Source organism: Panicum hallii, chromosome 8 (genome assembly GCF_002211085.1).
Source record: "Panicum hallii strain FIL2 chromosome 8, PHallii_v3.1, whole genome shotgun sequence".
NCBI classification, from domain to species: domain Eukaryota; kingdom Viridiplantae; phylum Streptophyta; class Magnoliopsida; order Poales; family Poaceae; genus Panicum; species Panicum hallii.
In genome coordinates this window covers 4114998-4185449 of record NC_038049.1, presented here as the reverse complement: position 1 = coordinate 4185449, position 70452 = coordinate 4114998, and the positions used below count along the sequence as shown (strand labels likewise).

At 44.0% G+C, this 70452-nt stretch overlaps 6 protein-coding genes across 10 annotated transcripts; 2 read left to right on the top strand and 4 right to left on the bottom strand.

Annotated features, from left to right (window-relative positions):
* Window positions 1-1684: 1684 nt before the first annotated feature.
* Window positions 1685-2197, bottom strand: LOC112903525. Its single transcript, XM_025972790.1, has one exon. It carries the CDS (start codon window positions 2195-2197, stop codon window positions 1685-1687), a length of 513 nt encoding a protein of 170 aa, XP_025828575.1.
* A 5951-nt stretch (window positions 2198-8148) lies between these two features.
* LOC112903448 (peptidyl-prolyl cis-trans isomerase cyp11-like) lies at window positions 8149-11458 on the bottom strand. The gene is made up of 9 exons (XM_025972722.1): window positions 11352-11458; window positions 11108-11132; window positions 10763-10801; window positions 10463-10568; window positions 10174-10337; window positions 9791-9863; window positions 9647-9717; window positions 9135-9287; window positions 8149-8541 (listed from the first exon to the last, which is right to left on the bottom strand). Exons 1-9 carry the CDS (start codon window positions 11433-11435, stop codon window positions 8366-8368), a joined length of 891 nt encoding a protein of 296 aa, XP_025828507.1. The 5' UTR covers window positions 11436-11458; the 3' UTR covers window positions 8149-8365.
* Window positions 11459-26290: 14832 nt separating this feature from the next.
* Window positions 26291-29908, top strand: LOC112903393. Its single transcript, XM_025972649.1, has 2 exons — window positions 26291-27831; window positions 29556-29908. Exons 1-2 carry the CDS (start codon window positions 26366-26368, stop codon window positions 29611-29613), a joined length of 1524 nt encoding a protein of 507 aa, XP_025828434.1. The 5' UTR covers window positions 26291-26365; the 3' UTR covers window positions 29614-29908.
* A 652-nt stretch (window positions 29909-30560) lies between these two features.
* On the bottom strand, window positions 30561-36746 carry LOC112872460. 3 transcript variants are annotated; one of them, XM_025935547.1, is made up of 9 exons: window positions 36653-36746; window positions 36466-36542; window positions 36275-36370; window positions 36115-36185; window positions 34133-34222; window positions 33806-34032; window positions 32916-33728; window positions 32592-32836; window positions 30561-30928 (listed from the first exon to the last, which is right to left on the bottom strand). In XM_025935547.1, the coding sequence occupies exons 3-8, from the start codon at window positions 36324-36326 to the stop codon at window positions 32593-32595; spliced, it is 1497 nt and encodes a 498-aa protein (XP_025791332.1). In that variant the 5' UTR covers window positions 36327-36370; window positions 36466-36542; window positions 36653-36746; the 3' UTR covers window positions 30561-30928; window position 32592. The 3 variants fall into 3 exon arrangements, with proteins under 3 accessions (XP_025791332.1, XP_025791333.1, XP_025791334.1); XM_025935548.1 differs by lacking the exons at window positions 36115-36185; window positions 36275-36370; window positions 36466-36542; window positions 36653-36746 and adding an exon at window positions 34586-34724; XM_025935549.1 differs by lacking the exons at window positions 36115-36185; window positions 36275-36370; window positions 36466-36542; window positions 36653-36746 and adding an exon at window positions 34556-34578.
* A 2987-nt stretch (window positions 36747-39733) lies between these two features.
* On the top strand, window positions 39734-43468 carry LOC112903256. Its single transcript, XM_025972489.1, has 2 exons — window positions 39734-41390; window positions 43116-43468. Exons 1-2 carry the CDS (start codon window positions 39820-39822, stop codon window positions 43171-43173), a joined length of 1629 nt encoding a protein of 542 aa, XP_025828274.1. The 5' UTR covers window positions 39734-39819; the 3' UTR covers window positions 43174-43468.
* Window positions 43469-44132: 664 nt separating this feature from the next.
* LOC112901900 lies at window positions 44133-48300 on the bottom strand. 3 transcript variants are annotated; one of them, XM_025970764.1, is made up of 6 exons: window positions 48163-48300; window positions 47710-47799; window positions 47383-47609; window positions 46493-47305; window positions 46169-46413; window positions 44133-44500 (listed from the first exon to the last, which is right to left on the bottom strand). In XM_025970764.1, the coding sequence occupies exons 2-5, from the start codon at window positions 47788-47790 to the stop codon at window positions 46170-46172; spliced, it is 1365 nt and encodes a 454-aa protein (XP_025826549.1). In that variant the 5' UTR covers window positions 47791-47799; window positions 48163-48300; the 3' UTR covers window positions 44133-44500; window position 46169. The 3 variants fall into 3 exon arrangements, with proteins under 3 accessions (XP_025826549.1, XP_025826551.1, XP_025826550.1); XM_025970766.1 differs by having other exon boundaries at window positions 44133-44448; XM_025970765.1 differs by lacking the exon at window positions 48163-48300 and adding an exon at window positions 48133-48155.
* Between the last annotated feature and the right edge of the window lie 22152 nt (window positions 48301-70452).

Genomic DNA, 70452 nt, shown 5'->3' with positions numbered 1-70452 from the left:
GGCAAGTTCAATTCTGCCCTTTGATGCATGTTTTTGTCCTAGTTTTTATAAACACAACCCGATGGCCTGTTTTATAAAATTGCATGGTTTTGCATGCCGTAACCATGGTAGGATAGTCACCCTTGATATGACAACCATACTTTGACCACCTGGTTTTGCAAAGAAAGTGTGTGCGCGTGTGGGAAGGGATAAAGTGTGGTTTTGAAAAGTGAGTTAGACGGGATGGATGGCATTTCTGTGTGAATTGCTGTTGGTGTGCTCGTACCTGTGTGGTTGAGCGTGGAAGGGAGATATCCATCTTGTCACCCCTAAGGACCGAGTTGATGTGACATCTCACCTAGCTTCTTGTAGTGCGAACCACTTGACCGTTGTATGGGCAACGGCTTAGCATAAACCCCACTAGTTAGCCTGATAGCCATCAGGAGAGCTGAGAGCAACGGGTGATCAAGGAGAAGGGATAAGCTCTGTGTGACTTATGCCCCGGTTAAACCTCGGAGACAGGTCGAATGACCCCTTGATGGAGCCCGTGGTGGCAAGCCAGGTCTAGCTAAGGTGGGTAATGGCTTTGTTGGGATCTGCACCGGCACTAAGGTGTTCGTGCTGTGGTACCCCACCTGTGGGTAAAGTTGCACACCTCTGCAGAGTTAAAATCTATTCGAATAGCCGTGCCCACGGTATTGGGTAGGTTACGGTGTGGTCACATAACTAGTGTTTCTCTCTGGGAATGGATGGGCTGGTGTGAGTTGTTTGGAAAGTGTCCGGCAGTTGTGCCGTGTGCTACGGTGGACGGGGAGTCCGGTAGCAGTTTAAAATTTGGATCCTATGCGGATCGACACCGTGTGCTTTTTGGTATTAGAAAACTCGTTTTGAAAGTTGTTTTTGAACAAACCTTGCACACAACTGAGTTTTTCGTAAATGAACTATAACTTTATCTTTGGATTATCCTGTGCATTAAATTCTGTTATACCCCCCCCCCCCCCCGTGGGTGTGATTGGACTTGCTGAGTACGTTTGTACTCACCCCTTCTTACTTTTACAGTGGAAGACCCAGACTACGTCCCCGAAGACAACGAGTAGGGTTTCGTCCTGCACCCAGTCTTGCCTGTGGTTGAGGTCACCGCTGGATTCCGCATGGCGCAAGACTCTGATGATTCTCTTTTCGTAACTAGTGTAGTGGTATGGGTTTTAGTTGTAATCCTCGCGATAGTGGCGCTTCACTGCCCATTACCGCGAAGAGTTGTACGATGATGTACCACCTGTTGTAATAAAAGTGTTATCAGCCTCCTGGGACTGATAAATTAACGCTTTTAAGTCTTCCCTGATGGGGGACGCTTCACGAAGTTGGTGGTGCGTTGTTTTGCTTTCGATGAGCTTGTGCCTTGCTATCAACTCCTCTATGGGGGGAATATTCCTTCCTGTGCCAAGGTTAGGATCGGTAGCGTCATCATAGTCTTCCCACCTTGGAAGTGGGAACTCCCTCTCATCTTCGATGGTCATGTTGTGAAGAATTATGCAACATTCCATGACGGATTTGAGCACACTTGGTTTCCAAAGCCGAGCTGGCTGGGCAACAATCCTGTACCTAGCTTGAAGTACACCAAATGCCCTTTCAACATCTTTTCTGCACTCTGCTTGCTTGAGTGTAAAGAATTTTTGCTCTTCAGTTATAGGACAATGCACCCCCTTCACAAGAGTAGCCCACTCAGGGTATATACCATCAGCAAGGTAGTAACCCATGTCATATCATATGAATTTCCATTGACGGTGAAGTTAACAAGAGGGGCATTACCTTGAGCCAGGTCATCAAACAAGTGAGAGCGGTGCAACACGTTGATGTCATTGCACGATCCGAGGATGCCAAAATTGGCATGCCATATCCAGAGGTCCGATGAAGCCACGGCCTCTAGAATGACAGTGGGGTGCTGACAATGACCACTATAGAAGCCGTGCCATCCAGTAGGGCATTTGTCCCATTGCCAGTGCATGCAATCCAAACTTCCAAGCATGCCAGGGAAGCCCCTCCTTTCACCTATTTCCAGCAGCCTTGCAACATCTTGAGCATTAGGACGGCGGAGATACTCATCACTAAATAAGCGGATTATTGCCCAAGCAAATTTCTGTGTCGCTTCTGCAATTGTAGTCTTTCCCATCCTAAGTTTCTCATCAAGCTCGTCTGCTGAATTGCCGTTGGCCAGCATCCTCAATGCAGCTGTAACCTTTTGCCTAGGGGTGCAGCCTAAGAGACCCCTTGCGTCCGGGTTTTGCTTGAAGTAGTAGTAGTTTGAAGCAATTGTTGTTGTGATCCGGTGGAACAATCATTTTGTCATCCTGAACCTACAAGCATGAGGTCAATCATTACATAAATATTGTGTACAGCAAGTGTAAGTCTGCACAAAACAGGTAAATAGAAATAAAAAAATTATCACACCACCAAACGTCTTGATGAGGCAGTAGCATATTCAGACATTAGCAAGCCAATGAAAAACATGCAAACGGACGATTGGCATTTAAGTTTTGATACTATTGGTAGATGTCTTATAATCACAAAAGCCATGATATACAAAAAGCCGTACCATACATACACACTCTAGTTAATTAAGAGGTAGCAGGCTGCAGGCAGCACTAATAACCGCACCATTGCCATGTCAAAAGGATTGAGAGCAACCAACGTGCTCCAACAATGCAGAGCTGCAACACGCTATTGGTAAAAAAATAAGGCCGGTCAATATTTACAAGCAGCTCAAACCTTCTTCTAAACGCTTTGTCGTCGTAAACATGGATGTCGTTGAAGTAGTCTTGCCCAAGCCGGGCGTCGCCTTCGTGTAGCCCTCGCAGCACAACTTGGCGACCCATCACGGAGCCTCTCCTTGTCCTCGGTTTGCGTTGCACACAAAGCTCCATCGGGTCACCAAAGACGGCCAAGTCTTCGTCGTCATCGTCGCACGAATAGGCGGGGTACGCGTCCCGTGCGACGAACTTGCGAAAAAGTCAGAGCGCCATGGATTGGAGCCGGTTCTGGGGGTTAAGGTCGAAGGTGAAAGCAACGTACACCTCCCACCATCGGCAGAGAAGGGGCGGAAATGGGAGGAAAATTTTTAGGCCGCCGCCCCTGCCCTGCTATGCTCCCCCCGCGCCGCCGCCCTAAACCCCTGCCCTGCTCCCTCGCGCGCCGCCCCTTCTCCTGCTCCCCCCGCGCACCGCCCCTTCTCCTGCTCCCCCCGCGCCGCCGCCCCTTCTCCTGCTCCCCCCCGCGCCGCCGCCCGCTGCTCCTGCTCCCCCGTGCGCCGCCCCCTGCTCCTCCGGCGCCGGCCCCTGCTCCTCCCCACGCGCCGCCCCTGCTTCCCCCCGCGCGCCGCCGCCCCCTGCTCCTGCTCCCCCGCGCACCGCCCCTTCTCCTGCTCCCCCCGCGTCGTCGCCCGCTGCTCCTGCAACCCCCGCGCGCCGCCGCACGCTGCTCCTGCTCCTTTCAACTGGACGACCGCGTCGCGTGGGAAATGAAAGAGGATGGGGATTTTTCCCACAGGCCGCGCCAATATCCCATGGCCGCCCGCCCGCGCTGAATCGGCATTTTTCTCCACCCGTTGCTCCTCCTGCTGGGCCGTCGGCTCTAAGGCTCCAAGGCCCATTTCAAAATATCTGACATACTCCATGCGTCCATCCGTCAGCTGGCGTCGGTCTAACGAGTAACTCGGCCCGGGAACGCCAACTGCTAGGCCGGTCCACATCCAATGTACACGATTTGGAGGCTGATTCTGCGTGAACGTATTTAATCCCAGATCAGAAGCTGGAATGCAGTTTCTCCAGCTCATAGGGGACCACCGTAGCAACCGTGCCACCGCGTGGCATGTGAGGTGAGCAATTATCCATACCTTGATATATGATATGCTTAGGGTGTGATCATGAAGATTGGAACGCTACACGTGTGCCTAGCTTTTTTGTTGGTTGTTTCACTTTTTCCGTTCCCATTTTCATTTTTCATTTGTACGCAACATGGTGTATACATAGAAATCGCCAATCAAAAAGTTACCAAGCTTCCTGTGGATCAATGCTTCGGATGTTGATATTTATGATTACATAATATCTGTGACACTTGTTTAATAACAGAATAAGACCTTCTCCAAATGTAGGAGGTAGTACCTAGCTCTAAACACTCTAGAAGACAACTCTTCTAATGATCTACTACCTCCGACCCAGAATATAGCTATTTTTAGATTTTCTTCAAGTCAAATCTTTTAAACTTTAATCATAGATATTAAAAAATCATAAAGATTGATAATATAAAAATAATATTAGTTTATTTATAATGAAACCAACTATCCTAATATGTAATTTTTCTATTTAAAGTAATTATTTTTGAGATATTATTGGTCATAAATGAAAATGTTTGACTTTGATCAAGTTAAAAAGTTGTTATATTTTGAGACGGAGATAGTAACTCTTAGCACATAGCTCATAATATGAATGACCATATATATCATCCCCTTGCAATCTCCAAGTTTGTATATGAGATTATCTCTTGTTCAAGAGATAACTCTTCACTTTTGGCACTATTCATCAATTAAAAAATTCTAACAAATCACCGGTAGAAATCTGCAAGACCATGAAAACTTTGAACTTGGCTCACATTTTCAGGTGTAGGCCAAGTCTTTAACGCTTTAATCTTCTCTTCATTAACCTGTATGCCATCTAAAGTGAAAAAAAACCAAGAAAAACAACACGATCCGTGCAAAAGGTGCACTTAGCAATATTTCCATACAATTTCTCTGCTCTCAAAATAGTAAGGACTTCACGGATATGATCAAGATATTCATCAAATGATTTACTATAGATCAGGATATCATCAAAATAAACAACCACAAATTTTTCAATAAAAGCTCCTAAAGCACGATTCATTAAACGCATAAAAGTTGAAGGAGCATTCGTTAAACTAAAGGGCATCACAAGCCATTCATATAAACCAAATTTAGTCCTAAATGTTGTCTTCCATTCATCACCAATTTTCATGCGAATTTGGTGATAGTCTCTACGTAAATCAATCTTGGTGAAAATAGTTGAGCCACTCAACATCTAACATGTCCTCAAGCCTTGGAATGGGATGGCAATATCTAACAGTTATAGTATTGATAGCACGACAATCAACACACATGCGCCAAGACCTATCTTTCTTTGGGACCAAAAGAACTGGAACAACACATGGTGATAGGGATTCACGAACATACCTGATAGTGGGTGAGAACCGCGAGCAGGGATTCGTGGGAACCCCTGTTTAGAGATTCGGCCAGGGTGTAACACGCGATGAGATTTCAACCGTGTGACGAAAGATTGGAACAAGGAGATTTAGACAGGTTCAGGCCGCTCGGGAGCGTAACACCCTACGTCTTATGTGGTGCTGGTTGTATTCTATTCTCGGTGTGTGATCTTGCTCAAGTGAGCTTAATGTGGTTGTTGGGGAGACCAGCCTCCTCTTGCATGGTGCCCTTACGCTCTATTTATATCCTCTCCTGTGGGCCCAAGGAGAAGTTACCATCTTGAGTGTGAATGTTACGCCTACAGCGGGGCGCCGCCCAGCAAGTGGAGCCTGTTCGTCAGACGTGATCCTATGCCGTGGGCTAGGGTCGGTCGGCTCCGGGGGTCCCTTCCTGTGCAACCCGGGGCATCCCGGGATGCTAGTGGCGCCCGCGTGGGGCCCTTGGTTTACTCTGGGGTGCTCCGGGGTTCTCCTCCGGGATCGACCAGAGCCCGCGGCTTTTCCTTGTGATTTAATTGACGCGAAGGTCGGTGCTGCTAGTGGGGGCCACCTGCGCCGGCCACCGCCAGCTCGACGGAACGTGACCGAGGGGGAGGCTCCCCTTACCATGGTCAGTATGCTGTCTGATCACACGCCTCCCCCTAATCATGCTGTTTTATGGGGAAGATGCGCCGTGGTGGCCCGCCTGCCCGCTGCAGGGCGGGCGCGGTAAATATGCCCTCAGGCAATTCCTTCTTAACTAAGGAACCACTGCTTTCCTTGGAGAGGCAGTTGCCCTCCATGACTTGGCGTCCTCTAGAAGCCTGAGCGGCGGGTCGGCCTGCCGCCGTTATTGGGCCGTGGTGGGCCTCCTCAACCCATCTGCCCTTAATCTTGTCCTGCGTAACGGGTACCCTTGTTCCCGTGGCGCTGACAATATCCTTTGTCCAAAAGCTCTTTTAACTGTCGCTGAATTTCTTTTGTTTCTTCGGGATTGGTGCGGTAGGCTAGACGATTTGGAAGAGAAGCACCTGGTACCAAATCAATTTTGTGCTCAATGTCGTGGATGGGAGGAAGTCCAGCTGGCACCTCATTGGGAAAAACATCCTCAAAATCATGTAATAAATCAAGAACAACACTAGGTGGCGATGAAGGTAAGTCGTTAGTTGAAAATAGGACCTCCTTGTGCAGTAGCACAAAGAATGGGGTTGTGGTGTTCCTCACTTATCTAACAATTATACCATTGATAGCACCACAATCAATACATATGCGTCAAGACCCATCTTTCTTTGGGACCAAAAGAACTGGAACAACACATGGTGATAGGGATTCACAAATGTACCCTTTGTCCAAAAGCTCTTTTACTTGTCGCTGAATTTTTTTTGTTTCTTCGAGATTGGTGCGGTAGGCTGGACGATCCGAAAGAGAAGCACCAGGTACCAAATCAATTTGGTGCTTAATGCCGCAGATGAGAGGAACTCCAGCTGGCATCTCATTGGGAAAAACATCCTCAAAATCCTGTAATAAATCAAGAACGGTACTAGGCAGCGATGAAAGTAAGTCGTTAGTTGAAAATAGGATCTCCTTGTGCAGGAGCACAAAGAATGGGGTTGTTGCTCAATTCCGCGGATGGGAGAAAGTCCAGCCGGCATCTCATTGGAAATAACATCCTCAAAATCCTGTAATAAATAAGAACAACACTAGACAACGATAAAGGTGATAAAGGTAAGTTGTTAGTTGAAAATAGGACCTCCTTATGCAGGAGCACGTGCTGAGGCCCTGGGGCACCGTGACCGCGGGGCGCTCCGTCGAGGTCGAGCGCGAGCGCGTCCGGGCGGAGGCGACGGACAGCATCGCGGCGGCGGAGCGTGGCGCGCACGCGGAGGCGGTGGAGATCCTCCGCAGCTGCAGCGCTCCGTGGCGCGGTCCGCCGCGGCGCGGGCGGGGACTCCACGTGCCTGGCGCTGTCGCGCGAGCTGCGGGAGATGCGCGCACGCGTGGCAGACCGGCAGCGGTACGAGCTGTCCGGGCGCGCGTACGTGCTTGCCGGGCTGAGCTCGCACGCGCAGCAGCGCACCATGTCGCGGCAGATGACGTCCGGCGGCGGCGGGGCGGAGACGCTGGGCGGCGGTTGGACGCGGCGGGAGCCACGACGTCGTACATGATGCCGGCAATGCTGGACATGCTGAACCAGTCGCGGAGGTCGCGGGAGCTTAGGCTTCCTCCGTGGTCCGTGCTCGTTCAATCCCACCGCGGCTCCACGGCCTTCGCGCCCACGCGCCAGGACGCGGCGGCGGCGGCGGAAGGAACAGGGGAAAAAACGAAAGATCCGATGCGGACCTTATTTGAATATGGAGAGTCAAGAACCCCCCCCCCCCCCCACCCCCCATTTAGAAAGTTTTCTGTTTTTTAGAGCCCCTCTAAGACTCTAAATTTAGCTATAGAGTTATACCTAATCTCTTGGAGTTGCTCTTGAAAGGAGAAATTTCACCTGAGAGTACAGACTTCTGAAGATTTTGATAGATTAGACTGATACCGTCTGTTGATTACACTACCTAAATGACTATACTGGATGATGCTGTCGCTTGTTGGCATGTCAACCATAAAAGGAACACTGGTAGTAGATGAAAGAGGAACGGTACATGCTCACCGAATCAAGGAAAACAAAAGCACTTCCCAACAAGAAACGGGAATGCATCTCCGTAAGAAATTCTCAAGCTACCAGGACTGGGAACAGAATTCTCATTCCTTATACGCTTCCCAGTAACCAGAATGTCACAGATTGTAAATGTCAACTTACTTAATGCCTATTGAACGACAAATATTTGAACAATGTACGCAAACATCACAGATGCTGAGATGCAAACACCAGGCTCGAATATCACAGCAAAGCTTTGAACTGGAAAAGTGATATCATTTAGAGTTTGAGTTCATGGCCCACAGAAGAATCAGTGACTGCAGTGGCATCTCAGTCAAGCCTACTCCGCTAATCCAGTGTTCCAACGTTCCAACATGCGCATCCTGTCAGTTTAGGATCTCAGTAGCAAGGTAGTTCCAACAACGTTGTGACCAAGTCACTAAGGCTTGTTTGTGACCGAGTCGCTAAGGCTTGTGTTGTATTGTACATGTTCCAAGCATCCTACTCCGCTAATCTTGACCTGAAGAAGCAACTTCTGGGCATGGATAGTGAGTGATCGCGATGGGACCTTGGTTTCTCAACAGGTGGGGGTGAACAACTGCGTGTAGGGCTGCTGCTGTATCCAAATCCCCTTCCCTCGATCTCCATAGATGGGGCAGCCTGAGATTGTGCTCCTCCTGTACACACAAGCATAAGTTGCAAAATGAAATAAATCATAGCATGCAACCAACCGCTAGAGTAGGTTAAGCAAGCAAACAAACATCTCAAAGAATTCATTCAACAATGTGCATAAAAAATACTCCAATTTTTTATGACGATCTCTGACTCTGACTACCAATCTACTACTAGTATATTTTCAAGACATAGCACAATTATACATTGAAACTCATTTTCAGTACATACTCATACCATTTTCAAATATAAATATTATTATATAATTGATTTGGATACTTTAACTGCATGCAAACCAAACAATCAATTATTTTTTATTGGAGTTGCTAATAATATGAATAAGTTAAAAAACCACAAAATTCATGACTATTCAGAACTGATTCGTTGATGTGCAGACCATAAATAAACCCAGAAGTTGTCCGTTAGAAAATGAACAATTCATTTATCTATAACCTGTGTATCTACAGATGAAACATAACACAATCAAATACTGTATAACAAATGAAGAAAACCACAGGTGCAGTTATGTGAGCGATGTGCCCTACTTGCAGACAATTGATGCACTCATTAATATCATGTCCTCTGATAGGGCTCTTACTTCTTTTCTGAGCGTGGATAGGGCTTCTACTGCGACCATGGCGAGGACTCCCGTTTGTTGGCCCGTTTGGTCTTATAACTGAATGTGGGCTTGTGCCGGGGCGCTTGCTCATTGAGTTGTTAGCAGGCGCTATATCCACATTCTTTTCGAGTTCTGTAATGTCACTCGCACGGATCACACCAGTATGGTGCGGAACAGCACAAATTATAGATCACAGGACCTTAAAGTACAAATTTTATGCCATGCATGCAAAAATTTGGACTACTTTCTTATTTCCTTTGAGGTTCCTGGCCAATCATTATATCAGCTTCTTGAATATAATGGAGAAGTACTCGACCAGATATGATATCATGTTGCCCCTACACAGTTGATCAATGTTGAGGTAATGCCAATCCACTTTGAGAAATTTAAACAGAGTTTTCAAAACCTTAGTTCAATTTCACTTGAGTGATACAGAAGCAACAGCAACACATGTGTAATGTGCATATATGAGCAAAAAGAAAAAAAAATACCAGAAACTTGATATGACTGCCCATTATGGTCCTTGGGTCTGTCTTCAGTTATACCATCATTAGGTACCAACCTGCTAATAGAACAACATATGTTACACTTACATTCAAAGGTCCAATATGACCAACTTGACAATGTGAACAGACCTGCGCCGCTTCCTATGCTTTCTGTCTATGCTGCTCTCACTTGAGCTATATGAGTTAGTGGCCCACTTTTGTTCTGTCCAACACATCAACATGGTGTTAAATGAGTAAGATAACTGGGCCCTTTCAATCACCTTACTATCAAAAAGAAGTTCTAAATTTAACTTATTTTCTACATCATGCAAGTTGACCCAATCCAGTGTTAGATTTTTCTATTATTTGTAGCAAACAATTTTAAGATTGGTAGTGTAACTCAAAAAGTTTCTGTAATGGCATTAAAAAATTGAGTTTGTTTACAGCTATGCATTGACAATTATTAAAAATACTCTATCTGATCCCAAGCATGAGTCCATTTAGACTTGGGCATAGTAATTTACAAGCATTACCATGTTCTACTCTGTCAGCAAGTACTTTTTTGGAAACCAGTTCTCCACAATCAACTATTATTATTGGAATATCAGGAGTTGAGGAAGGTCCATGAACAGGAACATCCTCGATACTCCTCAAAACATCATATCCACTGACAAGGTTTCCGAAAACGGTGCAATTCCTGCAAACATAGTAAGATAATATTATCAGTAGAACTTACAAAGTTGGAAACACATAGTAGTCCGAATGATCTCATACTAAAAATATTAGACAAAAGGCATAAGCATTTCAGTCTGGCAAGTTCACCTGTCGTAGCGCGCATTAGGCTCGAACAGAATCTGGAACTGTGAGCGGATATGTGTACCAGTCGTTGTCAATAGACCTCTCTTATTATGCCGGACACAATTTTTCTCTAAAAAGGAAAAAATTGACATTACTGACATATCATACTTAGTGCAAAGCAAACACAACTATAACCGCACAAGGTTGTAATGCCGATTAGAATATCGATACATTTCCATAAATATGCCTATACACATAGAAATAGCATTTGAATAGAAGATATCTAGCGTACAACGGCTTCACACCAAGTTAAAAGATTAATACCTGTGAACTCGCCGCCATAAATACTTTCACCACCTGAACCTGTTCCACAATTAAATGGATAAAGGACATTGCCATAAGATGGATAAATGGCAAAGGTGACTAAAATTAGCATCAGCACAGGAAGTGTGGCGTGCATGGAAGCCCACATTTAAGACTTAGACAAACACACAAAGTATACAAACACATAAGTATATAAAATTTGCAGAAAAAACAAAATAAGTATGTTTCAGTAGAAAAACACAAGAAAACAAGAAAGATAAAAGAATAGTGGGGAGTTGCCACATTATCTGGATTCAAAAATGCAATGAAAATTTTTAATAGAGAGAACATGCTGTGCAAACTCACCGTCTCTGCTTGAGCCGTTACCACCCTGAAAAAGCAACACATCAATCAATGGCTAAATCTAAGAAATAAATTCACTGATTTTTTCCACTTGTTATGTAATAAGTATTTAAGAAAGGCAGTCAATATCTATGACTTGCATCCTTATACAAAATGGAAGACGAAACAGCAAGGGAAAGATAGAGCTAACAAAGTTCTAAATAAATTATCAACTGTAAAACGATAGGCACAACAGAAAGAAACTAACTTGTGCCACGTAGCCCTTTGTAACCCGATGGAAGATTGATCCTTGGTAACATAATGGCTTCTTGGTTTTCTGCGATTTCCCCATCTCTCCTAGAGCATGCAAAATCAGTTAGTAAATGAAACAGTGCCAGAAATTAGGAAGGAGTGAACTCTAACCTCAAAACTGTCTTGTCTGTCAACTCAAATAGCAAATTTGTGGGCTGTGACACCAACGCCCACTACATTATCAGGAGGTTTCCACAAAGAACAATAGTATACTAACCACTACATCGTCACATTAACATTAACAAAGAATAATAATATGAACCCCTACATCATCACATTAACATTATCAAAGAATAGTAGATTTTAACCACTATATCATCGCATTTGTTACATTACAGTTCATAACATAACTCAAATCCAAGAAGTGAAGTTAAAATGTAGTGCAAATATGTTGTGTCGACCGCTGTATAGAACCCAAGTCTTGAACCTTCATCTCAAATCTAAATATTATTTTATAACCCATATACAAGATGCTATCAGACGTTGCCTGCTGACTCACAGATTCCTAAGAAGAAAAGGAAACATTAAGTACTACCAAGGCATTCTAAGCCTAATGTTCTACTTAAAGTGTGTAAGAAACTTGTAGTAACAGATAACTTTGCTCATGATGTCAAGTTGAAGTTTGGCAATTTAAAGAACGAAAAACACAATGCATAATTGTAGAAAAAATTGCTTTTGGGTACCAAAAGCTGAACATATACAACTCATTAACTTACTCTGAAAAGGATACATACAAAATTTAGTTCAGATATGTTAAGAATCAATGAGCATCTAAATGTGCACTATTAATCATTATATGCAATATGAGATCAAGTTCTAAGATATCAGAAATAATATTCTGACAGAGAAAGGCGTATTGGATGCAGCCGAATCCAGTTATGAGAATTCACAATTAAGTAATATTCCAAAGACCTTTCTAAAGGAAAGAACAATAGAGTTTGTTAGGACTGCCAATGGATATCACTGTTCCAAGTAGGAATAAATACCAATTCATAACACTGTTTGTCCTTCCAAATAGGCAGCAGAAAATTGTATTTAGACAACTGAAATTTGTGAAGCAAAACAAACAGAACAATTAATGTGTGATCATATTTAAGACTAAATTCACAAAGATCCCAAAGTATAAAAACTACCCTTTAAAAACTTGTTTCAAGGAACTGTTGCCTCAGGTTTCAAAACAATGTGCTGGTGGAGGCATGAGGGTACGGATCCACTCTCAAGGTTCCAAATCAAGAGGCCCACGAATTAAGGGCACGTGAGTGCTTTTTCATTGGATTATATTCACTTGCAGGTGTGTGAATGTGGTTTGCATGCGTGGTGGTGCGTGTACATGTGCATCATCCTTGTAATGAAAAAAAAAGTTACAAAAAAAATGCTTTTTCATTGGAATACAATCATTTAGATGGCATACATACATATCTGACTCACCAGTACGACCCTAATCTAGAGTAACAAGCTAATTGCTGAGTTAACTTAGCAAATTGATGAGACCATGAAAAACATATTTACTATGCCCAAGATGACATAGTATGCTCTCACGATTCCTAGCATGCATCATATCTATAAATTCATAGTTAGCATAGCCATGTTACTAGTGGTGTAGTCTACTTACTACTGTCCATGCTAAAAGGTACAGTACTTGGAAACTGTAAGCAACAGATGTTTACCTCTAAGTATGTTCTTAGTGGTGCAATTGTTTCTAAGTTCAGATGAAGAAGTGTAATTATGTGAAACTTACTATATTGTATATCCTATCCTATTACCAAAAAGGTTTAAATCAGTTTACTTAAAAAATTTAATAGTGTGAACCAGATGATGGCAAAAGCTACAATATTCTTGGTGGATGTATTCCTGAGGAACCACAGCCATTACAAAATCCCAATTTGCCGCAGAAACCAAGAAATTTCGTGACAGTATCTTATTCCTAATACCAAAGATGAGATAATCTGTAAATTTGGATCCTAACGCTTGGTCATTCAGATGGTCACGGTAAGAATGCAATCCAATACTAGCCGCCACAAATAATCCTTCATAAGGAACCAATGAAAGGGTTTATATTTACCTAAAAAAATATTAAATGACAATATACCTGTGCATAATGCTCTGAAATTTTCAGCTGCCAAAGGAGAAACATCTTTAAACAACTGAAAGCAAAAGGTAATTTCAAATGTTATCCAGGTTAAGCAAATTAAGATGATGTTTGTCCATATAATAAGGAAATGCACAAACTACAAGTCCTGTCCTAAGTGACCTCCAAGCAGTCACACTTGCACAGACTAAAAAAATAAGAAAGAAAAAACAGTACCTCAAAAATCATCCTGTTGGACAGATCATCCCCCATGGATACATCTAGAAAGACAATGGGATTCCTTGCCATTTCCCTCCTTAACATAGCTTCTCTTTTCCATTTCATTATTTCGCTATCCGTAAGAACCTTGGCCATGATACTTTTTGCCAATCTGAAAAAAAAAATGAATGAATGAACAAGCTTAGCATTTTGGATAAAAAAACTGGTAAGCAGACATTGCAGTGTTTTACATATCAAGATTATTTATTTTACATAAAACACAAAGCAGTAGTTGGCTGTAGGCCTTTTTTTTTTTACAAAATAGGCATTGTGGTATCAATTTTCACAGGTTTCCCTTTAGAAATGAACATAATTTTAAATATGCAAGCATTTACGCTGTTTGAAAGATTCAAGAACATGCTTCCTCTACTTGCACAACAGACTGATGCAATTCTTACGGAGACTCACCAACCCTAGTTAACAAGTATCTTACCCATTTTGCCTTAACAAATCAGCTACCACTTACTCATTTCCAATCCGTATTATGGAGTATAACGTTTCATTGTAGCTTCGCCCAAAGCCAACACGAACTTCCGTGATTAAGCAGAGCAGATCCAAATTCCGCACAAGGGATCTAAGTGCCATTCATACGGAATAGAGTTCAAACACGAGACAAAAACTCCTCGAGCGCATATCAGAATCCATGAATTGAAGCACAAGCTTTGAACACCCCCGTCCCCCGGCGCCGAAAGAAAGAACAGAACCCTGTCGCGAAAATAACGCCAAACCCTAGAGCTTCCCGCGCACAAACCCGTTCAGATTGCGGAAATGTACGAACAGGTGATCCTGGGGAGCCTAGGGGTGGTTCGACGGCGACGAAATCGTACCCGATCCGGTCGGAGCTGCGCGGTATATCCCGGAGAAGCTGGGGGTTTTGATCGCCGGGATAGACGGCAGCCGCCGAGCCGTGTGGCGGCCAATTGCCAAAGCCCCAAATGTCCCTTGCGATTCGCGTCACCGAAGTTTTGCCCCTGCTGTCGCCCGGCGCACGTGAAGAATGGGCCTGTTACTGTTTTTAGCCCACACGGCCTGGTACGCTTGGCCTGCTCGTTTACTGGGCTCCGGACCCCCTGACTTGGCAAAATCTACTACTACTAGCTTCATGCCCCTGCGTTGCTTAGGGGGCAAAACAAAAGATTTTAAGTGTAATTAAGATTAGAAGCATCAACTTTTTCTACGAAGCAACATAAATAGAAAAAATCGCATAATTTGTCTGAACACATTATTGAAGCAAAGTTAATTTGATAGCTTAATTGAACTTCATCCAAACACCACCACCATGCTCCATGTTGTTTTAGAATGTTTTATGTTATCTTGTACCTCCATCAGCCCACCTGAAACAATATAAATGACCAAAGAAAGTTACAGTTGAACGTATGATACATTAATGTCATACACTTCTAATAAGATCAAAATAATATGCTATCTTTGAAGGAAATAATAAGAGGCAAGCTAAATTGTGTTTTAGAAAGCAACATGATTTCGATGGGTGTGTGCTTTCCTCATGTATTCCGATCCATCGACACTTCAACTTAGCTAAGCATATTTCACATGAGGTGGGGGAAAAAAGGAGAATGGATCCAACCTGATTTTCTCCAATATCCTGTATTCCTGTCCAACATGCTAACAAACAATCACACGGAAAAATATAGAGGACATTAAGTACAGAGCACAAGTCTCATGATTCTGACAATAATATCACAGGGAAAAAAATAGAGGATACTCTAGGTTCTGTTTTGTGTGTCATATGAAATAATAGGATAGGTTAGAATTAGCATTGAGTTGGATTGCGAATTTGCGATAATCTTATTTGCTCAATCAGCTTTTTAAAATAACGGGGTCACAAATTACACCCGCCTCAAAAAAATTCAAAAATAGCATCAAAATTACAGATGAGTCGGTAATATAACTATATTTGTAAATTAATTGTTTCCTAGACAAATTATAAAATCTTTTTCCAACTACTTTTCTACAGAACCTTAGAAAAAGTTAGGGCACTGCAAAGTACAACAGCCACAAATTGACTGTAAATAGGATCAGGTGATTTAAGTTATAGGACAGTACCGCTTTCAATTATTAGAGAATTAAAATAGTTCATATTTCTTTTTCATTTTAAAGGCTGTTTAGAAACATCCGTATACATTTTTTAGATAGATTCCAGGTAAAGAAAACAAGTTTATAGCATACCTGAATAGGGATATTAAGACAATATAGTTGTCGAGAAAGCCAACTCTAGAGTGAACAGCAGGAGGGGGCTTGTCACACATGGGGAAGGTCCGTGATGGCCTTCTCCTCCATTGGTCTCGCAAATCCCGTAATACGCAACATTTAATTTGCATTAAAAAATCAAAGTCAATTAACATTGAATACTAAAATTTGCTAGAGCGAGCATTGGCATCTTGTTGGATAAACAGCAAGGCACCGGTAACAAAGAAAAAACAGAGAGAGAGAGAGAGAGAGAGAGAGAGGAACTTGCTAATACCAGAATTTACAGACCATATTTTGGAGATCTAAAGGAATTAATAAAGAACAAAAAGAAAAGGAGAAAAGAATCTGCTTACATGAACCTATTTCAGCCACACAAACATGCAGAAGCAAACGCTTCTATCATCTTATGGTATTGTTGTTCCAAAGAAGATTGAGCTTAACTGCTCAGGCAAGAGAGGAGTACCACTTATACTGTCATTTCAGACCTAGTAGGTTTAGTATCACGGAGAAGGTTTGGCCTAACTTTGCTGATCACCTGGAAGAAACAAAATCACCTGTCACATCTGGAAACACTTTTGGAATGCGATGAAAACCAAGCAAGTTGATCAACCGACCTATTTTTCACAGATTTTGATTGTGGTTTTGTAACTCTGCTTTGACATGATAACTCAGAATATTGCCTTCACTGGTAAGGACTCAGCTTGAAACAATCATTACAACCTGAATTCAGAAAACATGCGGAGAGATTTAGAATAAATTATTAGGACCAATATGTGACAAGAAGGATTGAAATACTAAATGAAATCAGATAAATGAAACATTTCAGAGTAGTACCAAAAGGGCCAAATTGATGGATACTCTTCCACCCTCAGATCTCATAATCAGGTGAACTGCAAGAGTCTCCCAACAAAAATGGTGTTGTCTCCCAGCCTCACCATTGACCTAGCGATGGCGAAGTTCACACTGTTACCGAACCCAACAGCTTCATGTAAAGGCTCAACTGATGCGTTCTTAGGCTGTCATCTGAATCAGAATATATTTGTCTAAAAATTCAAGACACATGTAAAGGCTCAACTATAGATTCATGAGATACTGAAGACATTGTTTTGCTACTGAACATCCAAATGAATAGTAGGCAGCAGTGTGGCATCCACAGTTGACGAGGCACAAAATAGTATTGTCCTAATTGTTTATTCATTCATCTGCTTATCTTTCTACCTGAGATAAAAAAAGCAACATTATACATATTTAGTGAAAACAACCTGAAGGCAACCGGAAGATGCATGTTAAAAGCTTTTGTATCTTACTGACTGAAGCTGAAGCGAGCATTCACTACGGGAAACGGCTACTTTGCCGAGTGTCAAAAACACTCGGCAAACGTCCAAAACTTTGCCGAGTGTTGCACTCGGCAAAGGACACACGGAAGAGAAAATATCGGCAAAGGGGACTTTGCCGAGTGCATTTCGTTGGGCACTCGGCAAAGCCTTTGCCAAGCGCAAAATCCCGCACTCGGCAAAATTTAAGCGCCGTGACGGAGCAGGTACATAACGGACGGTTTGCCGAGTGCCAGGTCCGCGGCACTCGGCAAAGAAGCAATGGCACTCGGCAAAGATTGCTTCTTTGCCGAGTGCCGCGGACCTGGCACTCGGCAAAGATTGTTACTTTGCCGAGTGCAAACACTCGGCAAAGTGACCAGAATTACCCATTTTAATCTGTTTTTTTCTATTTCATCCACACATATATATCAGAAAAACACTCGGCAAACACGATGTATACCATTCATTTTTTTTAAGAATGTGAAATGAATGCAATGTATTTAGCACTTACCCACAGCTCTTGTTTCACCCGCTCCGCCTTGTTGTTGAATACCCTGCCATCCCGATCTTCAGCATCAGGGGCGGCGGTGTAGTGGTCGAACGTATAGGCTGGCTCCGTCACTCCACCGTACTCAACCAGGCCAGGGAAGTGTTCCCTGCACAGAAGACCCAGGATGCCATTGACGGAGCATTTGTGAGCAGCACCTGCACTCTGCACAATCGTCCAGGACCTGCACAAATGATTAAGACCTCTTAATAGTTTCAACTTTGAATTTGAACATATAACAAGAAGAAGAAATGAAAATATGAAAAGTTACTTACTTTTCCCCTTCGGGTCGAATCAACGGGCGCCCCTCACGAGGTATCGGTCGCTTAGGGAGACTGGCAGGACCTGTACATGTGATTAAGAAAAATTATTAGTTTCAACTTTAAATTTGAACATATAACGTAAAGAAGCAATGAAAACATTTAAAGGTTCTTACCTCGCAAGTAGTCGCTCGACGAACCAGAGGCACCAGAACCAGAGGCGGTCTGCTGCGCCTCGTCCTCCTCCTACGCCACATGCACCTCCTCCTCCGTAGCGTCTTGCTACCCCACCTGCGCCTCCTCCTCCTCCGCCTCCGGCGGGGGCACCTGCGTCGTCCCCCTCCTCCTCCCCCTCCTCCTCTCAGACGCCCCAGATGTAGTTGACCTAGCCCTCTGGTAAAGCGACCTAACGCTCCTCAACCTACTGCCTACCATCTTTGTTCAATCACCTGCAATTAAGAAGAGTAAAGTAATAAGTACAGATAAACAAGACGTACTTAGAAAGAGATGCAAAATAAATTAAACATAAATGCATAATAATATAGTATTACATTGATTAAAAATAATCTTCATAATCGGGATTAGCTGGATCATAAGTCTCATCATATGATAAAAGTTTTCATCACAATTGCATTGGAAAGTAATATCAATTTCATATGACAACATTTAGCCCTAGATATAATATTGATTGTATAAATAAATTCTAGTAAAATAGTGGTAGAAGCAATATCTAATGGCCGTGTCGTTGTCAGAAACATGAAGTGTTGTAATAGATCGAGAAGTGGTAGAAGCAAGATCTAATGCCGGACAGCGATGCAGAAGGCATGCAGCGAGCTCAAGTGCCAAGCATACCAGCAGGGACATCATTGCATGCAAGGCGAAAACAAGCGGATCATACAGCTCATCATGCCCGCACAAACCGGCGCCCCGGTCCTTCATGCCATGCCCGGCCGTGCGTGCATCCACAGCTATCTTGTCAACTCCCCCCCAAAGTTGCAAGATAAGCAAGAAGTTATGGCTATTATGAGCAAACCATTGAACTGAAGGCCATGTTATGATTACCGATTCTATAGCTTATTTAAATAAGCATTTCAACATCTCATGTCAAACGTTTTTGACTACGACCGATTTTCTCGACTTTTTCGTTGCTGACTGAAAAGAAAATGAGAAACGGAATTGAAACCTGGTGGAACATGAACGGATGTAGTACCTGCGGCGGCCGGGGGCGCGGGCCGGGGGCGCGGGCCGGGGGCGGGGGCGGGGCCGGGGGCGCGGCTGGGGGCGGGGGTGCGGCCGGCGGTGGGGGCGGGGGCGGGGGCGCGGCCGGCGGCGGGGGCGCGGGCGGAGGTGCGGCCGGCGGCAGGGGCGGGGGCGCGGAGCCGGCGGGGTCGGGCGGGGCGGGGCGGCACACAGAGTGAAAGTTAAGTGTGTGGATAAGGTACGTGGGAGGGAATTCCGGCGGCACATATTCAAAACCTTTGCCGAGTGCCAGATCATGGGCACTCGGCAAAGGACCCTCTTTGCCGAGTGCCAGGCAAAGAGGGTCCTTTGCCGAGTGCTAGATAAGCGGCACTCGGCAAAGAAATCACAGTTTTCAAACCCACTTTGTCAATTTATTGAATTTCTTATATTTATTGAAATTTTAACTACAAGTCACACGAATAATGGAAAACAATGAATGAAAAATTATATTCACGTTATTGAAGGATGCGTTGAGACCTTATCGAGAAAAAAATCACAAATTTCAAACTTGTTGTCCACGAAATATGACGACGAACTTTTTGTCCAGTTGTTTTTAAAATGTATAAAAAGAAAATATGGTCCAAAAATTATGAAACTTGTCGAGATGTAATGATATCACATGGGAAAGCTGTGATAAAAATCTGACGAGGTTTCGTGAAAGTTACAACATACGATGCTTACAAATTGAAAGTTCTCCAAAGAGATGTATAATTTTATGTGAATCCCGATTAGGTGTTAAGCATCGTAGATGTCAAACTTTTATGAAATCTTATACAAATTTTATCACAGTGTCCTCACATGATAACATGACATATCGATAAGTTTCATATTTTTTCGACCAAATTTGCCTTTTCTACAATTTAAACACGACTTGAACATAATTTAGTCGCCATGTTTCGTGAATAGTAGGTTTGAAATTTCTGGTCCTTTCTTCGATAAGGCCTCAAAGCATGCTCATTCACATGAATAACAAATTTTCATTCATTTTTTCCACTATTCGAATGACCACGCAGTTCAAATTTGAATTATTCAAGAAATTCAATACAATGAAATAAATTATCAAAATATAGCAAACACTTCGACAAAAGAACCTAAATTACATATCTTATCTAGGAGAATGTATGAAGGCAATAGAAAAATTTTTAGAGAAATTAAAGAAAAAAATATGTATATTTTGCCGAGTGTCTGGCCTAGGCACTCGGCAAAAGGACTCTTTGCCGAGTGTCTTGGACCAGGCACTCGGCAAAGAGTCACGCCGTGAACTACCGTTACGTCCTGGCGCCCGTTTGCCGAGTGTCAACTTTTGCCAAGTGCTCGACACTCGGCAAAATATCGTTTGCCGAGTGTTTTTCTTTGCCAAGTGCCAGACACTCGGTAAAGGATGAGTTCACCGTGTGTTTCTCTTTGCCGAGTGCCCGATATTTTGCGCTCGGCAAAGCATTTGGCACTCGGCAAAGTGCTGGTTTCCGGTAGTGATTATTGTTTGCAGTTCATTTAGAGAGGCTGCAGCTGTGCGGCATTATGTACAAAATGTGTCATGGAAACAAACTTTCCTCAAGTGAGATGATTGAATATTCAGTGCCACGATGCATTAGGTTTTTGTTCAGAAAACAGAACGCATTAGGTTTTTGTTCAGAAAACAGAACGCAGAAAATAGAATAAGTGAAACAAAAATCTGAAGAAATTCATTAGTTTTTTTTTCTATAATGCTCAACTCAGTAATTGAACAGCAGATAGTATGCGCATTCCCCTTTGTTTGAACCTAGCAACATATGATCAGTGTTTATTTCTTCCGATCCAGAGTTGCACAAAGACTATGAACCTACAATTAACTACTTAGGAACAACCTAAGAAAAATGTAATAGGAATCAGGATAATAATATAGACATGCAGAGTGTAAACACATAAACAATGACAAGTTCAGTAGAAACAATGCAAGTCTTCTCAGAAGGCAAATAGAAAAGCAAGATGGGGAAGAATGCACACTTGCTACCACGCATACAAAAGTGCATATATGGCTCAGATAGATGGGAAGGGGGCAATAAGGGGCAGAACTGAGCGGCCGCCCTATTGAAGGCTGCCGAAGGTTTTGTATGTGCGCTGTCATGTCGTGCTTTAGGCACTCCTAAAAAAAACACTTTTCAAAAAGAAAGTGTCGTGCTTTAGGGCACTGGTGGAGTATCCATGCGCACGGCAAGAAGTTGCAGATCGAGCAGGGCGGCTGGTGGCCACGGATCAGGCACAACGTGTCGCCGTGGCTCAGTTTTGCCGATGATCCAACAAACGTTCGAAGCAGGATGGTGGGATCAGGATATGAGAAATCGGGGTGACTCACCTGCGTTGTGTTTTGGGGATGGATCGGCGATCGCGATGCAGTCCTTTCGCTTGGTGTGCCCTAGGGCGATGGGTGAATGAAGCCTCTGATCGGAGATCGAGGAAGTTGCACAGCAAGATTTTCGGTGGCGATCTGCTTGGGATCCTAGATCACGCATGCGACGGCGCAGGCCACGGCGCGCGCGCAACGCAGGCGACGTCAGTTGCTGGTGAAACCTAGACCGGGGGACGACGCGATCAGGCGGACTATTTGTGATCATATATAAATTCATAATGCGATCAGACGGACTAAAACCTAACTTGGCCATAAGTGCAAATATGGAAGGGGAACTGTGGCAACGTTGACCTTCCATCTTTTTATTGTAAAAACAAATTAGGCTAATATATTCTACTACATTATCTCCTTATATCGGAAAATTCTCATCACCACCAAAGGAAAGTTGTAAAAAAACACGTTGATTCATTGTACACAGAAACAACAATGTATAACCCCATTGGTGCCCGTTGCAAAAACTCTCTTTTTTCTGCCTTTTGATCTCTTCTTTTCTAATGTGAGAGTTTAGTTAGTTAAATATCTCCCTTTTTATAGCAGGACTTAATAATGTGAAGGCAACATGGTTTCAGGCAATAATTCTAATCAATTAATTTGCTTGGCTGATGGTTGTAGATAGGCAAGCAATGCAAGCATGTGGTCTTGTAGATTTTGATTGAAGGCAGTTGATCTGAATTCCGAACCTTAGGAGATCAGCCGAAGCAGAGCGTGAAAGGAATCTGCAGAGCTATGAATTGCTGAATGAGCATAACGGATAGGAACTATTTAAGCTCATGCATACAAAATATTCATATCAAAGTATGTAATTTTTTATAAGAAAGTAGTAAACATGTGCTTGTAACATTTGTTGCTCAGTACCCTTCATGAAACAATTTTTTTCATAGTTATGATTTTTTTCTGGAATCATTGAGGGGATAATTTTGTTGCTCGTGAATGATCCAGTTGCATGAATTGAAGCTTTGGTCTCCTTTTGTGATTTTGTGATCAAGTACTTCAATTCATATAGAGACTTCTGTGACAGTTTTCCTCAGGCGCCCCGCACCGGCAAGCGCGCACAGTTTTTTTCCACGCGCTCGGTTTTTCATCGCCATTTTTCCCGTCCCCTGGTTTCGCACGCTTTAGACCTGACGGCGCTCACGAGGCTCTCCCTGGCGACAGTCCACGCAAATGCCAAGAGCTGCCCGCCATGCTGCCGATGCCGGGGTGGAGGGGTGGGGGGGGGGGGGGAGGGTGGGGGGTCACCCTGATGCCTGACGATGAGCTACTGTAAAATATGTTACCTCGTTGCCGATCTAGAAAGAAATTTCAGTTCACAGCTGATTGCCTGGACGCAAGGAGCTAGCATTAATGCATCAACACCATGGATTTTTTGTAAAATTCAGGTGATCAATTCATATGGGCGTTCTTAGTGAATCAATTCATACTAAATGATTTAGTATGACATACGGTATGGTAGCTTCTTTGTAAGCTAATATACAGTATCTCGGAGGTGCTCATAGGAATATTATTGTGTGCGTGTATTCACAGGGTGAGTGTGCGTGCGTGTTTGGGAGCATCTGCGTCTGTACTGTGTTTCTTAAAAATAAAATCATTAATATCGCATTGTACTACATACAGTCATACTATAAGCAAAAAAAAAAACAATTCACTTCAATCACAAAAATCCATGGAACGATTTTGTAACTTGAGACAAGTTTTTTTTTTAAACTAAAACTGTGGGGAGATCCCCATAGCACTTCATTTCAAAACTTATATGTACAAAAATACAGTATTAAGAAAACTTACAAAAGGGAAAGAAAAACAAGGAAAATTAAAAGATATTGTCTAGCCATTGAATAACTATTGGTGTGAAATCATCCCTAACTCTAAAGATGCCAGATGATCTGTTCTTTGAACTTCAAGGTCGTAAGGGTCAGAGTAGCACTGTTTCCTTCAAAAATTCGGCCATTTCTTAAATTCCACAGCTCCCACGCTGCTGTGGTGAAAATTTCCATGAAATAAGGAAGCTGCATAGCCTGTTTCATCCTTGCAATTGTATTATGTAAATAGTTAGATCTTTGCCAGTGAAAACCTATCTTCTGCCAACATGACATTGCAGATGGACAATCAAAGAACAAATGTGATATATCTTCTTCCACCTTATCATTGCATAGTACACAAAAGATATCTGGCTGAACTGTGAAACTGCGGCGACTCAACATCGCTTTGGTGTTTAGCCGATCAACCAGAATAAGCCAGGCAAAAAACTTTAGTCGAGGAATGCACTTTGATTTCCACAGCCGTTTAAATGTGGGAGGGACATCCATATGGGAATAACCAAGGGCATAAAACTTTCTTGAAGTATATATACCATTACCCCAGATGAGATTCCATTTGTCTGTGATTGTGACATCATATTGTTTCTCCTGCAGTTTGCTTTGTAACAATTGATACTCCTCAAAAGCCTGAGCTGAAAGTGGTAGACTGAACAAATCGTCAAGATGCCTAACTTCCATAATTCCTTTGACCGAAATATTCTGATCCAGGGCGAATGAATAAAGGCGAGGGAATTCATGTGAAAGGATTCCAACTGTCCATAAATCATCCCAAAATAAAACTGTGGACCCATCTCCAATCGAGCATCTAGCAATGCCTCTATAAATCACATCCAGTCGTAGTATATCTTTCCACAAGAATGATCCTACTTCCCTTGTTCCGTGAGGTACTTTAGTGTTATAATATTTTGCCCAGATCAGTCTTACCCATGGCACAGCAACCTTAGAATAAAATTTGTGGAGCTGCTTCATCAGGAGAGCATAATTCTGTAGTCTGAGGTCAATAATACCAAGTCCACCTTTTTCCTTAAGCTTTAGGACCAGGGGCCATGCTGCAAGGTTTCCCCCTTTCTTAGTTTGATCATTTCCTCTCCATATACATTGTTTCCTTGCCCTATCTATATTTTCAATTACTCCAATTGGTAATTTTATAGTGCACATGGCATAGGTTGCTGATGGAGTGATCACCGAATTAGCCATCTGAAGTCTTCCAGAATATGAAACCAAAGAAGAGCAGATAGATAATCTTCTTTCTATTCTATCCATTAGTGGAATTAGGTCCTACATTTTTTGTTTTGCCGTCTCCATAGGTAGGCCCAAATATGTGAAAGGCAGGGACCCAACCTGACATTGGGATTGTGAGTTATCCATATTAGAGCGCGTATCTAGGCCATGTGCCTGCTGGCTCAGTTGAGCCAAGGGATGTGCTGCGCCGGCCTGTTGCTGTGCGCTGCCCCCTCCTGGGGTTTGAGTAGATTAGGCAAGAGAAATTAGTACCTTCTTAGGTAGGAGTTGCAGACTGGCGGAGCTAGATTGCAGACTATTGGAACTAGTGAGCGCAAAGAAGGCTTGTGTACCACTGATGGGTCTTGCAGCATAGCAGGTGACAACTCAGAATTCGCCGGACATGGTTCGCAGCCGTTCTGGCACTCCAGCTCATTACTCTTATTTCAATGCTTGTCCAAGGATGTTAGATCTGATGCAGGAGCAAAAGTTACAATTGGAAAAAGGATTATTATATTGCACCAAAACTACCGACGTTGTCCTATAAAAAAAAATACCGACAAGGTCAATAGCATTAGAAGAATTTCTTCAGTAATATAGCTCTAGCACCAGCAAAAGCGAAGACCTTCCACCTTGCTGCTGTAATCTCAACCAAAATAAATCAACATGCATGAATGGAAGAGGCGATTAGCTGACATTGGATTTCTATAGATTCCTTGGACGATTTATTTATAGATATAGCCAAACTCAAGCTGCCAGACTGATTTGAGGGGCCGTTTAGACGAATACAATCGAACAGAAGCACCGTGTACCATGACGGAGCATAGAATCAGAGCTGTTTCAAATTAAGATACTCAAATGCGGAATAGTTAAATTGTAACAACGTTTAACAATAAAATAATATGAGGAACACAAAATTCACAGAGTAAGCAAGACTACATCCAACAGTACATTCCTCGGACTCTACACCATGAATCTAGCATGATTTATGAACAAACTGAAAATTTTTCTGCAGCGCACTTTGAAAAGTATACACCATATGTATTTTATAATAATACTAGCACGGTGCTCATGCGTTGCTATGGTAATATAAATTTTACCCGAATCTATATGAGATCATCAACTTTGTGCTCTTTCACTCCGTGTTGTGCCGTGAATGCGCTAGGCATTGATTGTTCGGGTTTCGATTGGGATTCCGATTGATCTGTCCATGTCTCGATTAGGATTCCAATTGATTTGATCGAGTTCTGATTAGGATTCCAATTGACGGACTAAAGAATCATTGCTTGATTTAAAAATATATAAATACGAGAAGAGAAGAGAAGAGATAATACGTGTCGGTTGATAATTTCAGTTTTTTCTATTTTACTCACCATGCACTAATTCTAAATAGTTTTGAATTTTTAATTTAATATATGGTCACCTAGATTCCGATCAGAACTCCGATTGAATAAATTTCTAACTAATATAAATTTTTATGGAGTTTCTATAATAAGTAAAATATAATTTACTTCTTTCTTCTTTCAATTACAATAAAAGATAAGAGAAAGAAGCGAACGGACTCCCGTCGCCACACCTCCCCTTTTCCCCGCCGCCAGCCGTAACCACCAAACCCTCGCCGCCGCCATGCCGATCTCCGCAAAGGGGAAGGATACACAGGTCCCAGGCCACCGGCGATCCAGACGGGATTCGTCACCTGTGGATTCGCTGGCAGCGGAAGCAGCCTCCCGTCGGGCCGTCGCCCAGATTCGCCCCGCCTTGACAGAGAGGCCCGGTCCCTCGCGGCGGTCATGGCGATCCACCCGGGACTCTTCGGAGGAGGATGCCACTGCCGCCTCTCCTCCTCATCCCACCTGGATGATTCTGAATCGAGCTGGTGCCCGGAGGGATTATTTCCCAGGCGACCACACCACGTCTGTGATCTGCCACACCTCCACCGGCGAGAAGATTTCCGTCTCCTTCGAGCTCGTCGAACCGCCTGGCACTTCCGTCCTCACCCTCGACAGGCCGCAAGGGCCCCCCTCGAGCTACCCGGAGGTCATCGCAGCGGACCGCAACTTGGTTCTATTCCAGATGGTTCGTGGCATTCATGATCCCGCTCATCTCGTGGACTACTTCATCTACGAGGCAAGTAGCGACCCCTCTCGGCGATCATCCTTGTCTCTGGTACCTGTTCTGTATCCCAAGAGAGATTCGAATGAGGGCCGACCTATGCAGCACATAATGAGTACGGATGCCACGGGAGTTCTGTCCTTGAATAGTGGATTGTTCATCGTGGCTGATCTTGAGACAAGGAAAGATGCGGTTGACATCTACCTGTTCGTGTCAGGTTCTGGCAAGAGTAAGGGGTATGATGGGTGGAGGGTCCTCAAGCGTCTCCCTGTACGCCGTGCGAATGGCGACCTCCTTGATCTGTCCCGGTGGTCAACAGATAGGGTGCTGCCCTACCGGCACCACTTAATCTGGGTAAACTATTACAAGGGGATGATCTTCGGAAACATGGAGGATCCATGGAGGGAACCTACACTTAGGTATGTGCCACTACCAGTGGATGCAACTAAAGGGATCTGTGATGACCGGAATTGTGGCAGAAGATGGGCTGAGGCTAGCCACAATATCTTTGTCACCCGCTCTGCCATCAAGTTTGTCACTATCAACCATCAGTACAGCAGCAGCTCCGTAGTGGCGCTGAATCGGTGCTGGAGCACCTTCCGCATCACCACCTGGTCCTTATGCAACTATTCTGACACATGGATAGAAGAAGCTACGTTGGATGCTGAAGAATTCTGGGACCTCGATGCTGAAAACCAACTCCCACATGTCCTGCCAGAATTCCCTATTTTTAATATGAAAAATCCTGACGCCATCTGCTTTTCATTATATGAGAGAAGCCACACTTTTGGCTACAGTGGCAAAACATGGATGGTCGAGGTCCACATGAAGAAGAAACTTTTGTTAAATGCCACTGCTTATTCCGAGGAGCAAATCTTCTTCAGACAGATCACTACCAAATCTGCAAGAGTTCTGTCTCAGGGTCTCCCTCTCCCTTTCATCTCCAGTGAGATGCCAGATTACCTGCCTGAGAAAAGGAGGTAATTGCATCTCATACTCCTAGTCTTGCACCTTTTTCTGCATGCATGCCACCCTGTTCTTAATTTTCTATGTTCTGCAGAATCTCACATGCTCAGTACGAATTCTTCTGCCTTTGAGAAATTGCTTAGTACTTAGGAATTTAGCTACAGCAATGTTCCTATCTGTCTGTTTTTCATATTCCCAACTCTAGTTATGCAAATCGTGAGAAATTGCCATCTGCAGTTGATACACTATTCTTGCTAGGGGCAGGGCCTGAGCCCCCTTATTGCTTGTTATTTGTTAATAGCATGCTAACCTCCTTAATTAATTGATGTTGGCCTCCTTTTTAGTCCATGATATAGAATATGATTCTTCAATTTAACCATTCATCAATGTTATTTATAATTTGCATACATTGAGTACTATTGGTGCCTTGGTGGAGGATCCAGCAATTGATATAATTTATTTCCATGTTCACTTTCTGTCATTTCTTCTTCTCATAAGGACAGCCTGAGTAAATAAGAAGTTCTAACTGAGACAACTCTAGCAATTATTGAACTGAGATGTATATGCAACTGTCAAATATCACTTAATATCCCATCATCAGTATACCATTCTTAACTAGCAACGAGGTTATCAGATGGGTTATTTTAAGTATTCTAGTGCAAACTCATTTTCTGTTCTGTGTAATGTGCACAAGATACTTGTGCCATATATGACTCAAAATGGTTTAGCTTAAGCCTTTCTTGGCTACATATTTGATCCAATTATAATGTGTACATAAAATGTATAGGGCACATGCCTGATAGCCTCACATGAAGAAGCCCTTTGAATAGGCCACTTAGAATAAGCCATTTAGGATAAGCCTCACAAGTAATGTGGCATCATTTGGTTTTTGAAGTCTGTTAGGGAACTCTGCTTAATGTCCGTGCCCAAGCATACATCTACCTTGTGAAAAAGGTTCTGTTTCCATCATTAAGCCATTTCTTCATCCAATTTTTCAAAAAGCCCGCTCTTATTTTTCAAAAAGCAGGAAATTGACAAGGCAGGCCCTGAGCCCCCCTTATCGCTTGTTATTTTTTTAGTAGCATGCTAACCTCCTTAATTAATTGGTGCTGGTCTCCTTTTTAGTCCATGATATAGAATAGGATTCTTCAATTTGAAAATTTGCCAATGTTATTTGTAATTTGCATACATATACATTGAGTACTATTGGCAGGGAAGACACATTCATTTGATATCATTTATTTCCATGTCACATGCAGACATGCTGCCATTTTTTACCTCATAGGGACAGCCTGAGTAAATACTAACTTTATAGCTCACACATATCTCGTGATTATTGAACCTGATGTATATACAACTGTCAAATTGATATCTCATTATCAGTTCATCATTCTTAAATATTTATGAGGTTATCTTATGCTTTTACTGATCTAGAGTAAAATTAATTTTTGTTTAGTGTAGTTTGCACAAGACTGTACCATATGACTAGGTTTACCTTCCACAGCTACATTGGTCCATATGCTTATAATAATACTATTGTCTATGTGTATTAAATGGATTAGAAGATATGAAAGCATCAAATGGAAGTTTTTGTAGTCCAATTTTCCACCCCAGCATATACCTATGTCCTATTGATATGCAAACTGAATCGTTCATAGTATGCAAAGATTTTGCTTCCAATATTGAGCGATCTCTTTCATCCAGTTTTACATAAAAGCTGCCTCTTAACTTCATGCAGGAAGTTGACAAGCAAGAGTACAACTAAAGCTGTGGCTCGATCTGCACTACCAGTTTAGATATCAAACCAACTTGGGATGCCATGTTGCTACTACATGCTTCGGAACAAGCATGGGAAGATTGGGTTAAATTACATTATTTGCTTATAAGAAATCTTATGTACGCACCAAACTAATTGATTACGATTGCGTGGAACATATCCTTTGTTTTACGGTCCAGATGGGTTTTATATTTTATAGTTGCTGCAGATATGCTCTACCATGTCAAACTGGTGAACTGAGCAATCATGGTAGGAAGGATCTGGAATGGATATGAACAATGTTTAATCAAGTGGTGTTTGCACATTATCTTCAACCTGATCTCCATTGTTGTGTTGACACCACTCATGAATTCAGAACATATCGTTAGGATCTTTTTAAATGGTTGTGTAGATAGGATCAGGTTTATTTGTGCTTTGTATGCGTTCTGGTCCATCGGAAGAGCTGGGGAATTGACGACTGCACTTTATTCTTTTGTATTGTAACATGCGGCCGCGTTGCCCAGACTGTGTGTGGGGTAGAATGGAAATTTTGCGAATTTAATGGTAAAACGTTAAAATTTGCCGAGAGCCGGGCAATGCATGCTTTGATCAACTCTGCAGCATCCCATCCAAAACTGAGAAACGTTGCTTTAGCATTTTGCTCTGCAAACACCCCGATGAGTTCAAAGCATCGACAGAACTGCAGCTAACACGACAGAACACAAGCAGAAAGAACCAACCTGACTTTGACCTTACGAGGACCTTTTTTTTTTTGGTGGACTTTACGAGCACCTTGGATATGTACAAAGCTAGTTCTGAAGCTAAGAACTAGAGAACAATTGAGGCGCACGGTTTAAGAAATAACTCATCTAGAATGAAATGATGCATCGGACCCATTCCATGAACTTTGATGGGATTAACTCATTTCTAATTATCAAGAGATGAGATGGTGACAGCAAATCTATTTCAACCCTCGAAGCAAACAAAAATATAAGTGGTGATGCATTAATCCATTCCTCAAACCAAGCGCACCAATAGTCCATGGCATCAATCAACAATCATGTTATTCGTTCCACCACCAGGCATGTTCCCAACATCAGTGCGGTTAACTTTGTTCAATGTTTACTGTTACATAGCTGGTAAAATAAAACGGTAAAAACAGCATTACACAGGACTTGAATAATGCTGCGAAGTGTTGATCAATGTCAAGCCGTTAGCAGTTTGATCATCATAACCCCTATTCTTCATGGTAGCTTCCAGGCAGACGGGCCATGGCATCCGCTGCCTGAATCTTCCACTCTTCCTGATGAATGGACACGAGAGCACCAAAGCAAAACTTGGTTTCAGAACAAACCCTAAAAAAGGGGATTATAAGATAAGATTATCTGAATTTTATCCTTAATATGCATATAAGACAAACTATCATGCTTAAATCATTTTGGAAACAATTTGGTAAATTCAAGTTTTACTAAGCAGGTCGCTCAACCCATAGTCACAAGCCCACTTGAATTTATATAACCACTAACTTTCAACCTGTGAAATTCTCAAAACAACAGGTACCACATTCAATCTTATAGGAACAATTAGCAGTAAACAAAGCACCAGATTCAGGTTTCAAGGAGACTAATTGTAACTTTCTCTGCAATAAATTACAAGATACATGAAAAAAGAGCATGTTTAATCAAGACTCTATATCCCTAATTGCTCCACCCTTCAGCTTACAGACATCAAAGGTAATTTAATCTTTCACTAAAACCATCAACCCCAAGAGAAGCTGAGCTGAAACAATTTACTATGGTGATGATAAAACATTCATGGTGCACCCTAAAATTTCCCCTTCAAGGAAACAACGGTAGTGAAATCCACCCTTGGAACAGATAAATCATTAGCACTTGTAGATGAAGTTACTATTAGGTAAAGTCACATCAGAACATTCCAATCTCAACTAGTAGCATGTTTTATAGAAGTCAGGTGTAACACATACTAGCTTTGAATTCTGTTCATTGACCCCCCCCCCCTTCCCTTCTCTCTCTCATGCTTGCTAATTCAAGAAAGAACTGCCTAATCTTAGCACTAGAAAACTCACCATCACCAAATCTCAGATTAAGTATACAACCATCAGAATACTAAAAACACCCCTTGTTTTTAAGAAGGGAAACCAAACTCAAGGAGAACCGGTCCAAGAAGGAAAACTTTTTTTTTCTGATTGTAAAGTCTAAAGCACCACACTTTCGAATTTCTTCTATATTGTGGGAGATGAAAATATGCACCATAAACAGAAGTCATTGGGCTCTATTTCTTACATGTGTTAAGAGTCAAGTAACCAACTTATAGTTCATGGGATTTCCCATTATCACTAACGTTCTGGTGTTGATGAAATAAAATACAGCTGCCACATATCCTAGAGGTAAACTACTATGCCAATAGGATTTCCTATAGCAAATAAGGATCATTTTACCATGGACATGATATGAGCTCACTATTGCATATTATTGAAAGCAATCCATGCAGCGAAATTCAATCAACTGCCTTATTTGATCTTTTATTAAATAACAATTCTAGCACAAGACAATTACATCAAATTTTTCTTACTGATGATTGCCATTTACAAGGAAGCTAAGCCCCTCATTCTGTAGCTATCAATTCATGTCATTAATAGTGAATGATATTCTGCTATGGACAGTTGATGAGGAGTTAAACCAGAAATCAGAAAGTATGGTCAAACCGAAATAAAACAGACGTTCATCATAGGAGTGTTCTGTGGTGTGGTGCCTGCCCACTCAAAACAGACAGAATGCTACATTTGCCAGAATACTACCATAAAGTGTTCTGATAATATCAAGAAACAGACAACTGAAGTGTGAAATTTCACAAACATACCAGTCCTACAACCTAGAAGCAAACAGAAGTACAAATGCAGAACACTAACATAGCACACAGATAATGCTCCATAGAGAACAAGCTCGAAGCATGAGTTCATAGATTGTTCGATTGAGCTGTCAGTTTTTAGGTTTTTACCTTATAATTTCTTATGTTTCTTCGATCCTCTTCTATCATAACTTTCAGCACGTCTTCTCTTGTTTGTCTTAACAGACCTCTCAGAATCAATTGGAGAACTGCTCCGTCTATCTGAGTTCTCCCTAAATCTTCTCTTAACAGACCTCTCAGAATCAATTGGAGAACTGCTCCGTCTATCTGAGTTCTCCCTAAATCTTCTCTTCCAAATTTTACGGGCACAACAAGAAACTGAGCAGGCCATCAACCTACAAACAAAGAAAATTTCAGAATTTATTGTAAAATACAGCAAGGTTTGAAGCGGAAAGCAGATATAGATATACATACTCATCTTTAATGTCAAACTTCCTTTCAATTAGGACATCAAGCATTTGAGCTAGAAAATCAGCTGTATATTTTGGCACAATCAACTCCATGCCATTGTTACTGTAGTTGTACCATTGAACATTCCCTCTCCAACAGTATTCTGGCCCATGTGTATTATAATTTCTGATAATTACGAACAGTTGATGCCAATCATTGTGGGATACAGCACTCCTCCGCAGGGTTTCAACAAGAACATCCCCAAACATAGGGACGAATCTCAGATTCAGCAGCCAGATTTCATGCAATTGGCACGCGTTGACATAATTTCTAAAGCGCTTTCGTTCAGACGGGTGCCAGCCATCATACCTTCTTTTGATCAAGTATACCAAGCAAACTCGATTCAGGGATGGCATAAGTGATATATGTGTTGTCAGAGAAAATAACATATCTGCTGATAGATCCTCCATGGTTAAGTTGTCTAGCATACTTAGGAGATGCAGTAGGTAAGGAGGATGCTGATTGTTCAATACAAACATGACTCTCACAAATCTGGTGAAAGTTGTGCAGTCCATATGCAAATTTCTTGGATTGAGTTCTTTACTTGGCGTTTTGAAAATGTGAACACTCTGTCTAGGAACCAAGAAACTCACTAAGTCAAATGAGCCACCCCAAGATCTTCCTGATGCAAAAGCTCTGAGGAAACAACACAACCAGCTAGATAAGAATTTGCAGCCCATATAAGTTAACTCCACTGAGTCAGATCCATCAGTCAGCTCAACAAGTTTTACTAGTTCCTCCTTATGCTTTAGGAAAAAGCGAAGAAGTGTCTTGAGCCTACAAAATTAGTTGACATTAGAGTCTTGCATCTTAACGTGTAAGTTAGAAAATGGGCTTAAGGATGACTAACTCACCTTCTGCGACCACCACGGAGCCTAGGCGTTAGACTTATGGTGGAGTCTCTTTTTATTCCATAAGATAATAGGGAGTTCCTTGGTTCCAACTCTTTTAGATAGTAAGCAAAATACTCATCAGAAACATTTCTTTGCAATCTTTTCTCGACGACTTCCTTAAGAACCTCCACATCTTTTGTTAAATCAACTTGCAATGATAGTGTTCCATGTAAATGTTTGACAAATACCTACAGATGTAGAGTTAAAGAAACATTGAAGCAAAGTTCCATACGAGCTTCCAACATTTCAGATATTAATTAAAAATAAAAGCTGCATGCTTAGACTTACCTGTGTTTTCTTTGCAATAGATGGAACAGGTAAGTCATCTCCATAAATATCAGAAGCATCTTCGAACATTAACCAGCCCATTGCCAAATTCTGTAAGGCACAGCATAGGAATGACCCATTTCAGCACCATTTGAAGAGAAAAATATCGAGCTAATAGTTAATCATAAAAATATGCAAGTGCATTACAAAAACAGGTTATTAGACCACATAAACTTTGCCAAATTCTCCATTTTGAATCCAGATTACAGAAAGATTAGCTCCTCACACCAAGCTTTGCAAAAATTTTATCTACAATTCTGTTAAACAGGTTGGATTCGAAAATGCAAACTACCATCTCAGCTAATCGAAGTGACTACATCAAAGACAAAAGGCACTGCATCCGTGGCAACTTTAAGTGTATCCAAAGTACAATCAGGGAGTACCCTAAAAAGAAAACACAAGTCTAGGGAGTACCTAAAAAGAAAACACAAGTCTATTCCTAAGCGGAGGGGCGGACGGCGGCGGGGCGGAGGGCGGCGGGGCCGGGGCGAAGGGGCGGCGGGCGGACGGGCGAAGGGGCGGAGGGGCGGACGGCGGCGGGGCCGGGGCGAAGGGGCGGCGGGCGGACGGGCGAAGGGGCGGAGGGGCGGACGGCGGCGGGGCGGAGGAGGAGGGGCGCGGCGGGGCGGAGGAGGAGGAGGGGCGCGGGCGGAGGAAGGGCGGGGCGGAGGGGCGGCGGGCGAGGCGCGCGGGCGGAGGGCGGCGGAGGGGCGGGCGAGGCGCGGCGGGGCGGAGGAGGAGGAGGGGCGCGGCGGGGCGGAGGAGGCGGAGGGGCGCGGCGGGGCGGAGGAGGAGGAGGGGCGCGGGCGGAGGAAGGGCGGGGCGGAGGAGGAGGAGGGGCGGCGGCGGAGGAGGAGGGGCGCGGGCGGAGGAAGGGCGGGGCGGAGGGGCGGCGGGCGAGGCGCGCAGGCAGAGGGCGGCGGAGGGGCGGGCGAGGCGCGCGGGCGGAGGGCGGAGGAGGAGGAGGGGCGCGGCGGGGCGGAGGAGGAGGAGGGGCGCGGCGGGCGCGGCGTTGGAGGCGGGCGGGGGGCGGGCGGAGGCCGAGGAGGGGGCGGGCGGAGGAGGAGGGGGGAGGGTGGGGGGCGGGCGGAGGGGGAGAGGGGGTGGGGGGGCGGTTGGCTGGAGAAATAGAAAAAAAAATTGCGATTGTGGGGTATACAGGATGCAAATGGAGGATATCGTTGGAGTTAGGTTTGGTATAGGGACTGAAGTTGATATGGAGGATGGAAATAGAGGATGGAATTTGGAGGATATCGCTGGAGATAGCCTAATAACCCCTAAACTATAACTTGTTTCAATTTACCCCCTAAACTATGCTATTTAGTTCATTTTACCCCATAATACAATTTTTCTTTTTGTTTCTCCATACACAAGTTGAATTTTAATTTCAACTTTTGCAAGGTAATAGTGGACATCACAATGCATATTAAAAAAATTTGTTAGAATTTTTCAATCATTATTTTTCATATACTTTTGAACTCCAATGATTCATTTATTATTAAATATCCTAACCTATCAAAATAATGATAAAAAAATATGATGTATTTTTTCTAACATCTGTTATGATGTGTACTATCATCTTGTAGTATTTCAACTAAAACTCCACCTATGCATGGAGAAATGAAAGAAACAAATTGTATTAGGGGGTAATTTGAACCAAATGGCATATTTTGGGGGGTAAAATGAACCAAAAGATAGTTTAGGGGGTTATCCAGACTTTGGCTATAGTTGAGGGAGTAATTTAGATTTTTTCCTTTTTTTTGAAAGGTTCATCTATTGGTTTCAGTGGGCACCATCTGTGGGTGGCAACGGAAGATCTCAGAAAGAGGTTAGGGCAAAATCAAACCGAACAAACTCGCACAGATACGGAAAAACTGAACGAAGCAAACCCCACAAGCTTCCGATACATGGGGATTTCACAGCTGGAACCACCGTTGGCTCACCTGGCGAGATAAATCCGGGGGAGTCCGAGCCTGCTGGGCGCAATCGGAAATCCGACGCGGAGTTGGCGCCCCTGAGAAATCCAAAGGATGGTTCATTTGGGGGTCGGGGAAGCGGGGCGGAGCACTCGCCCAGAATACCAGAACAATCAGGTCTGCATACCTTGCTGCATGAGGTCGACTGCGGGAAAGCTGGAGCCGGACGACGTCGTCATGATGTAGTGGCTCGACCTGGCCTCGTCACCCTCGACAAGAAAACCTAGAAGATTCGACAGATTCATTAGCGAGAAATTCCACAAGAAAGCAAGCAAGGGGAGGAAGAGGGGAACGTGGCAAGAAGGAAGAAAGGCTTGCCTGAGCGTCGGCGTGAGGAGGCGTGGGGCGAGGAATTCCGAGCCCGTGGGGTGAAATCCGAAACGGAGACGGCGCCCCTGAGAAATCCAAACGATGGGTGATTTAGGGGAAGCAATCGCCCGGAATTCCAGAACAATCAGGGTTGGAAGGTTCTAGAAGGAGGGGGTGAAGGGGAGAAGCTGCATACCTTGCTGCGTGAGGTTGATGGCGCGAAAACTGGAGTCGGACGCCGCGCCGATGAAGCGGCTCGCCCTGGCCTCCTCACCCTCGACCAGAGGAGCCTGGAAGATTCGACAGATTCATCAACGAGAAATTCCAGAAGATGAGAAGAGAGCATGTGAGGGAGGAAGAGGCGAACGGGGGGAAGAAGAAAGGCTTACCTGGGCTGGCGGCGGTCAGGAGGCGTGGAGCGAGCAGAAGGAACGATCCCGCCGCCAGGGGGTTTTGTAGGGGAGAAGAGAGGGAACCAACCCAGCCCCCAGCCACGGCGGCAGCCGTACTTTTGCTTTATGGTCCTTTTAGCGAAAAACATTCGCATTTAGACCCTTAGATCTCTGGGGAAAATATTTTCATTTTTGGACCCTAGGGTCGGCGCCACGACTTAGGGTGCCGAGATGTGTAACCTCGGCATCGTAAGTCATGGCGCCGAGGAGCCAGACCCCCAGTTGACGTGGCCACCGATGTGCCAGAGGCTCGGCGCCCGGTGCCGAACTCCAGCGCCATGCTCTGTGGCGCCGAGCCTCTTGCCAGGTGGGGCTCCGCTTCCTCACTCTCCCTCTATGCTCCCTCTCTCACTCGCTCCCTCACTCCCCACGGCTCCCCTCCCCTCGTTTCTCTCGGTTCACCCTCTCTCCCTTTGCGCCGCCACCGGCTGCCGACTCCGGTTACCGGCGGTGCCCCCGCCTGCGCCCTCCTACGTCGGCTCAGGGCCGGGGCTCGGCTCCCGCGGCCCCGCCTGCCCCCCTGCCAGCCTCGGTGCCGGGGCTTGGGCCCCCCTGCGCCCCACCCCTACGCCTGGCCCGCGCCCGCCGCCGGCTCCCGCTCCGCTGGGCGCTCGGCGCGGCATGCTTGGTGCCCGCGCCCGCATCGCCGCCTTGGGACAATCGGAAGACATCCTATCATCCCTGCAGAGACAACAGCTCACAATCGGAAGACATTACAGGTTCAAGCATCCACATTATTATGCAACAACATAGCTAGCACTAGTTGATAAGTTGAGAACAACCATAGAAAAATGGGGCATGCCAACAAATAAATTATGAATCAAATATTTTTCCCACCTTCAGGCATGACATATCTAATGAAAAATAAGTATAGTGGGAGAGAACCAACATATAGTTATACATGGTGGCATCCTATAATGAGAACAGTGAAATGCTCGTATTTGGAGTAAATTTAATCACAAACTACCAAGAACATATCTCTTTTGTTATAAATTCCAGATAACAACTTCCATTATATTGGCTAAAAAAATGGTGTAGCAAAAACTGCTGGCAATGGGCTATTCTGCCAAATAAAGAAGATTCAAGGGAAAAATGAGAGAAACTGTCAAAGGTTTATTCAAAAATGTAAAAGCATTTAATCAACATAGTTCATGGTAAAAATTATACTCATGCAAAAAGGTACACATTTCATGCTTATCAATCACCATCATGTGACAGCTTATTTGCCTTGGATGTCTTCCACAAGGCAAACAAAAGTCAACCTTGTTCTTTCTGACCAGTCTGCTCTAGTGTGATCGTGGAGCTGCAGGAAGATGGAAATAGTTCAGAACAACCCATATAGAATTTATAGCTAATGATTCGGCAGAATGATCACGCACTGCATACTACAGGATTGGCAATCAATCCTGTGCATGCAAAATCTAATAAGCCTTGGTCAGTTTACCATGCTTCTTAACTGGATGAGAAATTAGTACCTTCTTAGGTAGGAGTTGCAGACTGGCGGAGCTAGATTGCAGACTATTGGAACTAGTGAGCGCAAAGAAGGCTCGTGTACCACTGATGAGTCTTGCAGCATAGCAGGTGACAACACAGAATTTGCCGGACACGGTTCGCAGCCGTTCTGGCACTCCAGCTCATTACTCTTATTTCAATGCTTGTCCAAGGATGTTAGATCTGATGCAGGAGCAAAAGTTACAATTGGAAAAAGGATTATTATATTGCACCAAAACTACGGACAATGTCCCATAAAAAAAACTACCGACAAGGTCAATAGCATTAGAAGAATTTCTTTAGTAATATAGCTCTAGCACCAGCAAAAGCGAAGACCTTCCACCTTGCTGCTGTAATCTCAACCAAAATAAATCAACATGCATGAATGGAAGAGGCGATTAGCTGACATTGGATTTCTATAGATTCCTTGGACGATTTATTTATAGATATAGCCAAACTCAAGCTGCCAGACTGATTTGAGGGGCCGTTTAGACGAATACAATCGAACAGAAGCACCGTGTACCATGACGGAGCATAGAATCAGAGCTGTTTCAAATTAAGATACTCAAATGCGGAATAGTTAAATTGTAACAACGTTTAACAATAAAATAATATGAGGAACACAAAATTCACAGAGTAAGCAAGACTAGATCCAACAGTACATTCCTCGGACTCTACACCATGAATCTAGCATGATTTATGAACAAACTGAAAATTTTTCTGCAGCGCACTTTGAAAATTATACACCATGTGTATTTTATAATAATACTAGCACGGTGCTCATGCGTTGCTATGGTAATATAAATTTTACCCGAATCTATATGAGATCACCAACTTTATGCTCTTCACTTTGTGCTGTGCCGTGAATGTGCTAGGCATTGATTGTTCGGATTTCGATTGGGATTCCGATTGATTTATCCATGTTCCGATTAGGATTCCGATTGATTTGATCGGGTTCCGATTAGGATTCCAATTGACGGACTAAGGAATCGTTGCTTGATTTAGAAATATATAAATAAGAGAAGAGAAGAGAAGAGACAGAGATAGAGAAGAGAAGAGAAGAGACAGTACGTGTCGGTTGATAATTTTAGTTTTTTCAATTTACTCACCATGCACTAATTCTAAATGGTTTCGAATTTTTAATTTAATATATGGTCATCTAGATTTCGATCGGAACTCCGATTGAATAAATTTCTAACTAATATAATTTTTAAAGAAGTTTCTATAATAAATAAAATATAATTTATTGGACCCCAGAAGATCACGGTTTCGGCCGCTGCAGGCGCCAGCTTTAACAATTTCTTCTTTCTTCTTCCAATTACAATAAAAAGATAAAAGAGAAAGAAGCGAAAAGACTCCCGTCGCCACACCTCCCCTTTTCCCCGCCGCCAGCCGTAACCACCAAACCCTCGCCGCCGCCATGCCGATCTCCGCAAAGGGGAAGGATACACAGGTCCCAGGCCACCGGCGATCCAGACGGGATTCGTCACCTGTGGATTCGCTGGCAGCGGAAGCAGCCTCCCGTCGGGCCGTCGCCCAGATCCGCCCCGCCTTAACAGAGAGGCCCGGTCCCTCGCGGCGGTCATGGCGATCCACCCGGGACTCTTCGGAGGAGGATACCACTGCCGCCTCTCCCTTCACCCAGATCCGCCTCTCCTTGACAGGGAGGCCCGGTCCTTCGCAGCGGTCAGGGCGATCCACCCGGAACTCTTCGGAGGAGGATGCCACTGCCGCCTCTCCTCCTCATCCCACCTGGATGATTCTGAATCGAGCTGGTGCCCGGAGGGATTATTTCCCCGGCGACCAAACCACGTCTGTGTTCTGCCACACCTCCACCGGCCAGAAGATTTCCGTCTCCTTCGAGCTCGTCGAACCGCCTGGCACTTCCGTCCTCACCCTCGACTGGCCGCAAGGGCCCCCCTCGATCTGCCCGGAGGTCATCGCAGCGGACCGCAACTTGGTTCTATTCCAGATGGTTCGTGGCATTCGTTGTCCCGCTCATCCCGTGGACTACTTCATCTACGAGGCAAGTAGCGACCCCTCTCGGCGATCATCCTTGTCTCTGGTACCTGTTCTGTATCCCAAGAGAGATTCGAATGAGGGCCGACCTATGCAGCACATAATGAGTACGGATGCCACGGGAGTTCTGTCCTTGAATAGTGGATTGTTCATCGTGGCTGATCTTGAGACAAGGAAAGATGCGGTTGACATCTACCTGTTCGTGTCAGGTTCTGGCAAGAGTAAGGGGTATGATGGGTGGAGGGTCCTCAAGCGTCTCCCTGTACGCCGTGCGAATGGCGACCTCCTTGATCTGTCCTGGTGGTCAACAGATAGGGTGCTGCCCTACCGGCACCACTTAATCTGGGTAAACTATTACAAGGGGATGATCTTCGGAAACATGGAGGATCCATGGAGGGAACCTACGCTTAGGTATGTGCCACTACCAGTGGATGCAACTAAAGGGATCTGTGATGACCGGAATTGTGGCAGAAGATGGCCTGAGGCTAGCCACAATATCTTTGTCACCCGCTCTGCCATCAAGTTTGTCACTATCAGCCATCAGTACAGCAGCAGCTCCGTAATGGCGCTGAATCGGTGCTGGAGCACCTTCCGCATCACCACCTGGTCCTTATGCAACTATTCTGACACATGGATAGAAGAAGCTACGTTGGATGCTGAAGAATTCTGGGACCTCGATGCTGAAAACCAACTCCCACATGTCATGCCAGAATTCCCTGTTTTTAATATGAAAAATCCTGACGCCATCTGCTTTTCATTATATGAGGGAAGCCACACTTTTGGCTACAGTGGCAAAACATGGATGGTCGAGGTCCACATGAAGAAGAAACTTTTGTTAAATGCCACTGCTTATTCCGAGGAGCAAATCTTCTTCAGACAGATCACTACCAAATCTGCAAGAGTTCTGTCTCAGGGTCTCCCTCTCCCCTTCATCTCCAGTGAGATGCCAGATTACCTGCCTGAGAAAAGGAGGTAATTGCATCTCATACTCCCAGTCTTGCACCTTTTTCTGCATGCATGCCACCCTGTTCTTAATTTTCTATGTTCTGCAGAATCTCACATGCTCAGTACGAATTCTTCTGCCTTTGAGAAATTGCTTAGTACTTAGGAATTTAGCTACAGCAATGTTCCTATCTGTCTGTTTTTCATATTCCCAACTCTAGTTATGCAAATCGTGAGAAATTGCCATCTGCAGTTGATACACTATTCTTGCTAGGGGCAGGGCCTGAGCCCCCTTATTGCTTGTTATTCGTTAATAGCATGCTAACCTCCTTAATTAATTGATGTTGGCCTCCTTTTTAGTCCATGATATAGAATATGATTCTTCAATTTAACCATTCATCAATGTTATTTATAATTTGCATACATTGAGTACTATTGGTGCCTTGGTGGAGGATCCAGCAATTGATATAATTTATTTCCATGTTCACTTTCTGTCATTTCTTCTTCTCATAAGGACAGCCTGAGTAAATAAGAAGTTCTAACTGAGACAACTCTAGCAATTATTGAACTGAGATGTATATGCAACTGTCAAATATCACTTAATATCCCATCATCAGTATACCATTCTTAACTAGCAACGAGGTTATCAGATGGGTTATTTTAAGTATTCTAGTGCAAACTCATTTTCTGTTCTGTGTAATGTGCACAAGATACTTGTGCCATATATGACTCAAAATGGTTTAGCTTAAGCCTTTCTTGGCTACATATTTGATCCAATTATAATGTGTACATAAAATGTATAGGGCACATGCCTGATAGCCTCACATGAAGAAGCCCTTTGAATAGGCCACTTAGAATAAGCCATTTAGGATAAGCCTCACAAGTAATGTGGCATCATTTGGTTTTTGAAGTCTGTTAGGGAACTCTGCTTAATCTCTGTGCCCAAGCATACATCTACCTTGTGAAAAAGGTTCTGTTTCCATCATTAAGCCATTTCTTCATCCAATTTTTCAAAAAGCCCACTCTTATTTTTCAAAAAGCAGGAAACTGACAAGGCAGGCCCTGAGCCCCCCTTATCGCTTGTTATTTTTTTAGTAGCATGCTAACCTCCTTAATTAATTGGTGCTGGTCTCCTTTTTAGTCCATGATATAGAATAGGATTCTTCAATTTGACCATTTGCCAATGTTATTTGTAATTTGCATACATATACATTGAGTACTATTGGCAGGGAAGACACATTCATTTGATATCATTTATTTCCATGTCACATGCAGACATGCTGCCATTTTTTCCCTCATAGGGACATCCTGAGTAAATACTAACTTTATAGCTCACACATATCTCGTGATTATTAAACCTGATGTATATACAACTGTCAAATTGATATCTCATTATCAGTTCATCATTCTTAAATATTTATGAGGTTATCTTATGCTTTTACTGATCTAGAGTAAAATTAATTTTTGTTTAGTGTAGTTTGCACAAGACTTGTACCATATGACTAGGTTTACCTTCCACAGCTACATTGGTCCATATGCTTATAATAATACTATTGTCTATGTGTATTAAATGGATTAGAAGGTATGAAAGCATCAAATGGAAGTTTTTGTAGTCCAATTTTCCACCCCAGCATATACCTATGTCCTATTGATATGCAAACTGAATCGTTCATAGTATGCAAAGATTTTGCTTCCAATATTGAGCGATCTCTTTCATCCAGTTTTACATAAAAGCTGCCTCTTAACTTCATGCAGGAAGTTGACAAGCAAGAGTACAACTAAAGCTGTGGCTCGATCTGCACTACCAGTTTAGATATCAAACCAACTTGGGATGCCATGTTGCTACTACATGCTTCGGAACAAGCATGGGAAGATTGGGTTAAATTACATTATTTGCTTATAAGAAATCTTATGTACGCACCAAACTAATTGATTACGATTGCGTGGAACATATCCTTTGTTTTACGGTCCAGATGGGTTTTATATTTTATAGTTGCTGCAGATATGCTCTACCATGTCAAACTGGTGAACTGAGCAATCATGGTAGGAAGGATCTGGAATGGATATGAACAATGTTTAATCAAGTGGTGTTTGCACATTATCTTCAACCTGATCTCCATTGTTGTGTTGACACCACTCATGAATTCAGAACATATCGTTAGGATCTGTTTAAATGGGTTGCGTAGATAGGATCAGGTTTATTTGTGCTTTGTATGCGTTCTGGTCCATCGGAAGAGCTGGGGAATTGACGACTGCACTTTATTCTTTTGTATTGTAACATGCGGCCGCGTTGCCCAGACTGTGTGGGGTAGAATGGAAATTTTGCGAATTTAATGGTAAAACGTTGAAATTTGCCGAGAGCCGGGCAATGCATGCTTTGCTCAACTCTGCAGCATCCCATCCAAAACTGAGAAACGTTGGTTTAGCATTTTGCTCTGCAAACACCCCGATGAGTTCAAAGCATCGACAGAACTGCAGCAACACAACTGCAGCTAACACGACAGAACACAAGCAGAAAGAACCAACCTGACTTTGACTTTACGAGGACCTTTTTCTTTTTTGGGGACTTTACGAGGACCTTGGATATGTACAAAGCTAGTTCTGAAGCTAAGAACTAGAGAACAATTGAGGCGCACGGTTTAAGAAATAACTATCTAGAATGAAATGATGCATCGGACCCATTCCATGAACTTTGATGGGATTAACTCATTTCTAATTATCAAGAGATGAGATGGTGACAGCAAATCTATTTCAACCCTCGAAGCAAACAAAAATATAAGTGGTGATGCATTAATCCATTCCTCAAACCAAGCGCACCAATAGTCCATGGCATCAATCAACAATCATGTTATTCGTTCCACCACCAGGCATGTTCCCAACATCAGTGCGGTTAACTTTGTTCAATGTTTACTGTTACATAGCTGGTAAAATAAAACGGTAAAAACAGCATTACACAGGACTTGAATAATGCTGCGAAGTGTTGATCAATGTCAAGCCGTTAGCAGTTTGATCATCATAACCCCTATTCTTCATGGTAGCTTCCAGGCAGACGGGCCATGGCATCCGCTGCCTGAATCTTCCACTCTTCCTGATGAATGGACACGAGAGCACCAAAGCAAAACTTGGTTTCAGAACAAACCCTAAAAAAGGGGATTATAAGATAAGATTATCTGAATTTTATCCTTAATATGCATATAAGACAAACTATCATGCTTAAATCATTTTGGAAACAATTTGGTAAATTCAAGTTTTACTAAGCAGGTCGCTCAACCCATAGTCACAAGTCCACTTGAATTTATATAACCACTAACTTTCAACCTGTGAAATTCTCAAAACAACAGGTACCACATTCAATCTTATAGGAACAATTAGCAGTAAACAAAGCACCAGATTCAGGTTTCAAGGAGACTAATTGTAACTTTCTCTGCAATAAATTACAAGATACATGAAAAAAGAGCATGTTTAATCAAGACTCTATATCCCTAATTGCTCCACCCTTCAGCTTACAGACATCAAAGGTAATTTAATCTTTCACTAAAACCATCAACCCCAAGAGAAGCTGAGCTGAAACAATTTACTATGGTGATGATAAAACATTCATGGTGCACCCTAAAATTTCCCCTTCAAGGAAACAACGGTAGTGAAATCCACCCTTGGAACAGATAAATCATTAGCACTTGTAGATGAAGTTACTATTAGGTAAAGTCACATCAGAACATTCCAATCTCAACTAGTAGCATGTTTTATAGAAGTCAGGTGTAACACATACTAGCTTTGAATTCTGTTCATTGACCCCCCCCCCCCCCCCTTCCCTTCTCTCTCTCATGCTTGCTAATTCAAGAAAGAACTGCCTAATCTTAGCACTAGAAAACTCACCATCACCAAATCTCAGATTAAGTATACAACCATCAGAATACTAAAAACACCCCTTGTTTTTAAGAAGGGAAACCAAACTCAAGGAGAACCGGTCCAAGAAGGAAAACTTTTTTTTTCTGATTGTAAAGTCTAAAGCACCACACTTTCGAATTTCTTCTATATTGTGGGAGATGAAAATATGCACCATAAACAGAAGTCATTGGGCTCTATTTCTTACATGTGTTAAGAGTCAAGTAACCAACTTATAGTTCATGGGATTTCCCATTATCACTAACGTTCTGGTGTTGATGAAATAAAATACAGCTGCCACATATCCTAGAGGTAAACTACTATGCCAATAGGATTTCCTATAGCAAATAAGGATCATTTTACCATGGACATGATATGAGCTCACTATTGCATATTATTGAAAGCAATCCATGCAGCGAAATTCAATCAACTGCCTTATTTGATCTTTTATTAAATAACAATTCTAGCACAAGACAATTACATCAAATTTTTCTTACTGATGATTGCCATTTACAAGGAAGCTAAGCCCCTCATTCTGTAGCTATCAATTCATGTCATTAATAGTGAATGATATTCTGCTATGGACAGTTGATGAGGAGTTAAACCAGAAATCAGAAAGTATGGTCAAACCGAAATAAAACAGACGTTCATCATAGGAGTGTTCTGTGGTGTGGTGCCTGCCCACTCAAAACAGACAGAATGCTACATTTGCCAGAATACTACCATAAAGTGTTCTGATAATATCAAGAAACAGACAACTGAAGTGTGAAATTTCACAAACATACCAGTCCTACAACCTAGAAGCAAACAGAAGTACAAATGCAGAACACTAACATAGCACACAGATAATGCTCCATAGAGAACAAGCTCGAAGCATGAGTTCATAGATTGTTCGATTGAGCTGTCAGTTTTTAGGTTTTTACCTTATAATTTCTTATGTTTCTTCGATCCTCTTCTATCATAACTTTCAGCACGTCTTCTCTTGTTTGTCTTAACAGACCTCTCAGAATCAATTGGAGAACTGCTCCGTCTATCTGAGTTCTCCCTAAATCTTCTCTTAACAGACCTCTCAGAATCAATTGGAGAACTGCTCCGTCTATCTGAGTTCTCCCTAAATCTTCTCTTCCAAATTTTACGGGCACAACAAGAAACTGAGCAGGCCATCAACCTACAAACAAAGAAAATTTCAGAATTTATTGTAAAATACAGCAAGGTTTGAAGCGGAAAGCAGATATAGATATACATACTCATCTTTAATGTCAAACTTCCTTTCAATTAGGACATCAAGCATTTGAGCTAGAAAATCAGCTGTATATTTTGGCACAATCAACTCCATGCCATTGTTACTGTAGTTGTACCATTGAACATTCCCTCTCCAACAGTATTCTGGCCCATGTGTATTATAATTTCTGATAATTACGAACAGTTGATGCCAATCATTGTGGGATACAGCACTCCTCCGCAGGGTTTCAACAAGAACATCCCCAAACATAGGGACGAATCTCAGATTCAGCAGCCAGATTTCATGCAATTGGCACGCGTTGACATAATTTCTAAAGCGCTTTCGTTCAGACGGGTGCCAGCCATCATACCTTCTTTTGATCAAGTATACCAAGCAAACTCGATTCAGGGATGGCATAAGTGATATATGTGTTGTCAGAGAAAATAACATATCTGCTGATAGATCCTCCATGGTTAAGTTGTCTAGCATACTTAGGAGATGCAGTAGGTAAGGAGGATGCTGATTGTTCAATACAAACATGACTCTCACAAATCTGGTGAAAGTTGTGCAGTCCATATGCAAATTTCTTGGATTGAGTTCTTTACTTGGCGTTTTGAAAATGTGAACACTCTGTCTAGGAACCAAGAAACTCACTAAGTCAAATGAGCCACCCCAAGATCTTCCTGATGCAAAAGCTCTGAGGAAACAACACAACCAGCTAGATAAGAATTTGCAGCCCATATAAGTTAACTCCACTGAGTCAGATCCATCAGTCAGCTCAACAAGTTTTACTAGTTCCTCCTTATGCTTTAGGAAAAAGCGAAGAAGTGTCTTGAGCCTACAAAATTAGTTGACATTAGAGTCTTGCATCTTAACGTGTAAGTTAGAAAATGGGCTTAAGGATGACTAACTCACCTTCTGCGACCACCACGGAGCCTAGGCGTTAGACTTATGGTGGAGTCTCTTTTTATTCCATAAGATAATAGGGAGTTCCTTGGTTCCAACTCTTTTAGATAGTAAGCAAAATACTCATCAGAAACATTTCTTTGCAATCTTTTCTCGACGACTTCCTTAAGAACCTCCACATCTTTTGTTAAATCAACTTGCAATGATAGTGTTCCATGTAAATGTTTGACAAATACCTACAGATGTAGAGTTAAAGAAACATTGAAGCAAAGTTCCATACGAGCTTCCAACATTTCAGATATTAATTAAAAATAAAAGCTGCATGCTTAGACTTACCTGTGTTTTCTTTGCAATAGATGGAACAGGTAAGTCATCTCCATAAATATCAGAAGCATCTTCGAACATTAACCAGCCCATTGCCAAATTCTGTAAGGCACAGCATAGGAATGACCCATTTCAGCACCATTTGAAGAGAAAAATATCGAGCTAATAGTTAATCATAAAAATATGCAAGTGCATTACAAAAACAGGTTATTAGACCACATAAACTTTGCCAAATTCTCCATTTTGAATCCAGATTACAGAAAGATTAGCTCCTCACACCAAGCTTTGCAAAAATTTTATCTACAATTCTGTTAAACAGGTTGGATTCGAAAATGCAAACTACCATCTCAGCTAATCGAAGTGACTACATCAAAGACAAAAGGCACTGCATCCGTGGCAACTTTAAGTGTATCCAAAGTACAATCAGGGAGTACCCTAAAAAGAAAACACAAGTCTAGGGAGTACCTAAAAAGAAAACACAAGTCTATTCCTAAGCGGAGGGGCGGACGGCGGCGGGGCCGGGGCGAAGGGGCGGCGGGCGGACGGGCGAAGGGGCGGAGGGGCGGACGGCGGCGGGGCGGAGGAGGAGGGGCGCGGCGGGGCGGAGGAGGAGGAGGGGCGCGGCGGGGCGGAGGAGGCGGAGGGGCGCGGCGGGGCGGAGGAGGCGGAGGGGCGCGGCGGGGCGGAGGAGGAGGAGGGGCGCGGCGGGGCGGAGGAGGAGGAGGGGCGCGGCGGCGGAGGAGGAGGAGGGGCGCGGGCGGAGGAAGGGCGGGGCGGAGGAGGAGGGGCGCGGGCGGAGGAAGGGCGGGGCGGAGGGGCGGCGGGCGAGGCGCGCGGGCGGAGGGCGGAGGAGGAGGAGGGGCGCGGCGGGGCGGAGGAGGAGGAGGGGCGCGGCGGGCGCGGCGTTGGAGGCGGGCGGGGGGCGGGCGGAGGCCGAGGAGGGGGCGGGCGGAGGAGGAGGGGGGAGGGTGGGGGGCGGGCGGAGGGGGAGAGGGGGGGGGGGGGGGCGGTTGGTTGGAGAAATAGAAAAAAAAATTGCGATTGTGGGGTATACAGGATGCAAATGGAGGATATCGTTAGAGTTAGGTTTGGTATAGGGAATGAAGTTGATATGGAGGATGGAAATAGAGGATGGAATTTGGAGGATATCGCTGGAGATAGCCTAATAACCCCTAAACTATAACTTGTTTCAATTTACCCCCTAAACTATGCTATTTAGTTCATTTTACCCCATAATACAATTTTTCTTTTTGTTTCTCCATACACAAGTTGAATTTTAATTTCAACTTTTGCAGGGTAGTAGTGGACATCACAATGCATATTAAAAAAATTTGTTAGAATTTTTCAATCATTATTTTTCATATACTTTTGAACTCCAATGATTCATTTATTATTAAATATCCTAACCTATCAAAATAATGATAAAAAAATATGATGTATTTTTTCTAACATCTGTTATGATGTGTACTATCATCTTGTAGTATTTCAACTAAAACTCCACCTATGCATGGAGAAATGAAAAAAAACAAATTGTATTAGGGGGTGATTTGAACCAAATGGCATATTTTGGGGGGTAAAATGAACCAAAAGATAGTTTAGGGGGTTATCCAGACTTTGGCTATAGTTGAGGGAGTAATTTAGATTTTTTCCTTTTTTCTTTGAAAGGCTCATCTATTGGTTTCAGTGGGCACCATCTGTGGGTGGCAACGGAAGATCTCAGAAAGAGGTTAGGGCAAAATCACACCGAACAAACTCGCACAGACACGAAAAAACTGAATGAAGCAAACCCCACAAGCTTCCGATACATGGGGATTTCACAGCTGGAACCACCGTTGGCTCACCTGGCGAGATAAATCCGGGGAAGTCCGAGCCTGATGGGCAAAATCGGAAATCCGACACGGAGTTGGCGCCCCTGAGAAATCCAAAGGATGGTTCATTTGGGGGTCGGGGAAGCGGGGCGGAGCACTCGCCCAGAATACCAGAACAATCAGGTCTGCATACCTTGCTGCATGAGGTCGACTGCGGGAAAGCTGGAGCCGGACGACGTCATCATGATGTAGTGGCTCGACCTGGCCTCGTCACCCTCGACAAGAAAACCTAGAAGATTCGACAGATTCATTAGCGAGAAATTCCACAAGAAAGCAAGCAAGGGGAGGAAGAGGGGAACGTGGCAAGAAGGAAGAAAGGCTTGCCTGAGCATCGGCGTGAGGAGGCGTGGGGTGAGGAATTCTGAGCCCGTGGGGCTAAATCCGAAACGGAGACGGCGCCCCTGAGAAATCCAAACGATGGGTGATTTGGGGGAAGCAATCGCCCGGAATTCCAGAACAATCAGGGTCGGAAGGTTCTAGAAGGAGGGGGTGAAGGGGAGAAGCTGCATACCTTGCTGCGTGAGGTTGATGGCGCGAAAACTGGAGTCGGACGCCGCGCCGATGAAGCGGCTCGCCCTGGCCTCCTCACCCTCGACCAGAGGAGCCTGGAAGATTCGACAGATTCATCAACGAGAAATTCCAGAAGATGAGAAGAGAGCACGTGAGGGAGGAAGAGGGGAATGGGGGGAAGAAGAAAGGCTTGCCTGGGCTGGCGGCGGTCAGGAGGCGTGGAGCGAGCAGAAGAAACGATCCCGCCGCCAGGGGGTTTTGTAGGGGAGAAGAGAGGGAACCAACCCAGCCCCCAGCCACGGCGGCAGCCGTACTTTTGTTTTCTGGTCCTTTTAGCGAAAAACATTCGCATTTAGACCCTTAGATCCCTGGGGAAAGTATTTTCATTTTTGGACCCTAGGGTCGGCGCCACGACTTAGGGTGCCGAGATGTGTAACCTCGGCGTCGTAAGTCATGGCGCCGAGGAGCCAGACCCCCGGTTGACGTGGCCGCCGATGTGGCAGAGGCTCGGCGCCCGGTGCCGAACTCAGCGCCATGCTCTGTGGCGCCGAGCCCCATGCCAGGTGGGGCTCCGCTTCCTCACTCTCCCTCTATGCTCTCTCCCTCACTCGGTCCCTCACTCCCCACGGCTCCCCTCCCCTCGTCTCTCTCGGTTCACTCTCTCCCCTCCGCCCTCTCTCCCTTTGCGCCGCCACCGGCTGCCGACTCCGGTTACCGGCGGTGCCCCCGCCTGCGCCCTCCTGCGCTGGCCTCGGGGCCGGGGCTCGGCTCCTGCGCCCCCGCCTGCCCCCCTGCCAGCCTCGGTGCCGGGGGCTTGGGCCCCCTACGCCCCACCCGGCCCGCCGCCGGCTCCCACTCCGCTGGCGCTCGGCGCGGCGTGCTTGGTGCCCGCGCCCGCGTCGCCGCCTTGGGCTGCCAGCCACGACCGTCCGTAGGAAGGTTTAGTTTTTTCTTCTTTATTCTATTTAATTAGTTTAGGTAATTTAGTGATTTATAGTTTAGTTAGCTAATGTAGTTAGCAAATTTAGTTAGATAAATTTAGGTAGTTAGAAGATTTATATTGTTATTATAGAATCATAGTTTTCTGATAGTTAGCAATTGTAGTTAGAAAATTGATTTAGGTAGTTAGCAAATGCAGTTATCAAATATAGCTAACTATAGTTAGTTAGATAGTTAGAGTGTTATATAGTTAGATATATAGTTAGGTTATATAGTCGGCAAATGTAGTTAGGTAATTTGGTTAGTTATCAAATATAGTTAGGTAATTTAGATAGTCAGGAAATGTTATTAGTTAGTTTTGTATATTATACGTATCATAACCTTTGTATTGTGGATAGGAACTAGATGGAAAATATAGTCACCTGAACCCTAAGCAATGAAGAACCTAAGGTTCAATAATACACATAATATGGACCAAATCAATGCGTAAAAAAGAAGGAAGGGAAAGAGGATACCTTGGTCTCGCAGATATATGGATCAAATCAAAATTTTGGAGGTTCAATTTGTCGATTTCTAAGGATTGGCGGGTACAGGATAGAGAAAAATCGAGAGGAAGTTAGAACAAATGAAGGAGGGCTCGGGCAGGAAAGGGGGACGCTATTTAAGGCAGCACGGTCGGCGCCATAGGCCATGGCGCTGAGCTCAGGGCTACAGATCTTGGCGTCGACCTCCACGCCATAGATCTTGGCGCCAAGCTCGGCGCCATGGCCTATGGCGCGAACCATGCTGCCATGTAGGCACCACCTCATCGAACACAGTCAGCAGGTGCGGGCACCTCAGCGCCATAAGCCGCGGCGTCGAGACGTGTTACATTAGCGCCAGGTGTCATGGCGCTGATCCCAGGATCCAAATCAAGGAATAAGTTCCCCGAGAATCCAAATGCGAACTTTCTTCGAAAAAAAGCGAAAAAGTAAAAAAGACAGCGGCGGCAGCCAGTGGGGAGGGGAGGAACGAGAACGAGTGGGCCGTGCTGGATTTCGCTTTTCTTTTTTTCAAGGAAAAGAGCTTTCGATTAATTTATCTCAGCATTGTCGCTAGCCACAAATCTCGATACAACTAGCTCCATGCAGGGTCGATCTTCTGAGGACACATACGACCCAACTCCGCAATAGCATGAGCAGCTTTGTTGCAAAGTTTAGGAACATAAACAACCTTACTACAAATGAAATTATCCTCGATGAAGTTCTTTAGCTCAAGAATAGATCCTCCTGTCAGCGCCAGCCGGTGCGAATTATCCAACATGGCTCGTGACAGAATCAGCGAATCCGTTTCCAGAATGACTTTGCCCATACCATGGTCGGCTGCTGCTTTTGCCCCCTGCATGCATGCTCTTATCTCTGCTTGGAGCGCATCTTGCAAGTGCGAAAGCTTGCCTGCCCCTGCACAAAGTACCTCTCCTTCAGCATCGCGGATCACATAACCCCAACCTCCCTCTCCCGTCCCTGCCGAGAACGCACCGTCCGAGTTGATTTTGACAAAGTCATCAACTGGATTTTGCTTTTCCGTTTAGAAGGACTTCGTCTCTCTGTCTATGACAGTGGGTCCCCAACTCTCGTCTGGGTTCCGTTATGTATGTTGTTTTATACAGACTAGTGGAGATGCACGTACCATATGCACGTGTTTAAAGAAACAATTGAATTGAATCAGACGACTATTAAAATTTAAATTTACTTATTAATATCCTAGCAATCCAATCTAATCTAATATAAACTAATCCAGGGACTTATACACGTATTTCACTGCAGATTTTCATCCTTTTGAATCCAAGCATGGTACATCGTAAAACTTCTCTACAAATATACCATATATGTAGCCAAATAAAAAATTTACAAATCCAGTATCAGACACTTTATAAATCAAGACACACCGGTCCAAGTATGTTTAGACATATACACATACATATATTCAATAATTATGAATTCTAGCATATGAAAACATTAGATATACCATAGATATATTCAATCATTATAAATTCTAGAAATATTTTGATATGCCATAAGCACTCACAATCTTCAAGCGCGTGACCTGCAGGAACAATATATATGATTAGAAGGAGCACAATAACACATAACTGTATGAGGGCATAAATGCATGTTATTACACATCATGATTGTAGAAAATTGTAGCACAAACACAATTCATGATCCCAAGATATCTCTGTAAACAATATTCTTCATACTCTTTCCAATAGGATCGATGTTCATGTTTCTCTTTGCCAGTACCTACCTACTCTCATGAGAAACACCTCTTTATAGTGCCACATACAGCTATCCACGTGAAAACACGGGCTCAGAGAGGTTGATACCCACATTAGCTATGGTCTAACCCTGCGTCTTGTTAATTTTCATCGCAAAACTCAACTGGATGGGAAATTGCTTCCTCTTAAACTTGAACGAAAGAGAGAGATCTTCATAAGGAGACATTGATATCCTCGGTATGAACACCCTCTTTTCTGCATGCTAACTGTTTACAATCTCAGCATCAATTGTATTATTCTGAAAACCTCGTACCACCACTGAGTACCGTTGTAGAGGCCGTTATGAGGATCAAGATTACGAAGTAATATAAGAGGATAATTCTTCTCACCTTTAACACATGAGGAGACCGCCCATTAGGAGTAATCGAATTAAGAAACTTAAGGGGATAATTTTTACTCGAGTCATTATCAACAGAGTCAAAGCTGTAGAAAACCTTCTGCTTCTCTGAAAATCTATCAATCATAAGTGCATTCACCACATCAAAATATTCATTTCTGGTGGAGAGTATCGCACGCTTCCGCATATAATTGGTAGAAGTGCAATTAGCAACAAGATCTAGAAACACACGATCAATAAGAATATCAATGAAATCATCCTCCGGAGGGTTCTGAATCAAAATGTTACGAGGCAGTCACACGTAGTGACATAGTCACCATTGAGGGAGAAAAAACATCACCTTCGGTAAGTCGACAGCTTTCCGCTGTTGCACTCACCACGTCTTGCGGCATGGCTGGCCTGATCGACCACTACTACCAACGTAGGCAAGCCGGCCAATCGCGTCCGGCCAGCCGTGCAAAACTAGCACAACGACGGGAGGCCAAGGCTTGCTGATCGGCGATGGGAAGACCTAGCACCTTGCCCAGCACATCCGGCCAATCGCGTCACGGAGAAACCCGGCGGCAAATAATGAAATATCGATGAGGAGGCCTTAATACCCTGCTACCTTTACAAAACCTTCGCAAGCTGATGAACCATGAGGTTGTGAAAAAAAGTTATGATGCATCAGTTAATGTTCCATAAGGTACCAACAAGAGTTAATCAATAAACGCAATTAAATATTCACAAAGGTTGGTGAACAAGAATAAAAGAAATCAAAAGTAGAATGACGTGAAAAGAAGATTTTGCTTACCTCCACAGTGCTTTCGTGAAGCAATATTATCATTGTTTTCCACTAATAATGCTCCACCAGATCATGGGCTAGAAACCTATTGCATACATAAAGAACAATTACAAGCCCCCTAAGAAAAAGAGGCCGATATAACAAGTTTACAAGCATCAAGCAAAAGGGCCAGCAGATCCACACCCCAAATGGAAAAAAAATTGCACATAGAACCTCATGCAAGTCTCAACATGATGAGAAGGCGGCGAGGGTGTAGAGGGTGCGCCGCACCGGTCGAAGACGATGTCACCACATTAGGTGCGAGCATGGTGCAGTGAAAACAACATGTGAACGACGGCAGGGGCTGCCGGCCGGCAGAAACAACGTTCTGGATGGATGAAGAACTCGGCATGATCGGTGACGTCGCTAGGTAGGGTGTGGGGGAGGATGCAATGCGTAGGGTTTGGGGGAGGATGCAACGAAGGGCGAGCAAGGCAGCGGCAGAAGGATTATAAATGAGGAGGCAAGGGAAAATCTACATCTATCTACACTATAAAGTACCAAAACAATTGAGAACACTTTCCACCTAAAAAAATCTCCATACCCTCACAAAGGCCCCATCTAGCAGGCTCGAATTGGTAGAAAGTTTTGGCGCACAAGAAAAAACTGTAGGCAGCAAAATACTTCTGCCGTCTTCGCTCTTCTTTTTTCACCGGACATTTTTCTTACCTGCTCACGTACCCCATCCAATCCCGCCCGTCAATCACGCCTCCCACCTCCCCTTCCCCACCGCACGCCTCCGGATCCCCTCCCCTCCACTCCTCAACGTTGAGCGTTGCTACATCTTTGTATAGCCTTCTTGGTCCCCTCCCGATCCCAGTAGCAATTGTGATATAGCAGTTAATAGATTATTTTGGAGAGGTCACTAGCCAACTTTGTATGATAAGGACAAAAAAAACAGGTATAGAGTGTCAAGCAACTGGTGCTTCACCGGTCAGTGCAGCTGCACCCAGCAGAGCGACGCATCCGCTAGTTACACTAGACTGTGGCGATGTGAATTCAGGGGGGTAGGCTCCAGTGCAACACACAGTTGATGATTCAGAAGGGAGTGAAGTTGGTAAGTAATGACATGTAAACATTCAATCTAACGACATGTGGCATATGATACTTACAAATTTGTCAATATGTAGGCGACAATGAAATAGAATACTACAACATTTCAGACTCTGATGACAGCGAGTATGGGAAGGTGCATTCAGGATTTGATGGCATTGGTATGCGGATCATTTGCTTTTCATTGGAACAGGTTCATTTTGACTCCATCTTCTACCTCAACAACCATTAAACACGCTGCAGGGAGGCCGCCGTCCGAAAATAGAAGTTCCACATGGAGCACTGATAGAGAGAGAGAGGAGGAGATACGGATGGGACTAGTGATTATCAGTAAGTGAACAATCTGAACCAACATAAAAACCATGAATGCTAGCATTTTTTAATTAAAGACATTAAAACCAAGATGCAAATATGAAATCCATAAGATGAATAAACACGTGCAAGCTAACGATAAATGACAACCACCTATTTGTATCCCTATGTATGCACAGGTAAGGGCTTTGGAATATATGACAGCACAATGGATGTGACTGGTGAATAATCTCAACATTTTACAACCTGGCCATTGCTAGTATGAACTTTTCTCGAATTTAGCTATTTCTGCTGTTTTTAATATGTACTAGGTGACCGCACGGGGATGGGCGTAAACACAGGCCTAGGAATGGTAGAAAGTGACCAAGAAGGCTATCAAACGATGCTAGTTAATGACATCACTGTAGATGTTGCAAGTTTCGGGCCTCTGACGAAGTTCAGTGTTTCTCCATTCAGTATTGGTATAAACCATAGAGATGCACCAATAGAGGCTCAGTTGACACTTCAGAGGGCTCTAGGCCAAGTCAGCGACGTAGAAAAACAAAGGTAACTATCCGAAAACTGGTAATCTGAATCAATTGTTTCTAATATTAACTAAAAAAATAATTTGCTGTCTTCTACCATGTAGCATGTGGTTTATTCATGACATACCAACAATGTTGAAAATTGATGGTAAACTACTACAAGGGATCTTTGGAGGCCATTTTGATATTAGTATGACAACTATGAATGCACTTATAAGAATGTACCATCAGATGGATGATGAGATGTACGCCAGATGGTCTGAGAGGAGGTGGATGCATTTCCTCCCTGCTGACTTTGCGGTATGTGGATAAGTTTCAAGTTTTTCCAGAGCTGAATACAATTCCAAGAAAAGTTTATATCTGATCAGTATACAAAAATATGTCATGCAGCTAGCCGCTTTCAGTGGATAAGGGGGAGTGGCTACAGATGGAGTTAAAGAAATGTTTTTGAGCTACAACATAACCTACAACGTTGGAGAATGCAGGCTGGTGAGCTTGAGACTTGAAATTTACACTATCTTATTTACTGGTGGCAATGAATACTCACTATATTGACTCCCTGTAGGTGATGGCACCAATCCTACTACATTGGCATTGGTGTTTGTATGTCTGGGATTTCGAAAGAAAGGTAATGGTAGTACTGGACCCAATTCAATGAGCATGCAGCATGGTGAACACCATATGGCAGAGAAGCACAGCCACAGCGCAACCATAATGCATGGTGCCCTGTCTGAGTCCAAAGAACTGTACTTCCCGCATCTCTCTGAATCTATGGAAGACTGGAAGGTGGAGTTTTTTCTCGTACAAGGAGCACATGGTGGCAGGTAAATTCAAAAAACAAAATGCAACCTGGGAATTCATTTCTTTGGGGTGCGTGAGGCTAACAATTTTTTCTCTAATGAAGCAACAACTCTGGACTATACACAATGTTTTATGCAAGCTACTTTGATGGGAGGTACTTGGCAAGGATTTTAACGCCTGTAAGTTCCCCTTAATAAAGCTTGTGCCTTATTACTCCTGACATTAATAACTAAGTAAATTAAAATAACCCGCTTTCTGCTGCAGGAGGCGAATAAAGTTCAGAAGTGTAACTTGCTGTGCCAGCTCCTCACTATGTTTGGAAATATTGGACAACCTCCATCAAGTATCAAAGGTGCAATGGAAGGCCCATACTGAAACCGTCAAGTTGGGAGGGCACCATGACTTTGGGTTGAAAAAACAAATATTCCGCTGCTGTAGCAGCAAGCATGAATGTATCAGCAAGCATGCTTTTGGGCAAGCTGCGCGTCCAGAAACAAAATGTACTTGGGCATGCTCTAGCTATTTCAAATTATTGTAATCTTTGGGGTTGCACAAACTATTGTAAGGCTGCTGACCTCATCGCAACGATTGTAGCTGAAAAAATACTTTTGGACAAAGCTACAGATTCAGTAACATTCTGTGATTGCGGATGCTCTAGCTATTTCGCATTATTGTACTTAGAAAATATGGTTCGCCAACAACTAATATAATGCTCTGTACAACCAGTGATGTGTGAACCTTTGGAAAAAATGGTCATTTGAAAATATGGTTCGCCAGCATGGACCCAATTTTCAGACAGATTCCACACTAATGCAGCAGTGATATTAAGTAACATTCTCAATGATTGTAGCAGAAAAAAATACTTTTAGACAAAGCTACAGATTCAGTAACATACTGTGATTGCGGATGCTCTAGCTATTTCGCATTATTGTCCTTAGAAAATATGGTTCGCCAATAACTAATATAATGCTCTGTATAACCAGTGATGTTTGATCCTTTGAAAAAAATGGTCCTTTGAAAATATGGTTCCCCAACATGGACCCAATTTTCAGGCAGATTTCACACTAATGCAGAAGTGATATTCAAAAACACACACCTTTCAGACAAACAAAACACAGTACAAATAGATACTATCAACTCACAGACCTGCATGGAGAAGTATGAAAAAAATGACTGAATTACAGTAACCTAATTGTACAAATCACTAGGAAAAAATGGTTACAACTAACAGTAATCTCATTATAGCTATTCTTATACAAATGTGCGCTGAACTGAACGAACTGCAAAAAGTGCTAGAAAGCCTGAAACTACACCTGCTAGTATAGAAAGAGCAAAAAAGCTAGGCAGCTTGCTGATGGAGACAATGCAGAGGTGCAGATGTAGCACGAATACAGTGGAGGTGAAAACATGGACCTCAATTAATCTAAATTGACATAGCTATGCGACAGGTAGAATTTGCGTCAAATCCGCGCCGAGATAGGACGGGAGGAAATGCATAACCTGCATCAAAACAAAAGGGACAGAAGCTGGTCATCTCGCCTGAAAAAATTAATCAGATTGAATCAGAGGGCGGAACGCAGATCAATGGACTTTGAAATAGCAGATCGTCGGGGAAATGAATATCCATGTTTCGCAGGTCCTCTGCCGTCGGGAAACAGGCCGCCGGCCACTGAGAGGCAGGCACACAGCAGCATCGAAGGAGGGACAAAGAAATAGGAAGATGGGATATAGGGGGCGACGGGAAGCCAGATAATGAGTTAGAAGAGGAAAGAGCGACAGTGCGCCCGGTGCATGGCCGATGTCGCCGGAAAAAGAAGCCGGCGGCGACTGAGAAAAACACCAACGGCGGCAACGAAGGAGGGACAGAGAGAAGTATGAGAGAGGGGAAGACTGAGGAGTTATAAGAGGAAAGAGCGATAGTGCTCCGGGCGCATGACCAATGCAGCAGGAAAAAGGACGCCGCCGGCGACGGAGCTGGAGAGAGAAGATGAAGGAGGACGGCACACGCCAGCAGCAGGGAGGAACGGGAGGATGAGGGAGACCGGTGAGGAGAGAGGGGAAGGAAAAGAACCGCGACGGCGAAAATATAATATATTGGTGTGGGTCCCGCATAGGCAAATACCTCGCTGAATACGCACCAAATACAAGGCGGGAGAGGGCGTGGTCCGAATCTCGAAGCACGATTCAATGGTCACAGATAACATGCACTGAGCGCACGTTCGCTGCGAGACATTTTCGGGGGCACAACCAGTCTTCTCCATTGCAATGGCTCGCGTCCTCTCCCCTCCCCTCCCAGCCACCCCTCCCCCTCCACCAGCCTCACGCCGTCGCCTACTCCGGCCCAGCGGCCACCCCTCCGACCGTGATCCCTACTCCTTACGCTACTGCTAGGCGTTCCAAGACCTAAAGATGGAAGGACGAGTCACCTTCCCCCGGTGAGTCATTCGGCAGCGTTTCTCCTACCTCGGGCGGCACCTCCTTCAAGGACATCCTTCTGGCGGACACACCGCCGGCTGCGGCCTCGCCGGTCGCCGGTGCTCTGCATCGGCATTCCTCGATCGCTGCCTCGCAGGGGGCCGCTCCTGCGCCAGTCCACATTGTGCTCCGGCCTGATACACGTAAGGACCCGGCAGTACGTCGCCCTGGTACCGATGGATATATGGGTCACGGTGGAGAGCCTCCATACCCGTCGGAACCACCGGCGCTTGAACCGTCCTCGACGACCTGTCCTGGTGGACCTGCTGGGGGGCTGCTTCAACTGTTTCTCCCCGACTCATCGTGTCGTAGTGTGCCATGAACAGCCTCGCTGTTTCCGTTGCTGCGCCCTGGGGCATCGATCCTACGTCTGCGTCCGGCAACGCCCTGCTCTGCGCGTGCGCGAGGAGCCCCGTCAACCTCAGCTCCTTGTTTGGCCGGTCGATCTCTGCGGCTCCGGTCAGCGCGACTGCGGCCCCGGTCGACATGGTGGTGCCCCCTATGCCCCGTCGGATGGCCCAGGTAGGAAGCAGCGGCGCCGAGTCCGGTCTAGGCGTGGTAGGGGTTCTAGCAGTGGGCCGCCGCCTCCCTCCGTGACAACACCAACGATGAGGAGACGGGCTCCCCGGTCCCGCTAGCATCAGGGGGCAATGGCGGCATCCCTACGGCCACTGCGTCCCCTCCCCTGAAGCCACGACGGACCTTGGAATGTTCTGATAGCATCTCTCAGCGCGAGGATGACCTTGCTCATGCTTTGGACATCTCCGTGATTGATGGTGCTGCGGAACTCATCCCTGCTACAATTGCGGTCGAGGAATCCTCGTTGTCCCTTCAACCTTTTGGCAGTGGCGGAGCCAGGATTTTTGTATAGGGTATGCCGGAACAAAATTTTCATATGCAATTCAGTAAAATGCATATATAGTTTTGTAAATAATTCGGTAAAAATTCGGTAAATAGCATATAAAGTCTTGCATTCAACAATACGTGCGAAAGTTGCATACATTAGAATAAAATATGGTCTAGGAAAGTGCGAAAGATGCATAAACAAGCTTACACATACCAAAAGACTATGTCTTCTTATTTGGCCTACGCTTCCTCAAGTCCATGAAAGTTTGAATTATGTCTTCTTCATCCACTTTAAAGAAAAAGTCCTTCTCAATATATGTGACAAGACAATCATCCAAAAGACTATCACCCATCTTGTTTCTCAATTTAGATTTCACAAAAGTCAATGCAGAGAATGCCCTTTCAACACTTGTTGTTGCCACCGGTAAAAGCAATACCAATTTGAGAAGCAAGTACACAACATCATACACCTTATGTCTTTTTTTTTCAACAAGCTTAACTGAGAGATCAACAAGATTGTGTAGGTCTTTGAAGTCATCATCTTCTCTTAGGACATCAATAAAATTGTCAAGTTGGAAGTCCAGTTTTAGCAAGTCAGTGCTTGATATGTCATTAGGATAGAACTCAGCTAGTCTACGTACCTTCTGTGCATCAAATGAAGCAAATGAGTTGGAAGGATCAAAGGCTGCCATACAAGAAAGCAACTCCATATTAACTTCATCAAACCGACTAGCAAGCTCTATGCTAATTTGATCAATGACCCCAATATATATTGCTCTTCTAAAGTGGTCATCATTATTTTGGTCATGAACAAACTGAACAGATCTCCCAAAAGGCACATAATTACCCTCCATAGCAGAAACTTGGACACCATGCTTGTTGCAAAATAAAATGACCCTATCAAGAAATTGATCCCAACCATGATTCCTTAAGTGCTCCATTCTTTTCTTCGCCGCTTTAACAAGTGTGATTGCATTAAGAATATCTTGCTCCCTTCTTTGCAAACACTCTGACAAATCATTTGTGTATCCAAGAATAGTAAACATTAAGTGTAAACAAAAAACAAAGTCAAATGACTCAAATGCACCAAGCATGGTATGTATCTTTGTCCAATCAGCTCTAACAGTAGTATCCTCTCCAAGAGTGAAAAGAACTTCACGGATTATAGGATACATAGCAATGATGTTGCATACAGCTTTGTAATGAGAGCTCCATCGAGTGTCACCGGGCCTAGCCAACCCTATCTCTTGATTTAATCAACTTCCAGTTTCAAGTTCACCACAATCAAGTGCTCTCATGAGATTCTCAATCCTAGCATCTCGAAGCATACCGTGACGCTTACAAGAGACTCCAACAATATTCAGCAAGAGAGACACTTGATCAAAAAACCAAACACAGTCATTATTTCCCTTGGCAACAGCAACAAGAACTAGTTGGAGTTGATGTGCAAAGCAATGGATATAATAAGCAGAAGGTGACTCTTGCATAATCAATGTTTTCAGCCCTTTAATATCTCCTCTCATGTTGCTAGCCCCATCATAACCTTGACCATGAATTCGTGTCAAAGTCAAGCCATGACTAACAAGTAAAGCTTCAATTGCATCTTTAAGTGACAAAGAGGTAGTATCATCTATATGAACAACTCCAAGAAAGTGCTCACATGGCCTTCCCGAAGCATCAACATAACGCAAGCAAAGAGCTAGTTGTTCTTTATGTGATATGTCACTACACTCATCTGCTAAAATTGCAAAGGGCTCTTCACCAAGTTCTCCAATTATTTTCTTTCTAGTTTCTTTGGCACAACACTGAATAATCTGCTTTTGTATCATTGGGCTAGTCAAAGTGCAATTACTTGGAGCATTGTTTAGAACATACTTGTTCACCTCTTCACTATGTGCAGCAACAAATTTCAAAAGTTCAATGAAGTTACCTCTATTGCTAGACTCTGCACTTTCATCATGTCCACGGAATGCTAATCCTTGATGCAAAAGATACTTCAAACATCGAAGTGAATAAGTCAGCCTTTTCTTATACAGATAACGATCCTTAGCACTCCACTTCTCAATTTTATCATCAATTGTTGCATCAGGATTCAGAAAACCAAAGTATTTCTCTTGGGCTGCCTTATGTGCCTTAGAACGTGTATGTTTCAAAAGTGCATTCTCTCCTATATTCCAGTTTTTCCAACCTTTCACAGTAAATGCAGCAGTTCCCTTTCCCTTACTTTCTTTGTTTTTGAACAAGTAGCATACAAAGCAAAACACAACATCTTTCTTGACACTATATTCAACCCAAGAAAAATTGTGAAACCACACAAAATTGAAATGACGTTCTCTGTCTCCAATCCACCTTTTTGGGAACTCATGTGCATATGGCTGAAATGGACCTCTAAGAATATATGCTCTTCGAATTGCATCATGATCATTAGCATGGAAACTTGCAATGGGTTGTCTTTCACCTAGATCATTTGGAAGACGACTCACGTCATAAGTTGGTGGAGCCGATGGTGGTAGCGGTGGTGGCGGTGGAGGTGGCGTAGGATTCACAATTTCTTCAATTACTCTCTCTTCCTCTTGCTCTTGAGTTGCCTCCGGATGTGGTGGCGGTGGAGGTGGCGTAGGATTCACAATTTCTTCAATTACTCTCTCTTCCTCTTGCTCTTGAGTTGCCTCCGGATGTGGTGGCGGTGGAGGTGGCATAGGATTCACATTTTCTTCAATTACTCTCTCTTGTTCTTTCTCTCTTGTTCTTGAGTTGCTTCCGGAGGTGGCATAGGATTCACATTTTGCCTCTTTGCTTCATGCTTTCGAAAAAGAGATGCAATATCTCCATCCCTATTCATAATTCAATCACTCTACAATCAAATATCAAAATTCATAGTGCATCAACCATCAAGCTGTTATACTAATTAAAAAAGGCCACATCATGTTATAAATTAAGCAATCAAACTATTGGAATCGAAGTTAGGGTTTAGCACATTTGTACTGCACAACTAAAATATAATCGAGCAAACTAACAAGACTATATGAGTTCCTCTAATAGTCTAATTGTAATCCTAGTCGCAAGAGCAACAAAGTTGTACCAGTGTGCTAATTCCCCGCAGCACCAGGCGAGGAATAGGAGCGCGAAATTAGGCGGGCCCCAGGCGGCCAGGAGGCGCGGAGGCGGAGCCGCGGAGGTGCGGAGGCCGTCTGGCGTCTGCAGACTGCAGGGGCCAGGATCCAGCGCTGGCTGCAGGCCTGCGGCCTGCGGGCTGCCAACGGTCGGCTGCAGCGTCTCTGCGTCAGACCGTCAGTGGACAGTGCATTTGGCCAAGCGGAGCCGCGGAGGCGGAGGCGGAGGCGCGGAGCTTGGCGAGCAGGCGAGGGCACGAGCCGCGAGGCCGTCGCGTCCAGGCGCGGTGGGACGCCGGACGCGGTGCTGGACTGCTGCCTGCTGGTGGCGGCTGGCGGCTGCTGCGCTGGAACCTGGAAGAACTGTGTCTGGGCGTCTGGCGGCTGGCCATCAACGAGTCACAAGTGCCTCAGTGCCCTTGCCTCCTTGGTGGGCTGGCCGGCTGGGCCGCTGGGGACTGGGGTGGTCCTTGGTGGGCTGGGCCTTAGGGTATGCCGCGGCCCACCTAGACCACCCTATAGCTCCGCCACTGCCTTTTGGACCAGCGCATTTCCTTTTGATCTTGCTGAGCCTCTAGTCATCGGAGAGGGTTTACAATGGAGGAATGTCTATCATCACCTCCTCTCTCCGGCTTCATGTCATGCGATGGACTCGCTTCCTTCATTCTACGGCGGGTTCTCTTCAACATCCGGCTGAGATCATGCTGCGAGGCATCCCGGCTCATATCTGGTTGCTGGCCACTGCTGAGCTTCTCCTCAACGAGTATTGCTCGATCAGCGGCCTACATCTTGATACTGCTGCCGTCGGGACATCTTTCGGCTTGCGGCATGGTGCTCCGACCCAGCGCTCATTCCATCGGAGATTGTGCTGGAGCTCATCGAGCCAGCGTGGCTGCAGGAAGGTCGACCCCCGAGAAACGCACCTTGTGCTACTCCATCTGCATCTCTGTCTCGCTGCTCGATCGGCCGCCGAGTGCCGGGAGCCCTCCCTCCCCGCCTCCAGCTGATGGCGATCATGGCGGATGCAGAGATTGGCTATGACATGATTTGACTCCTCCTGTCAGCAGGGCGCCCACCTCGCCGCCGGTGAACAGCAGCCACCGCACCTCCTCGCATGCACGGTTGGGGCCCCAGACTGTGACATTCGTCCACGTGGTGACGGCTGACAGGCGCGACAATGGCAACTCCTCAACTCCCAGCGAAATTTCGTGTGTCATGCCTGGAATTACCGAGCATGAGTGCAGTTCCTCAAACTCTTGCAAATGATAGTAGGGATCTCCGTTAATTGCTTCAGAGAAGGGTCAATTTCGAACCATGGCTATAAAGCTAGGACGGAATTCGTAGCCAGATGAAAAAGGATCGATTTTGAAGATTGTGGTGGCTCATAGAACTCACCCTTTGAGGTAGAGAGTTGTTGAAGGAACAGCTGATCCATAGATAACGGGGGTAGAGGTAGAATCAAAGAAAAAGAAAAAGATATGAGGGCGAACTAGGTCCAAAGAGAATATAGCAACCGTTCCCCGGCAACGGCGCTAGAAAGCTTGTTGGGTATTTTCACGATCACAAATAAATCTACAAGCGCACAGATACCGTTGTAACTTTCACCTAGGAGTATTTTTGGGTATCGTATCCAGTCAGGAATGTGTGTTTATTCTTCAAGGTTCAAATTCGTCCAAGGACACCGCACCGGCTAGAGGCGAGGGGCAGAGAGGATTCCTAAGACTAAGAATCAAAGGTACGATAGAACTGTCCTAGTTGTTCGCGTCAGGCTACCGGCTTCTCACAGGAGAAAAACCTGGTGAGCTCCGGTAATACAGCACTGGGATATACCTGAACATGGAAGATTTTGCTGGATAAACAGGGCTGTCACGACCTGCTACCTACCTCACCTAACCATAGGATATACCACAACCAAAAGGTAAGTCTAGTCTAGATACCACATCTACACTATCATTACAAACTCTAGCCTTAGCTTTAGACTAGAGCACCCACTAAACTAGTGAACTATTGGTTCGGCAAACAACTAAGGAACTAGAACTATTATTTAAGTAAAAAACTAAGTACAAAAGAAGTCACGAACACTTACTTTGATTGATAAGCATCCGTCAAGGTACAAGCTGGAGAAGACTACCAATAGACCCGACACTTCCCCGACTTCCCCTCACTCTCTCTCTATCTCCTACTACCTCTAGAGGTGAGCCTAGAGATCAAGTACAAGAGAGAAATCACAAGAGAGGTGTGGGATGGTGTGTCTCCTTTAGAAGCCCCTCCCCTTATATTTCTAGGGGTGTCCAAGGGGTGCTACTATCATGCAACCAGCTGAGGACCAACGGGGTGGCGCCACGTCAAAGGAGTAAGGCGGTGGAGCTGGTTCTGGTTCGCCCGAACCACGTTCAGCCCCGACCCGCCTCAACTCTGGCCAGGTGGCTGCCAAGTGGGCCTCCTGGTCCCTGGTAGGTGAGTGGACGCCGTCCTAAGTTGGTTCCCTGCATTGATGGGCCCTTTGATCCATGTGACGCCGAATGGTGCGTTCTGATTGGTCGAAGAGTTGTTGCCTTGGATTGAGAGTGTATTTAGGCTGCCATGTGGGTCCTTCAATCCTCACGCTAGCTCGTGATTGGCGAGGCTTTTGTAGCTTGGATTGTGAAGCGCATTTTACCTGCATTTCTGTTCAATTTCCAATATAGCAATATTTTCCAAGGGACATGTGGAATTCGTTACATAATGGACCTTATGTTGATGTTATCACACTGATTTTATATGATTTATACAGGAAATGACGCCCTATAAGAGGTCTGTAACAAGCGTCAATACCGTAGACAAAATCGAGGTGCGTTGGGTTTCCACATCTGTGATGTCATCGATTTTGATCTTCTCCTAGGCTACCCGCTAGAAAAACTTCTCGATTCATCTCAAGAGAGCCTAGAAGAAAATCGTAGGGAAACTGCTTCTGCCACCGCTACCTCTTGTTCAGAAAATCCTATGGCAAAGCCTCTTCCTAAGCAAAACACGCTCGAGAAGATGATGCATAAATCTCTGTTCATATCATCCGAGCTTGTTCTCTTTGAAGTTGCAAAATGTGCCACTTTCGAAGAGTGTGACTCGGAAGAAATCTTTCACCTTCTCGAAGATGAACAATCATCATCACCCTCGATCTAGTTTGAGCCTCTTCCAGCTAGCTCAGAGTACGTTGTCCTCGACCACGATCGAGATTCAACCATGATCTTTCACGATGAAGCCCTTGATGGAGAATCCATTGGCCATGAAAATTTGTGAGGCGCTGACTCTGGAGTCCGAAGGAAAGGATTCAATAGATGATCATGGGAGTTTCATTCTTGAAATACCAAAAGAACCATGCTCATTCAATGCCTCTTCAAAGTCAGGCATGCTCAGTGTCCCAAGCAAGCACGAGAACTACAACCACCTTAAGGTCCTCTCTAGTAAAATAGTTTGGAGGTTGGTTGTAGATGCATTTGTTTATCATAAACATTGCAAATTTCGTGGATGCACTATGGCACTAAACTTGCAGCTAAACATTCAATAATACAACAACAAGTGGTGGTGAGAGGGGAACACATCACCAATGCAAGCTACAAGAGGACGTTTCCATGGTTGAGCTTGGGACCATAAACAAAGCACTACCGGGAGATAGCCCAGATTATCATTTTCCTTTTTGATTAAAAGCAAGATGATGCTTTTATGATAAACTTTCTTTCGGGTATTTTTGGTCACTAACCATTTCAGGTGGAGATCAAAATGAAAGACGGACAGGTGATGCCTACGAAAATGGGAGCTACACCACCTACAACACCTTGGTTATTCTTGGTGACAGAACATTATGAAGAGAGGCTTTAACTCCACACACTTGAGTTGTGTTGCTCAACAATGCAAACTCCAAGTGTGGGGGAGGTATGTGAGTACCCCAAGTAAGTTCCTTCCATGTCAAGTATTATCTTGATCTGAAGATGGTGTTAGTTCTTGCATCTTGCTCCATAAAAAAAAGAAAAAAAAGAAAGAGGAGTTACCACGGCGGCAATTCTGAGTTCTTCATCAACAAAACGCCATGGTAAGTAGCTTGTATGTCCTATTTTTGACTTTAAACAAAGCCCTTCCGGGAGGTAATCCGAAGTTCACCACTCTAATAGCCATGCTTATCCCTATCTAAATATAGCTTGATCAAGCTTTCACGCTTCCTTTATTTGTGCTCATCTGCTCTAGTTTGAATATATGCTGCAGCATATGTTCATAGGCTTTTTAAATTAAGAATGGTGCTTGGATTAAAATGTCTTTTTCACACAAACTAGATATGGTGTCAAGTTTGATTGATGAACTTTCGTGTTAATATTTTGATGGATATTGGTTGTATATATGGACTAACCTTGTAGGAAAATCTTCTAATCCAAATGCGAGAGTTGTTGAGCTTAACTTAAATGGGAAGGTAAGCCAAGGCATAGGATTCATGTTGCGCAACATACAAAGGAGGTACATATCACCCCCACAAGGGTCTACTGTAAGTATATTCTCTTTCACTTAAGTTGATGCAATTTTAATCCAACCTTATTTGAGTAAGTCACATGGTGAAAATAAAACAAAATGAAAAACCAAAAATATTTGAGTTCCAAAGAAAATTTTGGGTTCCCTGATTCTTAAAACTAGTAGAGCCATTATTTTATTTTCACTTTGTTGTGAATAAAGCACCAGGTACAAGAACAAGTATGGGGGAGACCTCTCGGAGTTTTGATGCACATACGCGCGAGATCTCCCACAGACACGTGCACAACACCAAGCTAGCCAGCACGCAAAAAGCCAAGACGAACAAGTGCTAGCGTAGGTTGGCAGAATCCCAGGTTTGGCCAAACCAGCACTAGCCACACTCTTTCTCCATCACGGCGGTTTGTGTATCTTACCCCTCAGTCTCCCTATTCTATGAGTTTAAATGAAAGCCATTATTGATTACAAAAATTAAATTTAATGGTGCTCTCTAATCACATACTTCAAATTTGATTGGCTTGCATATTTATTCCTTGCTAAGCTTGAACATGTGAATCATATCCTAAGGAACCCATAATATTGAAGTTGTTGAAAAGTGAGATACAGTTTTGATGATAGAATCCTTGCTTCTTCTGTTTTGTGTTTGGGAAATTTTACATCAAAAAGACGACCCTCCATAGCTTTACAAACTCCTCGCCTTTGTCCTACCAAAGCCATATGTCGATCCTCATGAAGAAACCATATGCATATGCGCCTTGTTCTTGCATTGAGCTTCATCAAATTTGTGACCCTAGTGAGATGTCTTTGCATACCTGCTTGATCAAGATCACGTACACCACACAGGCTAAACTTCTACACTGGAAGTTAGCCACTGCATTCCATCCATCCACAAAATAAAACTCCATGTGTAATGAGATCTCTCTCCAGTATTCATGCAAGAGAGGCATAGGCTATCTGGAAAAAAAATATGCTGAAAAAAAGAAGGAAAAAAGGTAGCCATGTCTCGTGTCTTCCAAATAAAGGAGAGAGAGGTTCATAAAAGGAGTCTTTTATTTTTATCATCCACCTTCCATACGCTTGCACAATCTTGATCAGCTCGTATGATGTGTCATCTCCATGGATCCAATCTTTGATTTTGCAATAGAAGTGAAACAAGTGCATGCTTCCGAATCTCCTACCATGAACTCCACATAAGCTATCTTTAGAAGTAGGATGAAGAGAAGCAATGCCTTGGTGAAGGTATATACACATTGAGTGACTTGAGAGATCATATGGAGGAGTAAAGATATGGTTGGTCTTTTCAAAAATCTATCAACCGCCCAGTCATACAACAAAGAAGTGGAGGAGTCTCAAGACAACATCGTTCCACTCCTCAACTTACCAAACCATTATGGTAGACACATCAAGATTCACAGGTAAAAGGTGAAGCTCGGAATAATTTGTATGCAGGTATCATATCGAAAGGAAGTGGTGTTCCACCTTAGTCCTAACCTTTACTCGAGGACGAGCAAAGACTAAGTGTGGGGGATCTTGTTGGCGCTCATTATAGCTCATTTTTGACCATTAATTTGATCAGAAAATTGGGAGAACTAACATTCCTAGCACGCAGAAATGGAAAATAATATTAATTCCATATGTCCCTGGAAAATATAGCTATGTAGAAATTTGAGCAGAAATGGAGGGAAAACACACCTTTAAATTTGAGGCATAAAAGCACCGACCAATCAGAACGCACCGTTCAGACTCATACGGATCAAAGAGCCCACCAGCCGCAGGAAATCGACCCAAGAAAGTGCCAAGTCACCTACCAGGGACCAGAGGGCCCACCTTCCTGGTTCAGCCGCACAACCGACTTATCTCTTCCATGTGGAGCTCCCTCATTGGCTTCTAATGGCGGTTCATGGAGGCCTCTATTGTTTTCCCGGCCATAGACCCTTGGTGCCACACCTATATATATGAGCGGAGGGGTAGGAATAGAGACACACCTCACACTTGCAACCTTTGCAATCCTCCTCTCCCATCCAAGCTCTAGGCTCTCTCTAGGGGTGCAGCGCTGCCTAGGCGGTATTAGAAGATAGGGGAAGAGTGAGAGGAAGTCGGGGAAGTGCCGGGGCTGTCAGCACTCTCTTTCAACTTGTACCTCAATGGATGCTTATCAATCAAAGTAAGTGTTCTTAATTTCCTTATTGCTTTACTTTCATAGTTAAGTAGTAGTTCTAGTTGTTTATTTGTTTGCTGGATCGATAGTTCACTAGTTTAGTGGGTGCTCTAGTCTAAGACTCCTGATAGAGACGGATGTTCTTGGCCAAGGCTAGAGTTAGTAGACGATAGCATAGACGTGGTGTC

Excerpts from the sequence above, each read along its gene's own strand:
- LOC112903525 (XM_025972790.1), bottom strand. The coding sequence starts at position 2,197 with ATGCTGGCCAACGGCAATTCAGCAGACGAGCTTGATGAGAAACTTAGG.
- LOC112903448 (XM_025972722.1), bottom strand. The coding sequence starts at position 11,435 with ATGGGGAAATCGCAGAAAACCAAGAAGCCATTATGTTACCAAGGATCA. Across the intron at positions 10,569-10,762 it reads TTATGGCGGCGAGTTCACAG|AGAAAAATTGTGTCCGGCAT; the intron begins GTATTAATCTTT and ends TTTCCTTTTTAG. Across the intron at positions 8,542-9,134 it reads TATCCACGCTCAGAAAAGAA|GAGGAGCACAATCTCAGGCT; the intron begins GTAAGAGCCCTA and ends TTGTGTGTACAG.
- LOC112903393 (XM_025972649.1), top strand. The coding sequence starts at position 26,366 with ATGCCGATCTCCGCAAAGGGGAAGGATACACAGGTCCCAGGCCACCGG. Across the intron at positions 27,832-29,555 it reads TACCTGCCTGAGAAAAGGAG|GAAGTTGACAAGCAAGAGTA; the intron begins GTAATTGCATCT and ends AACTTCATGCAG.
- LOC112872460 (XM_025935547.1), bottom strand. The coding sequence starts at position 36,326 with ATGACGACGTCGTCCGGCTCCAGCTTTCCCGCAGTCGACCTCATGCAG. Across the intron at positions 34,223-36,114 it reads CCCCGGATTTATCTCGCCAG|AATTTGGCAATGGGCTGGTT; the intron begins GTGAGCCAACGG and ends TGTGCCTTACAG. Across the intron at positions 34,033-34,132 it reads CTATTGCAAAGAAAACACAG|GTATTTGTCAAACATTTACA; the intron begins GTAAGTCTAAGC and ends CTACATCTGTAG.
- LOC112903256 (XM_025972489.1), top strand. The coding sequence starts at position 39,820 with ATGCCGATCTCCGCAAAGGGGAAGGATACACAGGTCCCAGGCCACCGG. Across the intron at positions 41,391-43,115 it reads TACCTGCCTGAGAAAAGGAG|GAAGTTGACAAGCAAGAGTA; the intron begins GTAATTGCATCT and ends AACTTCATGCAG.
- LOC112901900 (XM_025970764.1), bottom strand. The coding sequence starts at position 47,790 with ATGGGCTGGTTAATGTTCGAAGATGCTTCTGATATTTATGGAGATGAC. Across the intron at positions 47,610-47,709 it reads CTATTGCAAAGAAAACACAG|GTATTTGTCAAACATTTACA; the intron begins GTAAGTCTAAGC and ends CTACATCTGTAG. Across the intron at positions 47,306-47,382 it reads CTCCGTGGTGGTCGCAGAAG|GCTCAAGACACTTCTTCGCT; the intron begins GTGAGTTAGTCA and ends CTAATTTTGTAG.